Source organism: Salvelinus sp. IW2-2015, linkage group LG27 (assembly GCF_002910315.2).
Source record: "Salvelinus sp. IW2-2015 linkage group LG27, ASM291031v2, whole genome shotgun sequence".
NCBI classification, from domain to species: domain Eukaryota; kingdom Metazoa; phylum Chordata; class Actinopteri; order Salmoniformes; family Salmonidae; genus Salvelinus; species Salvelinus sp. IW2-2015.
The window spans coordinates 2901275-2973363 of NC_036867.1; the positions used below are offsets into that span (position 1 = coordinate 2901275).

Consider the following 72089-nt stretch of genomic DNA (forward strand, 5'->3'; position numbering starts at 1 on the left):
GCCTTACCTCCTTACTTCATTTGCACACACTTTATACAGATTTTTCTATTGTGTTATTGACTGTACGTTTCTTTATCCCATGCGTAACTCTGTTGTTTTTGTCGCACTGCTTTGCCTCATCTTGGCCAGGTCGCAGTTGTAAATGAGAACTTGTTCTCAAATGGCCTACCTGGTTAAATAAAATAAATAAAAAACAAGCATCTTCCAATCCAATCAAAATAAGCATTTCCCATTTTCCAGTAATCTCTTTGTGTATGTCTAAGGTCCATCTGTGTGTCCAGCACCAACTGTGTACGCAACCATCTAAAAACAACAATAGTCATATTCAAATTAATCTAGGGACCCAAAAAAAGACAAATTATTTCCTTTGCAAAATAATCCTGTGGTTATTTATTTTTTTGCACTATCGAAACCCAACCTAACTGCCACCAAACTATGCCTATGCTATTACAAGATACCATGCATTGTACAGACTGGTAGCACATCTTTTGCAAGGGGTCATTTAAGTGTCCCTATCCTTCAATCTGCCTCTATATTACTATATGCAAAGACTTGAACACATTTTTCACTACAAATAACACAAGTGTTCTAACAATTAAAAAAAATATGTTTTTATCAACAGTACATACAATGCATGAAGGCTGAGCATGTAGCTACATCTTGAGTGGAATTATGAAACTATGTACAACAATACAGTAGCAACATACATAGACAATACATTTAAGGCCTTGAGATTTGTAAGCGTATTAAATCAAATAAACTATAATACACAAACTTTGTTCGAGGTCTAAGAGTACACTTTTTACATTTTAAAGATGAAATTCGAGCTTCCACTGAGAATAAGTTATACTTTTGGAAGTGCATGACGGCAGTGTTGATTTACAAGCTTTTCACACGTTTTCATGTAATCTTAATCAACCACAACTTCTCAAATGAATGGAATGTGTAGTCTAGGATCGCCCATCCCTCCTGGAGAGCTACCCTCCTGCAAGCTTTCTCTCCAGCCCTTAGCTAGCACACCTGATTCTACTGCTCATTAGCACCTAGATTAGCTGAACAAGGTGTGTTACGATGGGGTTGAATCAAAAGCATGCCTACACACTAGCCCTCCAGTAGGAGGGATGGTCAATTTGATCCTGAAGAAAACAAACCTTCTCAGCTGACTTTTGTGTTAGACAACGTTTGTCTTGCTAGGCCACCGCTGGGATGAAGTATTGCAGAGACACGTCTTCGTGCAGCAGAATCAAATGAATGATCCTCTTGTGGACAATATCTGGTGGGAATAGAATGCTCATCAGTGATCTGCAATCATGGAGTTTACAGTGGATCTTTCTTATGACAGTCTAACAATTTTTTCCCCTCTCTCACACAATTCAATTCATGTCCACATCATTACTCATAATATAGTGATGAATCTGATAAAGCATCACAGAAGATGATGTAACCGTAACTCACTGGTACAGTCAAGGCTTTCTGTCTGTCATCAGATGGTATAATCCAATCTTCACCGACCCTGGTCCTAAAGAGATACATTGCGTGCAGGTTTTGTGCGGCAAATCGTTACTTTAGGGCTGGAACAAAAGCCTGCATCACCTTGTGGGTCTTTGGGACCAGGGTTGGTGACGTTGAAATTAGAGGAGCTGATTGATTGGTCAATATGGTTAATATTAGTAAAAAGTCGTTGAGAGTTGACTCACTGCACATGGCCTTGCTGGGGTTGACCTGCTGGCCCATGAGGAACTGTTGCAGCTTGCGTATGTCCACGCGGGTGTGGGCCATGACCTCAGGGTCCCTGCTCTGACTGCGCCCCTGGGAACCATCGTCACCTGAGGGGGGCCAAGAGAGACGAGACTGAAATTAGTAAAAGCCCTGAGACAGGCTCCAGTTTGTTGCCATGGCTAACATGAGGTTTTTCAAAAAGGTTTTGCTACGGTGTGCCTTAATGAACACGACACAAGTAAAGGGGATGCACCTACCCCAGGGAGGATTACCCAGGTCTTTGAAGTGGGTGGTGACAGACACCAGGTCAGTTTCAATCTTCAGGTTCATCTCTCCATTCAGGTTGGCCTCCATCACCTAGGACAGAGGGCAACGTGACTTTGTATTGAAAGCTAATAATCCAATCTACAAACAGCTCTATTTTATATTACTTTAAAGGACATTGTGACATACCGGTGACTTCCAATGTTTTACTTTATTTTTTAAAATATTAAACCTACACCGAAGATATTATAACAAATATATCATAGTATGTTGGGGGCATGTGTAAAATTATCTGAGCTCATAGTAAACGGTCTCTTACCAGAAAGTTAGAGAGATTCTTCATTCGATCCACAACATTTTTCATAGTTTTCAGTGGAGGCAAATATATGCTCACCTGCAAAGCATTTAGATATAGTTATCATTACAACAAATTAAATAACAGTACACCTGACGTGTTAAACTGGCATTACTTTAGAGGACTTGGATACCAGTCTGGCTCTGCTTTAGAGTCGGCTTCGGCAGAACGAGACTGGGATCCAGGCTAGAGTGGCTCTGGTACTCACGTCAAAGTCTGGCATTCTGGGCTCTTTGAAGTCGTGCCAAAGCCTTCTGGGTATCACGTCCACCGGGATGTCATGGGTGACAACACGACTGACGCTGGAAAGTGTTGGCTAACAAGGAAGAAGAGGCAGGGAAAGATAAAATTACTGAACTTCTGACGTATCCAAACTTCTAGCCAGCCAGCTAGGAGGATGAGCTGCGTCTATGAAGTTTGGTTCCTCTCAAAGTTATTTACTACCTGGAGAAATTTTCTTTGCCACTGTTGGGTTCTGAGAATATGAAAATAAACATATTCATGTCACTGATGGAGTGCTGAGGTTTAGAGGGTCTACACCAGAAGTTAATGGTTATAGGAGGAAGGTATATAGTGTGTGCAATTAAGCTTTGAATGTGTTGAGTGCAGGGAAGCGATTACATGTGGCAGGCATTGATAAGTGGAGAGAGCCATGGATTAGTGATGGAAAGGGGTTGAGGTCAGGTCAGGTCACCTTAAGGGAGAAATAAAACTTTATGGCCGTATAACTAGTGTCCTGCCTAGCAGTAAAGAACGATGTTTGTACAGATGAGTAGGAGGTTAAACGGTTAAATATCAGTGCTTGTGTGAAAATGTTTTTGTCTAATACAGCTGTATTGATCCTCTGGGAAGAATAAACTTGGTTCAGCTTTCATAATGTCCGTTGAGTGTTTTACTCTGAGAATTAGAACCTAACACCACGAAGGTCTTGCTTTTAGGGGGGTTAAGACATAGTTTAATTTGTAGGTGTTAAACATAAACCTGTTTGTTAGAAAAGTGTTACATACTGACTGACCGCTTGACATGTCAAAGTAGTCACTTACAAACATGGACAATATAGTCAACAGAATTACACATCATATTCAACACAGCCCAGTGAGTGTTGACAGTTTTCCCTTGAAGCAGACACATTGGATATAATTGCTGTAGCTCTTACCAGTTCTGCAACGAAAGTGAGACAAGGACAGTGCTTCTTGGTCAGTTTGATCTTCACACACTTGGCATTCTGAGAGGTTCTCAGAGCCCTGGAAAGGTTCTCGGGGGTCACCTCTAGGCAGATCTCATTAGCGTCGGGCGCCACACCTTCCAGCTGATACTCATCAAAGAAGTTGGCCTGGTCAAATACAACACAAATAGAGAATGGCTTGTTGGATAAGTATAGAGCAGACACCAGTGAACACAAGAGTCTCTTACAAGCCAGAATGTTGAATAAAATTATATTTACTTTACAGGTTGTCCATGCTGTTAGTTTTGCTGTTAGGAGGTGGAGATGGGGTATCCACAGGAAAGTGTTTACCCAACTTTTTGCGTCGCCAGTAGGTTCTGTGGTTTGAATTTGCAATCTTCTGACACATTGCACATCATGCACAATATGTAAACAATAGCCGAATGTAATCGAACGTAGTTGACCAAAGCACGTTTCCTCGCAATCAGCTGGAGGTGGTTGTGAAATTTGCCAACTTAATTGCGTGGGACAATGTTCGGTCTGTGGTTTGGTTACGCTCAGCCATATTGTGCAAGTGTTTGTCGCGTGCGATAAACCGATATACAGACCAGCAGGTTGATAATGTTTCCCTGTGGTTATTTTGTCCCAGATTACCTCCAACATAAGGACAAAATCGGCAGACAACCGGTCAAGTGAGTTAAAATTAAGTTATCACCATTTCAACATTCTGACTTGTAATGATTGGAGAATAAACTGGATGAGCTCTGTTCAAGACTATCCTACCAATGGGATATTAAAAACTGTAATATCTTATGTTTCACCGAGTCGAGGCACCTAAACCCCTCACAAACTTTTACAGATGCACAATTGAGAGCATCCTGTCGGGCTGTATCACCGCTTGGTACGGCAACTGCACCGCTCACAACCGAAGGGCTCTCCAGAGGGTGGTGCGGTCTGGCCAACGCATCACCGTGGGCAAACTACCTGCTCTCCAGGACACCTACAGCGGCCGCTGTCGCAGGAAGGCCAAAAAGATCATCAAGGACAATAACCACCCGAGCCACTGCCTGTTCACCCCGCTATCATCCAGAAGGCGAGGTCAGTACAGGCGCATCAAAGCTTGGACTGAGAAACCTTGGACTAAAAAACAGCTTCTATCTCAAGGCCATCAGACTGTTAAATAGCCACCACAAGCACATAGAGGCTGCTGCCTATATACATATACTTGAAATCACTGGCCACTTTAATAAATGGAACACTAGTCACTTTAATGTTTACATATCTTGCATTACTCATCTTATATGTTTATACCGTATTCTATACTATTCTACTGTATCTTAGTCTGTGCCACTCTGACATTGCTCATCCACATATGCATATATTCTTAATCCCATTCCTTATTTAGATTTGTGTGTATTGGGTATATGTTGGGAAATTGCTAGATATTACTTGTTAGATATTATTGCACTGTCGGAGATAGAAACACAAGCATTTCGCTACACCCGCAATAACATCTGCTAAACACATGTGACCAATACAATTTGATTTGATATGAATGACATGTATAATATACAGTTGGCTGGGTTTTCTGTGCATCGGCAAGACAGAACAGCTGCCTCCGATAAGACAAGGGGTGGTTGTCTGTTTGTCAATAACAGCTGGTGCGCAAAATCTAATATTAAGGAACTCTCAAGGTTTTGCTCGCCTCATGATAAGAGTTTCCATCTATATTTTTCAGAGCTGTGTATTTACCACCACAAACCGATGCTGGCACTAAGACTGCACTCAACGAGCTGTGTAAGTTCATTAGCAAACAAGAAAATGCTCATCCAGTGGCGGCGCTCCTAGTGGCAAGGGACATTGAGGCATGCATGGGAGCAACACCCGTTCCGGACGACTGTGTGATCACGCTCTCCGTAGCCGATGTGAGTAAGACCTTAAATCAAGTAAACATTCACAAGGCCGCAGAGACAGACGAATTAACAGGACGTGTATTCAGAGCATACGCTGACCAACTGGCAGGTGTCTTCACTGACATTTTCAACCTGTCCCTGACCCAGTCTGTTACACCTACATCTTTCAAGCAGACCACCATAGTCCCTGTGCCCCAAAACGCCAAGGTAACCTGCCTAAATGACTACCGACCTGTAGCACTCACGTCTGTAACCATGAAGTGCTTTGAAAGGCTGGTCATGGCTCACATCAATACCATCATCCCAGATACACTAGACCCACTCCAATTCGCATACTGCCCCAACAGATCCACAGATGACGCAATCTCTATTGCAATCCACACTGTCCTTTCCCACCTGGACAAAAATAACCTGTCCCTGACAGACAGTACCAGTCAAAAGTTTGGACACACCTATCAAGGGTTTTTCTTTAGTTGTATTATTTTCTACATTGTATAATAATAGTGAAGACATCAAAACTATTAAATAACACCTATGGAATCATGTAGTAACCAAAAAAGTGTTTTAATAAATCTAATTATATTTTAGATTCTTCAAAGTAGCCACCTTTTGCCTTGATGACAGGTTTGCACACTCTTGGCATTCTCTCAACCTCCTTCATGAGGAATGCTTTCCCAACAGGCTTGAAGGAGTTCCCACATGTGCTGAGCACCTTTTGGCTGCTTTTCCTTCACTCTGCGGTCCAACTCATCCCAAACCATTTCAATTGGGTTGAGGTCAGGTGATTGTGGAGGCCAGGTCATCTGATGCAGCACCAGCACTCTCCTTCTTGGTCAAATGGCCCTTACACAGGCTGGAGGTGTGTTTTGGGTCGGGGTCCTGTTGAAAAACCAATAATAGTTCCACTAAGCGCAAACCTAATAGGATGGCGTATCGCTGCAGAATGCTGTGGTAGCCATGCTGGTTAAGTGTGCCTTGAATTCTAAATAAATCACAGTGTCACCAGCAAAGCACCCCCACACTTCCTCTTCAATGCTTCACGGTGGAACCACACAGGGGGAGATCTGTTTACCTACTCTGCGTCTTACAACAAAAATCTCAAATTTGGACTCATCAGAGCAAAGGACAGATTTCCACCGGTCTAATGTTCATTGCTCATGTCTTCCACCTAGTCTCTTCTTATTATTGGTGTCCTTCAGTAGTGGTTTCTTTGCAGCAATTCGACCATGAAGGCCTGATTCATGCAGTCTCCTCTGAACAGCTGATGTTGAGATGTGTCTGTTACTTGAACTCAGTTAAGCATTTATTTGAGCTGCAATTTCTGAGGCTGGTAACCCTAATGTACTTATCCTCTGCGGCAGAGGTAACTCTGGGTCTTCCTTTCCTGTGGCGGTCCACATGAGAGCCAGTTTCATCACCGCGCTTGATGGATTTTGCGACTGCACTTGAAGAAACGTTCAAAGTTCTTGAAATTTTCCGGGATGACTGACCTTACACACTTTATTTTTTTAATATACCTTTGTTATTCCCCGCAAAACCTACCACCCCTCCCCCAATTGGAGTTAACTAATAAACAATAACACTTAGGCTTCTACCTTTAGTTTCTATATACTACACACATCTTACAGACACAATCTATTTTACAATCGTTATACTTTGTTTGTTTTTAGTCCTGGCTTTCCTCTACTTCTGATGTCCATTCAGGTTGATTTCTATTTGTAACTGTGCTTTTTCAAAAATTTCTGAACCTATATACATTTTACAGACCCCGTATGTTTTACATTTGTCATCTTGTTGTTATTAGTCCCACCCTTCAGCGCCATTCAACCCCTCCCATCTATCTCTTAACACCATCCATTTTGGATTTCTATTTGCCATATATTTTTCAACTGTGCTGTGATGCTTCACAAAGTACTGAACCTTTCTATTCTCATAGCTTCTACAGATTGTAAATTAAAGATATAATAATTATTTTAGAAAAAATGTTTATTATTGATCGATTGACTATGACTTTTCAAATCACCCAGTATTGCTATCTGCAGCGTTAGTTCTAGGTAAATGTTGCAATTCTTCAGCCATTCCTGGACCTGTGACCAAAAACGAGCTACAAATGGACAGTATCAAAATAAATGATCTAATGACTCTGTCTCCTCGCAGCAAAATCTGCAGAGCTGGGAAGATTGTATCCCCCATAAATATAACATTCTATTGGTTGCAAGATTTTTGTATAATAATTAAATGTAAAAAATTCGACGTTTTGAGTCCGGCGTCGTTTTGCGTGTCAATTCATAAACCATGTGCCATGGAATCGGTACATCGGAAATCTCTTCCAACTATTTTGCAATTTATATGGCACAGCTGTAAAAAATTTGGACCTGAAATGATTTTATTTATCACAATTTTCTTTAACAATTTTTGGTCTTTAATGCAGGGCTGACAGACAAGTTCCTTACTTTTTCTGCTAATGCTGTAATTAGTTGGTTGTAATTTTGGGTAGAGCAGACATTTCCATATATCTGTGTTAGCTGCATGTGTGACATAACTCCACCAGTCCTATTTATGATATAATTTACAAAGATAATACCTTTTTTAAACATTATATTGAAAAAAAAAATTGTTTTAATCAATTTGTATATTTGAGTTTAACCACAATATTTGTTGTATTATTTGTTCTGTCTTTTCAGGTAGATTAAAATGAAATTGCAACCAACTTTCTAAGGGTTGTTTAAAAAATAACAATATTTTGGAGATGATTTCGTTTTCAAATAACCGAAAGTGAGCAGTTGTAATCTGAATAAAGGAAAAAAGGCCATTCTTGAACATGGGTTGAGATTCTTAGTAATTTACTAGAGAACCATTTCGGATTTAAGTATAACTTTTGTATGACCGATGCCTTTAGTGAGAGGTCTAATGCTTTAATATTTAATCATTTCTGCCCTCCGAATTAATATTTGTTATATAAATAGGCCATTTTAATTTTGTCTGGCTTGCCATTCCAAATAAAATTGAATATTTTTGGTTCATATTATTTAAAAATAATTTCACTAGGTGTAGGCAAAACCATAAGCAAATAGGTAAACTGTGATATGACTAAAGAGTTGATCAGGGTGATTTTTCCACAAATAAACAGATATCTATTTTTTGCTAACTTTCTATTACAATGTATTAGAGTGAGATAATTTCTTTCTTTCGGGATATGTATACCGAGTATATGCACATCCCCATCAGATCATTTTATTGGTAAACTACACGGTAATGTAAAAGTTGCATTTTTTTGTGATCCAATACGTAATATAGTACACATCATAATTTGGCTTTAATCCAGAGAGGTTAGAAAAAGTAGATCATAGATCCTCTGAGGCTGTGGAGGGATTCTAATTGTGGTTTTAAAAGAAACCATGAATCATCAGCGTACAATGACACCTTTGTTTTTAAGCCATGGATTTCAAATCCCTTAATATTGCTGGATCTAATTTTAACAGCTAACATTTCAATGGCAATAATAAATAGATATGCCGATAGTGAACAACCTCGTTTTACTCCTCTTGACAGTTAAACATTTTCTGAGAAGTAGCCATTATTTACTATTTTACACTATTTTATCACTATGTTATCACTATTTTACACCTTTAACCCATTTTATAAGAGATTCTACACAATTGAAATATTCCAGGCATTTATATATAAACTCCTGTCGTACTTTATCAAAAGCCTTTTCAAAATCAGCTATGAAAACCAGGCCAGATTTCCCCGATATTTCATAATATTCTATTGTTTACAGTACTTGTCTTATATTACCTCCAATGTATCATACGTGTCTGATTCGGATGAATAATATCTGACAATGCATTTGTAATTCTATGCGCCAAGCATTTAGCTAGAATTTTTGCATCACAACACTGAAGTGTAAGAGGCCTCCAATTTTTTTAATGGACTGGATCTTTATATATACCACTTGGGTCCTGTTTCAGTAATAATGAAATCAGACCTTCTTGTGGCGTGTACGATAATCTACCGTTTATATACACTACTGTTCAAAAGTTTGGGGTCACTTAGAAATGTCCTTGTTTTTGAAAGAAAAGCACATTTTTGGTCCTTTAAAATGACATCAATTTGATCAGAAATACAGTGTAGACATTGTTAATGTTGTAAATGACTATTGTAGCTGGAAATGGCAGATGTTTTATGGAATATCTACATAGGCTTGCAGAGGCCCATTATCAGCAACCATCACTCCTGTGTTCCAATGGCACATTGTGTTAGCTAATCCAAGTTTATCATTTTAAAAGGCTAATTGATCATTAGAAAACCCTTTTGCAATTATGTTAGCACAGCTGAAAACTGTTGTTCTGATTAAAGACGCAATACAACTGTCCTTCTTTAGACTAGTTGAGTATCTGGAGCATCAGCATTTGTGGGTTCGATTACAGGCTCAAAATGGCCAGAAACAAAGAAATGTCTTCTGAAATTCGTCAGTCTATTCTTGTTCTAAGAAATGATGGCTATTCCATGGAAGAAATTGCCAAGAAACTGAAGATCTCGTACAACGCTGTGTACTACTCCCTTCACAGAACAGTGCAAATTGGCCCTAACCAGAATAGAAAGATGAGTGGGAGGCCCCGGTGCACAACTAAGCAAGAGGACAAGTACACTAATGTGTCTAGTTTGAAAAACATACGCCTCACAAGTCCTCAACTGGCAGCTTCATTAAATTGTACCTGCAAAACACCAGTCTCAAAGTCAACAGTGAAGAGGCGACTCTGGGATGCTGGCATTCTAGGCAGAGTTGCAAAGAAAAAGCCATATCTCAGACTGACCAATAAAAAGAAAAGATTAAGATGGGCAAAAGAACAGACACTGGACAGAGGAACTCTGCCTAGAAGACCAGCATCCAGGAGACTGAAAAGATTTGGCATGGGTCCTGAGATCGTCAAAAAGTTCTACAGCTGCAACCATGGAGAGCATCCTGACTGGTTGCATCGCAACCTGGTATGGCAACTGCTCGACCTCTGACCGCAAGGCGCTAGAATGGGTAGTGCGTACGGCCCAGTACATCACTGGGGCCAAGCTTCCTACCATCCAGGACCTCTATGCCAGGCGGTGTCAGAGGAAGGCCCTAAAAAAAGACTCCAGCCACCCTAGTCATAGACTGTTCTCTCTGCTACCACACAGGAAGCGATACCGGAGCACCAAGTCTAGGTCCAAAAGGCTTCTTAACAGCTTCTACCCCCAAGCCATAAGACTGCTGAACAGCTAATCATTAATTGCATTAATTGAACCTCTGCCCCTTTTTTACGTTGCTGCTACTCGCTGTTTATCATCTATGCATGGTCATTACTCCAACCTGTACCAACCTGTACACATTGACTTGGTACCGGTACCATTGGTATATAGCCTTGTTATTTTATTGTTACTCTTGTATTTTTTTAACTTTAGCTTATTTACTAAATACTTTAACTTTATTTTTCTTAAAACGGTATTGTTGGTTAAGGGCTTGTAAGTAAGCATTTCACAATAAGGTTGTATTCGGAGTATGTGACAAATACAATTTGATTTGATTGGAGTGGGACTGTTCCGGAATGGCGAGCCTACATGTTAGAGACGAGACTAAGTATTTCACTTTCGGATAAGAGGTTATTTCCATATAATGGAAACAGACAGACTGGCCTCTCCCTGGAGTTTCTGTTCTGCTCCCTTCACATGCCAAATTTAAAATAATGGGCAACAGTGTCCAATTCATAATCCATAGGCCTACATGTAACAATTGAGAGTATTAAAAACATAATTGTGTGAGCTATCGAAGTACAACTCATTGGTAGAAATAGACATATTGTATTGAATGGGCATGTACCTGAGATAATTCACACCACATGCCGACTCCTCCGCTGGCTACCTTACCAGACAGTACAAAATATAGGTTGTTTGGAGTAAGTCGCAGGATGCATATCTTCGTTAGTTTAGAGATGGTATTCACCACACCTGATGGGGAGAAATTAAAGGTAAAATACTACGAAGTGTTGCATGTTCGACTCGCAAGAGAAAATTCACGAGAGGTTCTGTCCATCTCTAACCATGTCTGGACCTTAACATAGAAGTTGCCTGTTTACCTCTTGGTCGGTTCAGGGTTCAATTGATAAACATGCAATCTCTCAAGTCGCGAGGTCATCTTCCAAATATCGTCTCGTTGAGCAAAGGATTTTTTTGTTGCTGCATTTAACTAACCCTTTCCCTAACCTGAACACAATTACCCTTACCTGCTACGTTAATTCACCTAACCTACTGCGAAAGTATTTCACGAAAAGTCCATTCTGACAAAGGCTGTATCCCATATAACCAAAACCGAGTCAGAAGTTTGGTCATGGTATATCCTCTTTGGCAAATTGTGTTCTATCAGTCACAGATAGAAAGATGAAGTTTAACGTTAGTTATACAAATCTTTGTATCAGTGTCTTTGGGCTAGTTTAGTAAACAGCCAACTTCTTTGCAGACGGCATCCGCACCAACCATATATTTTCTCTTGCAAGTGAAACACGCTTGCTAGCATGTAACAGTAGTTGGTATAATTATTCAACTTTATGTGAAGCCTAGAGAAGGACTTTGCTCAAATTGTTAGTCTAGCTGCTAACGTTATTAGCTAGCTAGCAATGAATGCTTAATACTAGCTAGCTACACAAGAGCAACATTACAGTATTAACGTTAGACTTACGTGTGAAATGGTTAAGGCAACCAACATCAATCATTTTTGCTCGGAACTTCATGTTAAATTTTATTTTTACTGACAAAAATCTAATATTTTCTTTAGGGAGTAGTTTAGAGCAAAAAGTGTTGTTGTGACGTTCAATTTGGCCCGCGCGCCAATGGTACAGCCCTGTTATACTTTCCCTGGGAAACAAGTATTTTGCCTTTTCAGTTCCTATTTCATTTGTCTGCATTGAGACGTTTCTTCTTCTTCGATGAGGTTTAACTAAAAGATGAATACGTTCAAATTAATGTTAAGGCCATAACTAACAGCATCTGGATAATTCACAAACAAATTGGTTTGACAGTATGGAAAAATGTCATAATCACTGTGTTATGGGCAACTTTCACCTGTATGACTGTGTTGGTGTTATGTGGGTGCTGTTTGATTCCCTGTGTGAGAGGTCTCATTTCCAGGACTCTGGAGAGGTCGATGACGCAACAGATGGTGAGATACGGACCGATTCCGAGCTCTGGCCAGTGGGATGATGAATACATGCCTCCAAACCTAGTAGATGATTCTGGTTCCTTCACTTACGAGGAGCCCATGTTGGATGAGACCATTTTTAATGTTTAGACTGTTTTTTGATGAAGATTATGATGAAAATCTTGACGGGAAGAGTCATGATTGGATGTAGGCCTAAGGCAGTCATTAATGAGGATGAGATGTAAATACATATATTGGTTTTGTGTGGTTGATTTTGAGTGACATTGAAAATTTTAATAAAAATAGATGTGTAATTGTGTGTGTGTATAATATTTAGTCAAAGGGTAGATTGTTATGGAGATTCATATGTTTAAGGTAATGGTAAGATAATGACTAAATTATTAATACGTTCAAATTAATGTTAAGGCCATAACTAACAGCTTTCCACCCTGTCACTTTATAATGGAGTGAAATGTGTTTGAATCATAAGACTAGTATTCTTGAATGTATGTGCATAGGAAAAGAGGAACTGTTAGCAGACAATGAACTGTGGCAGACAACTTGTGACCACTGTAAAACTGATAACAGGGAAGGAGGTCTCCCCACTCAGGGAGGGGAGAAACCGTTAGGCTTGCAGAAGATTGTGTAACATGTTGCAGGATATGATAAGCAATGTATGTGTTGGAGAAAACTTGTAAACAGCATTGACAAGGTTAGAGAGGAGGAGGAGGGGCATTTATATGACCAAATGTGAGGTATAAAAGGCTATGTGCATTGTATGATTTTTAGAGCTCTCGTAAATAAACATTCTGGCTATTGTAGGCTGGGACTGTCTGTTTCATTCAACTAGAATCTTACAAATTCTGGGTTGCAGACTGAGCAGTTTAATTGAGGTTCAGTTTATGAACATTGAGAACATAATTCTCTTAACATATATCCACATAATTTCCCTCTTCATGATGCCATCTATTTTGTGAAGTGCACCAGTCCCTCCTGCAGCAAAGCACTCCCACAACATGATGCTGTCACCCCTGTGCTTCACGGTTGGGATGGTGTTCTTCGTCTTGTAAGCATCCCCCTTTTTCCTCCAAACATAACGATGGTCATTATGTTCAAACAGTTCTATTTTTGTTTCATCAGACCAGAGGACATTTCTCCAAAAAGTACGATCTTTGTCCCCATGTGCAGTTGCAAACCGTAGTCTGGCTTTTTTATGGCGGTTTTGAAGCAGTGGCTTCTTCCTTGCCGAGTGGCCTTTCAGGTTATGTCGTTATAGGACTCGTTTTACTGTGGATATAGATACTTTTGTACCTGTTTCCTCCAGCATCTTCACACGGTCCCTTGCTGTTGTTCTGGGATTGATTTGCACTTTTCTCACCAAAGTACGTTCATCTCTAGGAGACAGAACGCGTCTCCTTCTTGAGCAGTATGACGGCTGCGTGGTCCCATGGTGTTTATACTTGCGTACTATTGTTTGTACAGATGAACGTGGTACCTTCAAGCGTTTGGAAATTGCTCCCAAGGATGAACCAAACCTGTGGAGGTCTATAATATTTTTCTGAGGTCTTGGCTGATTTCTTTTGATTTTCCCATGATGTCAAGCAAAGAAGCACTGACTTTGAAGGTAGGCCTTGAAATACATCCACAGGTACACCTCCAATTGACTCAAATTATTTCAATTAGCCTATCAGAAGCTTCTAAAGCCATGACATTTTCTGGAATTTTTTAAGCTGTTTAAAGGCACAGTCAACTTAGTGTCTGTAAACTTCTGACCCACTGGAATTGTGATACAGTGAATTATTGTAACGCCTGTCGTCGGAAGGAATGGACCAAAGCGCAGCGTGGAAAGTGTTCATGATTTTATTTATCAAAGAAACACTTGAACAAAGTAACAAAACGAAAGCGAACAGTTCTGTCAGGTAACAGAGACTAAACAGAAAATAACTACCCACAAACACAGGTGGGAAAAAGGCTGCCTAAGTATGATTCCCAATCAGAGACAACGATAGACAGCTGTCTCTGATTGGGAACAACACTCGGCCAAAAACAAAGAAGTAGAAAATATAGAAATAAAGAAACTAGAATGCCCACCCTAGTCACACCCTGGCCTAACCAAAATAGAGAATAAAAGCCTCTCTATGGCCAGGGCGTGACACTTATAAGTGAAATAATCTGTCTGTAAACAATTGTTGGAATACTTATTGTGTCATGCACAAAGTAGATGTCCTAACCGACTTGCCAAAACTATAGTTTGTTAACAAGAAATTTGTGGAGTGGTTGAAAAATGAGTTTTAATGATTCCAACCTAAGTGTATGTAAACTGTACCTTTGTCTCATGCCCTTCTGCACACTTCTCACACCTAGGAACCTCCCTCCTACACACAGCTGCCACATGCCTATAAGCTTGACACCTGTAACAACGAAATATATTCAGTACAAAAGCTTGTACTTTTCACCTTTATTTAACTAGGCAAGTCAGGTAAGAACACATTCTTATTTTCAATGACGGCCTAGGAACACTGGGTTAACTGTCTTGTTCAGGGGCAGAATGACAGATGTTTACCTTGTTAGCTCAGGGATTCAATCTTGCAACCTTTTGGTTACTAGTCCAACGCTCTAACCACTAGGCTACCTCCCGCCCCTTGACAACTTGATAACTGATATATCCTAACATCACTTTGTCGGACAAAGACTCAACATCAGAACTCAAAAGAATAGAGAATTACTTTTTTGTTTCTCCACTCGCCAACCTGTCTGTGCCGCAGGGTTGCACCAAACAACGAGCATCACATTGGTCCTCTTCATTGGTCCACTTTCACATTTACCGCTACCCTAGTAGGCATTCCTTTCAAGGGCACCCTTTTCTTGAGAGCAAAACGTTTCACATCTCTTGTCCCCAGCCGTTTGATGCAGAGTGCCTGTTCCCTCTGACCAACAGAAACAATTATCACAAGACCACTTTGGGTTACCTTCACCGATTCCACAGCACCTAACCCTGTTTTCATCCACCCTAAAAGTACAAATTGTTCAGCCAAAAGACAAGGGTCCACTTTTTCCAAGAATTTTCACTCTTATTGTCAAAGAATCATCTGTATCCTAGGCCTTGGGCTCCGAGAACTTCACCACACCTAACACCTCCGATACTTTGCCCTCGTTCACTTCCATTTCTCCTCCTGTCTTCGATCCGGCATACAGCTCACTCTTCTTACACTTTCTACCATTCTTCTTCAACAAACCATCTCCCTTTTTCCTAAATTCTTTACAAGTTCAAGCTCACCCTCTTCCTCTCTCTCTCTTAGACCTCCTCTCCCTCTCTTTTTCCCTCCATTCCTCCTCCGTAATCCAAGTATACGTCTCCTTATGATAATACTGCACTTCTCCTGACATACATGTCGTTCTTGCCCTCTCAAGGGACATCATTCCCCACTCTCTCCAGCCCTCCTCTCAGTTTAACTCTCCCACTGAGACATTAAACTCTCCCACTGAGACATTTCCCACTTGAGGAAATCCTCAAGATAGTGCTCGGGTTGCTTTTCTTCCTGGATGGAATCCTTGAGTCAAATAAAGCATTTGCATCTTTATGAAAAGGAATATCTAAACATTATACAATTTGATATTGTTTTAAGTCTTTTTTTGATATTCCCAACATAAGCTATGGATTTTATCTTGCATGCATTACTTTGAATTATAGCATTTGACAGGTTAAAATGTTGCATAATATTGTAGAAGATGGCCTAGATCAGGGATGGGACACTTTGATGGGGGTGGGGGACACAAAAAATCGAAACTCATCATGAGGGGCCACAGTGGCTCGTGGGTCTGTGTACCCACATCCATACCCACACATGCAGTCAGAGTCTTTTGGGGGCCCTAAGCAAAATGTTGTTTTTATTTTATACTAGGCTACTTTTCCTTAGGTATAGGCGGTAATACTTTATAACTTTCATTTATGGACATGTATAGAAATATTAAAGCATTAAAAAACATTGCATAAGAATTAATAATCCTACATAAAATGAAATGTAATCATATATAACGCATTTATAAAAGCTTACAATGTCTTCTTCAAATCAAATCAAAATGTATTCGTCACATGCTTCGTAAACAGCAGGTGTGGACTAAGAGTTAAATGCTTACTTAACCACCCTTCCCAACAATGCCGAGAAAGCCATTAGAAAATGTAAATGAGTCATACAATAAAATCGTTATCACATCATTCATATTAAATTGTCGATTTCATGCTTTCTTGCATATGGAATGAGATAGATCGTCCCCTTCCTCTCCCTTCCTCTCTCTCCTCCTTTCTCCCCCCCTCCTTCCCACCCTCTATCTGAAAGGACGCAAGGAAGCGCAGAAGTCATTTTAACAACGAGATGTGCAGGAAAGCTCATATGGAGGTTTGATCAGAGGAGCCAGACTTGGGGAGGTGTTGCGGAGTTCGAAGTTTCAAACACGGGCTGACAATTTTGCGTGACGACATACTCGTGAACTATGAAAGAACTTGCGCGCGCGTGCTTTCAGTGAATTTGGATAATTATGGTTTGCCACAGACATTCATCACTCAGCTGAGATATCATTGAATGCATCTGAATCGTGTGTGTGGGATCTTTATTCAAGACGTGATGGATACAAATTCTTTGGCTGTGTTGAAACTTCTACTTGTTGGAATTTTGGGTGAGTTTTCTATGGTATTTTATTAGCATATTATGTAGTCTAGGATAGTTTTCTAGATTATTAAAATAAACTATTTCTTAATGATTTAATAGTCTATTTTTTAGCATGTTGCGTCTGTTTTAAATGGGTTCATATCATGGAATAAATTAATGAAAAATGCATTATAATAATTTTCAGATCCTTTTGATTGAAATCTGCTGTCATTGTTCATTCTGTAGCCAATAACACATTTTAGTTGCATGACCTATCATCTTTAAAAAGGCTGATAATAAATATGAAATAAAATGGATGTTGATCAATCACTTCATGAATTTCATATAATTTCATCATATATTTGATCAAATATAGTTAATAGCCAATCTAACACCATCTGTCTCTTGACCCTGGTGGATATGTAAATGACTGTAGGCCTATGATAAAATGCCATTAAAATTCATTAAACAATATAAGAAGCTCCATACCAGTATGCTGTTCAGAAAATATTTCTTTAAAGGAAAATTCCACCCCAAAATGATATTTTGGTATTTGTTTCTTTAGTCCATTGTTGATATAGTCCCAAAATGTTTTGCATGTCAGCAATCAAGTTTTCAAGATATATAACTTTCATAATGCAGAAATACAGCCGATATGATAGATTTTGCATCAAAGGATGTTCTGTTTTACATCATATGATGCAAAATGCATCCTACCGGCTGTATTTCTGTATTTTGAAAGTCATATATCTTGAATTTTCCTTTAACGGATGATGACGATGGATGTCGATTGAAAGGGGCTAATGCAGCCTATACGATTGTCTATAATGACAAGCAATCATTAATATCTTTCAGTTACCACAAATTCATGTTTATATTTGTAACATATGTTACAAAGATAAACTTTGTTGTCCCGGTGTTGAGATTAATTCTTCTTTGGGGAGGATTTTTTTCTGGTTCTCTCATCAGGGGGAGACTTGGACAGGAACCCACCTCCATATACCCAATAGCTTATATTCAAAGCTGAGGCCCAAAGATTATGGGTCAGGGATATACTAAAGTCCCGCAAAATAGCCGATGTACAGTGGAAAATGCAAAGGCAGGTTTTGAGGTTTACAACCCAAATGGGACCTCTTACATGCATGCATGATATCCTCAAAAGCTGCATGAATCCAACTGTATGGGGCACAGGGGGACTATGATTTATATGTTGTAAAATGTATTAACGAATGATTATGTCATTACATCAGTGCTGCAGCACAATTAGCATTGCTCCACTGAGTAAGGTCGGTTTACTTGAATTAGCAGATAATAATGGTTAGGCTATAAAGGGGCATCGAAATTCCGTAATCAAGGAAAAAGCCTTAGGCTCTTCAGTTCTGCAGGTTGTGGCTCCTGTATTTGCATGAGCAGTGTCTTTCGCCTTGAGTTGGCACTCAATCAATAGCACTGCTCTGTTAATGGGTCACCGCCTCCGATAATGTAATAGTGCTGATGAGCGAAACCCCCAGTTGGAACCCAGGCCTCTGGCTTGGCTTCCCACTGTCACAGCAAGAGGGCAGAGTTGGAACAGTGTTGTGGCTCAGCCAAGGATAGTGTAGAATGCTCTTTGTGTGTGTGTGTTTGTGTGCGTTTGTGTGTCTGTGTGTGTGTTTGTCTGTCTTTGTGTATGTGTTTATGCATGTTTGTGTGTGTGTGTGTTTGTGTGTCTGTGTGTTTGTCTGTGTGTTTGTGTGTGTTGTGTCGTGTTGTGTGTGTGTGTGTGTGTGTGTGTGTGTGTGTGTGTGTGTGTGTGTGTGTGTGTGTGTGTACGTGTGCCGTGGCTTTCCTCTCACAATCCTGAGGATAAGCAAGTAACACATACTGTCGTATCTCTCACAATAAGCCAACATGTTTAGCATTATTATTCTCTGCTTACTGGTACAGTCAGTAGTTTGAATATATGGGCCAGGAATAAATCCAGGTTTCGTTTGCATGTGTCTGTGTGATGTGGAAGTGGGGTACGCTCACTTGGATTGTGTGGGTGTCTGAAAGAGAGTACTCTGTGTGAATTGAAACTGAGGTGAACCTTCATTGCCATTTTTTATACCTCAATAGGGGTTTTAAGTACACTGTAAAAACAAATCCTGTTGTTTTTACAACAGGATTTGTTGTTTTTACAGTAACTTACTGGCAGCAAATGACCTGTAAATTACTGTAAAAAAGGTACAGTATGTTACCATAAATTCCAAATAAATGCTGGTTTAACAGTACATTAATGTAAACTTTACAGTAATGTAAATCAAATCAAATGTTATTTGTCACATGCACTGAAAACAACTTGTGTAGACTTTACTGTGAAATGCTTACTTACGAGTATGTGGAGTGTATATATAGACTAGTGAGTGTGCGTAGGGTCAGTGCAAGATAAGAGTTAGTGCAGATAGTTTTGGTACCATTAATTGACTATTTAGCAGTCTGGCTATTTAGCAGTGTTATGGCTTGGGGGTAGAAGGCATGTACTGTTAAATCAAAGTTTATTTGGAATTTACGGTAACATACTGTACGTATTTTTACAGTAACTTACAGGTAACTGGCTGCCAGTAAGTTACAGTAAAAACAACAGGACGTTTTTTTAACAGTGTACTGAAATGGAGTGCTGTGCTGTGTAAGTTTTCTGTGCCTGATTTCAAACTCTAAATGGGGTGGCCATTCCTGTGTCCTCTGTCTCACTTACACGCACACACACACGCATACACTTTCTGCTCTTTGTCTCCCTTCCTATCACTCTTATACACAGCAGGCCACAGAGCCACTTTGGAAATGGGCTGCCCTCCTGCATGGCAAGGGTCATTGGCACTAAAACAGATTTTCTAAATGAGCATGGCTGACAATTTTTTTTATTTCCATTAATTAACTCTTGTGCTGTGACTTACTAAGGCTGACACAGATTACGCCTAGTCTTGGACTAAGAAGACATTTCGGAAGAGAGAACCGCCATTGAACTTGTTTTTTAAAGTCTAGGTCTAGGCTTAATCTGTGTCTGGAAATGAATGTGTTAGAGATAAGATTCAGTGGTGTAAAGTACTTAAGTACAGATAATTTAAAGTACAACGTTTATTTTTTTACTATTAATATTTTTGACAACTTTTACTTTTACTTCACTACATTCCTAAAGAAAATAATGTTATTTTTACTCCATACATTTTCCCTGGCACCCAAAAGTACTTGTTACATTTTGAATGCTTAGCAGGACAAGAAAATGGTCGCTATCACTCACTTATCAAGAGAACATATCTGGTCATCCCTACTGCCTCTGATCTGGCGTACTCGCTAAACACACGTCTGAGTGTTGGCTATCCGTATAAAAAAAATCTTTAAAATGCTGCCGTCTGGTTTGCTTAATGTAAGACATTTGAAATGATTTATACTTCTACTTCTACTTTTTACTTTTACAGTTGTACGGGGAGACAGATATCGATGCTGGTTCTCATGGAAACCATAGCCTTCCCAGCTCAACTGTTTGAAATCTCCCTAAACGACTTTCTTTTGACTTCCGGGTCCCTTGTACGTCAATGCTTCTGGTGGATTTAAAGCATTGTCATTGTATTGTGTCGCCATGCAACTGCTAGAATGCCTATGGTATTTTATTTTTTTCTTAGTATTTAAGTTCATGTGCTAATAGACTGCCTTGCAATACCAGTGTTGTTTAAAAATATATATCTGCCAGACATATTATGGGTGGTATTTGGAGAGAACTGAAGGCAGAAGGAGGCTGGAGGATATTTTTTCATTTTTCATGAATGGAATAGTTGACTTGAAGCAGTGACTTTCAACTAAATGCCTCAGTGACTTTTCCCCACTGTATTTTCTGTTTGGTTTTCTCTTCCCCATATTGGAATGAGTTTAAATTTCAAGGGCTTTTATTGAGTGGCTCAGAGGCTTCCGCTCCAGCCAATTCACCATGTTGTCATTTTAAGATTCTTTATCTGTAACCAACAGTCTGCATTGGTAATATTGACTGATCATGGTGATGTTGTCACACACCCATTGTATTTTCAGTTAACAAAAGGAAAGCGTTCCCATTTGGTTGTGAGATGACATTATCTAATCCTGTCTGAATATTATTGGAATGGTGTCAGGTATGATATTCCAGAAACATCCTCAGCACGTTCAAGCAACATCTCCATGGCTTTTTGAGAATGATTGTCAGTGCAATGTTTTTTCAAATGGGACATTCTCAGAACAATTCCATCCTAGACAATTAGATGTTAGAGGAAAAGGATCATTATGTGAACCCAAACATGTTTTTAAGCTAAAACAGAGAAAATACGCATGATATTTGGTCAGGTATCTGTGTTTACATGTGTCCCATTGTCTACACTCCCCACAATAACTTTCCTCTCCAAACAGGAATGGGTTAATGCTATAGCCTCTTTGGAATGTCCCTCCTTGCTTGTAGTGACCATCCCTCACATGATTTTAATTCAGGCTTTCTCTTTCCCCCGGCTATGCAGCGTTTATTTCGGTCCCTTTTCAACATGGCCATTCATGACAACCCCTTCCTGCTTTTGTTTGCGAAATCCAGAGAGCCTCTCTCTGTCTTCAACATCCGTGTCAATCCTCAGTCTGTCACGCCCTGACCTTAGAGATCCTTTTTATGTCTCTATTTTGGTTTGGTCAGGGCGTGAGTTGGGGTGGGTATTCTATGTTCTATGATTTGTATTTCTATGTTTTGGCCGGGTAGGGTTCTCAATCAGAGACAGCTGTCTATCGTTGTCTCTGATTGAGAACCATACTTAGGTAGCCCTTTTTTCCACCTGTCTTTGTGGGAAGTTGACTTTGTTTAGGGCACATAGCCTTTAGCTTCACGGTTTGTTTTGTAGTGTTTATTGTTTTGTTCGGAGTCATCTTTTATTCAATAAAAGAAAATGTACGCTCACCACGCTGCACCTTGGTCCTCCTCCTTCAACAGCCGTGACAGAGTCGCCTCTTCCGCTCCACTTTCTCATCCAATCCCCCTGGCCCAGTATCACAATCCCACTTTGAACCTTACCCTATGACTTCGGATTGAGGTTGTGGTTGCCAATCCACAACATCCACGTAATCTTGAGCCTTTGTCCCCTGGTCCACTTAGTGGTTCATTCCCTCAGTCAAAGCAGAAGTCGTGCACAAGGTACAGATGTAGGGTCCTAATTTGAGCCAGTTTGCTACAGCAGGAATATAATCTTGCAGCAACAGGAAATGGTCATTATTATGTGGATTATAATTAACTAACATTAACTGAAAAGGGTTGATACGTTTTCCGTAAGGAAAAATCTAGTCAAAGTGGAAATTACAAACTTCACAAGCCTTTATAAACCTCATACAATACAAGTTTTACATTTGCAATGCAGGAACGTTTTCCTGCAACAGGGTGATCAAATTAAGATCCTAAATCTGTAGTCTAATAATTCAGAACCTCTTGGGGCTAAATGGAAGACATGTATTAGCAGTTAGCAATTAAGAACAATTTCATAATATGTACTTTTGTTCATTATTTAGGCGAATGACTGGGGCATTCTAGGGCATTTTGTGGTGTTAGGTCATTAGATGTTATCACGTCTGCCCAGTTTAATTTAAGTAAAGTTGATTGAGTTGACTTAAAAGATCACACCCACCATGCTCAGAGGTACATTTTCTATTTGAATTGATGCCTGTCTTCCACCAAGGTGTAGTGGCCTGATTGAAATGTAAATTATGTTGTCCAAGGGATTTGATATGTGTGATAAAAAATTATCAAAGGGCTTTGATCAAAGCATTCATGATGAATGTTTAATGTGTATAAATCATCTAAGAAGATCTAAGAAGACGATCATAACATCGATGTTGGTCATTAATGTTGGAAATGTATGTTTTACTGGTCCTCTTGAATTAGTTATCTACTCTTTTTGCAGCAATAGGTTTTGTACCTATGTAATTAGCGAGCAAAACTGGCTGCAATGATGTATTAAGACTTCATGGTCAGGTTGTATACTGGTTTTAAAAGGATAACCAAAGTAGTATTTATTTCCTATGACATCTTGATGTCGTTATGAAAAATACATCTTTACCTTGTCTTAACAGAGACCAGTTTGTTGTAATCCAGTTATGTGGCCAATAACCAGCACAATTTTAAAATCACAGCAGAGGTAATTTCAACGTTCTCTTGCAAAGCTGAAATGACGGAATCCAGCCCTCCAATTCTCCCAAGTGCAAATCAATAAATAAGACAGGTCTGGGAACATTGCTACACTACTCTGGTAGCTTATCATTCTTTTATACCATTACTGCTCTCAACACAATAGTGTGACAATGAATAATGTGCTTTTAAAAGTATGTGACTTTAGACACTATGTGACTTTAGGCATGGAACAGGACTTAAGTCAATTGGCTGCCTCTATTGGGTTGTATGTGAGCATAGGTCTAATAACAAATGTAAATAGGATATTTGACTTATGTGCGGGTATAGTATTTGGCTTAGTAAGACTGCAAAGTTGGCAATATAACAGAAGTAAAATGTATTGCAATAGCTATAGTACAGTACTAAAACATTTAATCTGGATTGATGCCATCCGCTTATTGTAATTTATTTGTTTTTCAACAAATCAACCCGAATTTTCATCTAAAGATTGAGAATGAATTGCAAGAGATATCAATCCTAGTCCACATAGAGAGTTTCTCTATCTATCCCAACATGGCCAGCACTAAATGACAGCCTTTTTAACCTTTAGAGCACAACCTTAGCAGGAAGAGGTGTGTACTTCAATGAGTGACAGACAAGCTTCAAATAGATTGTAGAATGACATTGGGGAACCTTGGCCAGTCGAAGTTAGTATCACAACTACATCCTCCCATTGTTGCTGTGACACAGGGTGCATGCTAGTTTCTGCGCCTGTGGTGAGAGTCCATTTATTAAAATCACAGTTAATGACAGCAATTTGGACAATGGCAAATTTAAGAGCAGACTATTTCAGTTACCTGCACTAATGGCTTCTATATTTTTGATGAAGTCATCGAGGACCGAAATGTCAATATTATCAACCAAAATGAATTGATAAACGTCCCGGTTTGTTTAAAAAGTGACAGTGGTACCTTTATCCTCCATTTTTGCTCTGTATTTTTTGCACCCAGACAACCTGTACTCAAATATGATCTCATTTGAAACAAACACCCCCTTTTGCAATTGACTTCAATGAGCTCATTCTATGACATAATTTATTCATTGAGGAATTGCAAATGACCTCAGACCATAAGAGTGGTTTGAATGTAATGTAAGATGCAATGCAATGTATGATGAGAACCATGTACTTGATTAGAACTGCATCATGGACTTGACAAGTCAAACACCCCCCCTCTCAATCTCTCTCTCTCTCACTATGACACCTCCACATGCATCCCAGCAGATCATTTGCCTTCATTGATATTTTTGTCTCCGCTGAACTGTTTGTTTCAAGTTAGCAGCCGCAGAGCTCGAGCAACTTCAAAGTACCAACTCAACTTGAAATGAATAGAAACGCCACAGGTCAACATTAGCATTGATGATGTTTAGCACTAACAGAAGCATACAGTGAGTTGAGATCGAGCCGAAGAGCCTTGCTCTCTGCAAAGAGACAGCCATACTGCCAAGGGAACAGGGAGCTGTAGCGTTGTCCTTTTTTTGACAGCTGAGGCTATACTTGAGAGGCTGAGTAAGTGTCCTCGCTCCATTTGTGAAGTGGACTCCAGTGCCCGGCGAAGCATAACGTCTTGACCCCTGCAGATAGATGACCTTGGACTGCTATCGAACAGAGTACAGACTGGTTATTTTCTGATTACATTCGGTGTCTGGCCCTGTGTTAACCTCTAGAAGCCTCAAGGAAATTACTGGGAGATTAGAAGTATCACATCTGAGAAATTAGCACTTTTAATTAAGCCTGGATATGGTCTCCGAGAAATTTCTCCCATTAAACGTTCCTTGGCTAATTACAAGGAAGCTATCAAGAAGGATATAGAGCAGGGGTGTCAAACATATGGCCCGTGGGTAGTTTGAGTAAAAACAAAAATCTCTATGTAATAATAATCTTTAAAAATTAGCTCGATATACTTTAAAATGACTAAAACCAAATTGAAACTGTGTAGAAATGAGAATGGCCCTACATTCTTCACTGTGTCCAGCTCGCTAATATTCACAGTAATATAAGCTATACAGTGGATGCAGGACTATGTCTTGACAATTTTGATGGTAAGGAAACATAAAAAGGTTCAATGTGGCCCTCTGACCTCATTGAAGACCGAATGTGGCCCTTGGGGCAAAATGTGTTTGACACCACTGATGTAGGGGAACATATCATACTGACGATATGTTACCCCCCTGGAACAGGAAAGGGCCTGCCATGCCGAAACAGGAAAGGGCCTTCCCCAAACTGTTGCCACAAAGTTGGAAGCACAGAATTGTCTAGAATGTCATTGTATGCTGTAGCATTAAGATGTCCCTTCACTGGAACTACAAGGTCTAGCCTGAACCATGGAAAACAGCCCCAGACCATTATTCCTCCTCCACCAAACTGTACAGTTGGCACTATGCATTGGGGCAGGTAGCGTTCTCCTGGCATCCGCCAAACCCAGATTTGTCCACTGGACTGCCAGATGGTGAAGCGTGATTCATCACTCCAGAGAACGCGTTTCCACTGCTCCAGAGTCCAATGGCGGCGAGCTTTACACCATTCCAGCCAACGCTTCGCATTGCTCATGGTGATCTTATGCTTGTTCCACCATGGAAACCCATTTCATGAAGCTCCCGACGAACAGTCCTTGTGCTGACGTTGCTTCCAGAGGCAGTTTGGACCTTGGGTGTGAGTGTTGCAACCGAGGACAGACGATTTTTAGGCGCCACATGCTTCAGTACTTGCCGGTCCCGTTCTGTGAGCTTGTGTGCCTAGCACTTCGCAGCTGAGCCGTTGTTGCTCTTAGACATTTCCACTTCACAATAACAGCACTTACAGTTGACCGGGGCAGCTCTAGCAGGGCAGAAATTTGACGAAATTACTTGTTGGAAAGGTGGCATCCTATGACGGTGCCACGTTGAAAGTCATTGAGCTCTTCAGTAAGGCCATTCAACTGCCAATGTTTGTCTATGGAGATTTCATGGCTGTGTGCTCTATTTTACATTTACATTTACATTTAAGTCATTTAGCAGACGCTCTTATCCAGAGCGACTTACAAATTGGTGCATTCACCTTATGATATCCAGTGGAACAACCACTTTACAATAGTGCAATCTAACTCTTTTAAGGGGGGGGGTTAGAAGGATTACTTTATCCTATCTAGGTATTCCTTAAAGAGGTGGGGTTTCAGGTGTCTCCGGAAGGTGGTGATTGACTCCGCTGACCTGGCGTCGTGAGGGAGTTTGTTCCACCATTGGGGTGCCAGAGCAGCGAACAGTTTTTGACTGGGCTGAGCGGGAACTGTACTTCCTCAGAGGTAGGGAGGCGAGCAGGCCAGAGGTGGATGAACGCAGTGCCCTTGTTTGGGTGTAGGGCCTGATCAGAGCCTGAAGGTACGGAGGTTATTATTTTATTTTATACGCCTATCAGCAACGGGTGTGGCTAAAATAGCCAAATCCACTAATTTGAAGGGGTGTCCACATACTTTTGTATATATATAGTGTATCTAATTGTTTCAACCACAAGACTATATCAGGCATATGGAGAGTTGAGGTGGGGGCATGCGGGGAGGTGTTGACAGTCACAGCATTGTTCCCATATGAAGATAAAAACCCAATGAAAAGTGTTATGCTTGATGGCCCTGCACTTGGCACAATGCTATGCTTCTATTTTTATTTTCAGAAACTAGCATGTTGGTTCTATAGCTTCCCTAATAGCCTACAAAATGGATTATGTGGTTGCTAGGAAGCGACTAATTCAAATAATGTCTCTTCATTTGAAATAGCCTTTTCTTTTTGTTTTTTGTTTTTAGGCTCCAGAAGAATGTTTATTTTCGAGTCAGGATGCAAATGAATTTCTCAGCTTTCTGAATGATATCCTTGTAGTGTGGAAGAGAGACTGACATGGGTTTACTAGCTCCAGTCTTATAAAAGCTGTGTTTTAATTTATCTATTTAATGGATGGATTTGGCCCTTTGACTCACTGCTGTGCAAATGTAAACCAGGAATATAACTCAAGAGACACCTCATTGGTTAATGTGAGACTTCAGATTTCTAGTTGCTGCTTCTCATAAACCCTGTCATCTATTGCCAAGTGAGGGGGAACAAGGCTGTAATTAAACAGTCTCAACAATCTCAACTCACATATGCATTTGTAACCGATGAGAAATGGCTAGCTAGTTAGCGGTGGTGCGCGCTAATAGCGTTTCAATCGGTGACGTCACTCGCTTTGAGACCTTGAAGTAGTGGTTCCCCTTGCTCTGCAAGGGCCGCGGCTTTTGTGGAGCGATGGGTAACGATGCTTCGTGGGTGACTGTTGTCGTTAACAGTTAACCCACTGTTCCTAGGCCGTCATTGTAAATAAGAATTTGTTCTTAACCTCTAACGAGCCTCTACCCGGGTCCGGAGCACCCCCATCCCCCCACACACCTGATTAGCAATAGCTAGCATAGCTTCACAAGTAGATAGTAGCATCTAAATTCATTAAATCACAAGTCCAAGACACCAGATGAAAGATACAGATTTTGTGAATAAAGCCACCATTTCAGATTTTTAAAATGTTTTACAGGGAAGACAAAATATGTAATCTATTAGCTAAACACGTTAGCAAAATACACCACTATTCTAACTCCATCAGTTTCTTACTCCTTCAGGTGCTATCACCAATTCGGCTCAACTAAGATATTGATATCCACTAACCAAGAAAAAACCTCTTCAGATGACAGTCTGATACATATTCATGGTTATAGGATAGTTTTTGTTAGAAAAAAGTGCATATTTCAGGTAGAAATCACAGTTTACAATTGCACCGACCATCACAAATCGACTAGAATTACTAGATGGAGCAACGTGTATGACCAATTTACTCATCATAAAACAATTTCATAAAAATAGGCAAAGCATAGCAAATGGAAAGACCCAGTTTCTTGTGATTTCAGACCATATTTCAGATTTTCTAACGCGTTTTTTCAGCGAAAAACACAATAATCGATAAGTTAGCATACCACAATGTGCAAAACGTTACCAGAGCATCGATTCCAGCCAAAGAGCGCTATAACGTAATCACGCGCCAAAATATATTAATTTTTTCAACTATCCTTCTCAGAATCTTTCTCGATGACACTCCTGTAACATCATTTTACAATATACATACATACAGTTTGTTCGAAAAGGTGCATATTTAGCCATACAAAACCGTGGTTTACCAATAAAAATTACTAAGGAAATCAAGCCTCAATATGTCTGACGTCATCTATCAGAGTGATCTGTTTAATTGAAAGCTAATCATATACTTGACTAAAAAATACAGGGTTGACAGGAATCGAAAGACAAATTAGTTCTTAATGCAACCGCTGATTTACATTTTTTAAATTATCCTTACTTTTCAATACAGGGTTCGCCAAGTGAAGCTATACCAAACAAATGGCGAAATATGCGTTTAAAATATTTCGACAGAAACACGATTTATCATATTAAATATTGCTTACTTGAGCTGTTCTTCCATCAGATTCTTGGGCAATGTATCCTTTCTATGTTATAAAACGTCTTTTGGTCGATAGATGTCTCTGTCCTTCGAAATGTCCACCACCAACGACCGACACCCCAAACGTGTCCAAAGTTTCAGAGTGCACAACAAAATAAATTCCTCAAAATCGCACTAAACGGATATAAATTGCTATAAAAACGGTTCAAATTAACTACATTATGATGTTTTTAACAACTATAACGACTGAAAACATGACCGGAGAAATATTGCTGGTTAGACAACGATTTGGAACGAGGCAAGTCCGATGGCCTTCACGCTTCAGGCGCACGACGAGAAAGGGCGGTCCCTATACATTTGGTCTTTTATATGGCTGTGAATGTCCCATCGATTTCATTCAAAACGTGATGACGTACAGACACCCAGAGGAAGACGTAGGCAGTGTCGGTTTCTTCATAGCATTCACTGTCGCCTTAAAAACAGACTCCAGATCAGAGGTAAAATTTCTGAAATCTGAACCCTGTCATGAAAAAGTGCTGTAGAAATTGTTCTGTACCACTCAGAGACAAAATTCCAACTTCTATAGAAACTAGAAGGTGTTTTCTATCCAATAATAACAATAATATGCATATTGTACGATCAAGAATTTAGCACGAGGCAGTTTAATTTGGAGACCCAAATATGCTAATGCGGAACAGCACCCCCTATAGTTCCAAGAAGTTAACTGACTTAACCTTTAAATAAAGGTAAAAAAAAGAAAGTTTTTCTACTTTCCACAAGAACAGCCGTCAACTATTCAGTGTACCCAATGTGACAGTCAAAGCTGCATTACAACTGATCGTGGCAGGGCTTTGGCATTCCCCAGCCTCCACTATCTACCTCAGGGAAGGCTGTGTACCTCTGACACTATCAAATGGTTATGCAGGCAGCTCAGCGGTGTGTTGTCGCCTTGGCCCGCTTGGTTTACCAGAGAGATTTCATATTCATGGTGTGTGCTCAGAGCTAACTCATGCTGGATTGACTGTTGGATGTTATTTTGGTCCTGGCGTATGTTTGCAAAACCATCGCTGAAGTGTGACACAGGAGGGAAAGAGTGAAATACCTTCCTCTTCCTTATTAACCTACAGATACAGTGCTTTCCATGACATTGAGTGTGTTATGAGTGTGTTATCAATGTGTTACCAGTTTGTTATTAGTGTGTAATCAGTGTGTAATCAGTTTCAGTGTATCAGCAGTGATGTAAAGTACTTAAGTAAAAATACTTGAAAGTACTACTTAAGTCGTTGTTTTGGGTATCTGTACTTTACTTTGCTATTTATATTTTTGACAACTTTATACTTTTGCTCCGTACATTTTCCCTGACACCCCAAAGTACTTGTTACATTTTGAATGCTTAGCAGGTCAGGAAAATGGTCTAATTCACACACTTATCAAGAGAACATCCCTGGTCATCCCTACTGCCGCTGATCTGGCGGACTCATTAAACACATTTTGTTTGTAAATTATGTCTGAGGGTTGGAGCGTGCCCGTGGCTATCCGTAAATTGAAAAAACAAGAAAATGGTGCCGTCTGGTTTGCTTAATATAAGGAATTTGAAATGATTTCTACTTCTACTTTTACTTTTGATACTTAAGTATATTTGAGCAATTACACTTACTTTTTATACTTAAGTATATTTAAAACCAAATACTTTTAGACTTTTACTCAAGTAGGATTTTACTGGGTGACTTTCATTTTTACTTTTCTATTGTGTTATCAGTGTGTTATCAGTTTGTCATCATTGTGTTATCAGTGTGTTATCAGTGTGTTATCAGTTTGTCATCATTGTGTTATCAGTGTGTTATCAGTTTGTTATCAGTGTGTTATCAGTTTCAGTTTGTTATCCGTGTGTTATTTGTGTTTCCCTTCCAGACTTTTCATACGAGATGCAAAGGCCCCCATAGCAATTTCCAGAAACTAAAACTGTCAATTGAAACCCATAATAGCCAAAGTCTTTAAGCTGGGGAGAAAGTGAGCTGTGAGCCACCTATACAATCGTGGGGGAACACTGTGTGGGTATAAGGGAAGCTGAATGCCTTTGTGTCTGGGATGTACATAGTATTGAAGGTTTGTCAGGAGAGGGGGGGACTGATTTGTGAAAACACTCATTGTGACGACCCTGTATTTGTGTCATGCCCCGATACCGTTTGAACTTATCACACGTAGCGATCACAGACCCCTCTGCTTTGAACACATATCCTGCGGGAGGAAATTTCTAAATTTACTAGTATGCACACTAAGCAGCGTTTCTCAACCCTCTCCTCCCTCTCTGTCCTCGTGCTTGGTAGTGTATGCACTCTAAGCAGCGTTTCTCAACCCTCTCCTCCCTCTCTGTCCTGTGCTTGGTAGTGTATGCACTCTAAGCAGCGTTTCTCAACCCTCTCCTCCCTCTCTGTCCTGTGCTGTGGTAGTGTACGCACTCTAAGCAGCGTTTCTCAACCCTCTCCTCCCTCTCTATCCTGTGTGTGGTAGTGTATGCACTCTAAGCAGCGTTCTCAACCCTCTCCTCCTCTCTGTCCTGTGCTGTGGTAGTGTATGCACCTAAGCAGCGTTCTCAACCCTTCTCTCCCTCTCTGTCCTGTGCTGTGGTAGTGTTATGCACTCTAAGCAGCGTTTCTCAACCCTCTCCTCCCTCTCTTCCTTGCTGTGGTAGTGTTGCACTCTAAGCAGCGTTTCTCAACCCTCTCCTCCCTCTCTGTCCTGTGCTGTGTAGTGTATGCACTCTAAGCAGCGTTTCTCAACCCTCTCCTCCCTCTCTATCCGTGTTGGTAGTGTACTGCACTCTAAGCAGCGTTCTCAACCCTCTCTCCCTCTCTGTCCTTTGCTGTGGTAGTGATGCACTCTAAGCAGCGTTTCTCAACCCTCTCCTCCCTCTCTGTCCTGTGCTGTGGTAGTGTTACGCACTCTAAGCAGCGTTTCTCAACCCTCTCCTCCCTCTCTATCCTGTGTGTGGTAGTGTATGCACTCTAAGCAGGTTCTCAACCCTTCTCTCCCTCTCTGTCCTGTGCTGTGGTATGTAGCACACTAAGCAGCGTTTCTCAACCCTCTCCTCCCTCTCTGTCCTGTGCTGTGGTAGTGATGCACTCTAAGCAGCGTTTCTCAACCCTCCTCCTCCCTCTCTGTCCTGTTCTGTGGTAGTGATGCACTCTAAGCAGCGTTTCCAACCCTCTCCTCCCTCTCTGTCCTGTGCTGTGGTAGTGTACGCACTCTAAGCAGCGTTTCTCCACCCTCTCCTCCCTCTCTTATCCTGTTGTGTGGGAGTGTATGCACTCTAAGCAGCGTTTCTCAACCCTCTCCTCCCTCTCTGTCCTGTGCTGTGGTAATGTATGCACTCTAAGCAGCGTTTCTCAACCCTCTCCTCCCTCTCTTCCTGTGCTGTGGTAGTGTATGCACTCTAAGCAGCGTTTCTCAACCCCTCCTCCCTCTCTGTCCTGTGCTGTGGTAGTGTGATGCACTCTAAACAGCGTTTCTAACCCTCTCCTCCCTCTCTTCCTTGCTGTGGTAGTGTATGCACTCTAAGCAGCGTTTCTCAACCCTCTCCTCCCTCTCTGTCCTGTGCTGTGGTAGTGTAGCACTCCAAGCAGCGTTTCTCAACCCTCTCCTCCCTCTCTGTCCTGTGCTTGGTAGTGTATTGCACTCTAAGCAGCGTTTCTCAACCCTCTCCTCCCTCTCTGTCCTGTGCTGTGTAGTGTATGCACTCTAAGCAGCGTTTCTCAACCCTCTCCTCCCTCTCTATCCTGTTTGTGTAGTGTACGCACTCTAAGCAGCGTTTCTCAACCCTCTCCTCCCTCCTGTCCTTGCTGTGGTAGTGTATGCACTCTAAGCAGCGTTTTCAACCCTCTCCTCCCTCTCTGTCCTGTGTGTGGTAGTGTATGCACTCTAAGCAGCGTTTCTCAACCCTCTCCTCCCCTCTCTGTCCTGTGCTGTGGTAGTGTATGCACTCTAAGCAGCGTTTTCTCAACCCTCTCCTCCTCTCTGTCCTGTGCTGTGGTAGTGTATGCACACTAAGCAGCGTTTCTCAACCCTCTCCTCCCTCTCTGTTCCTGTGCTGTGGTAGTGTATGCACTCTAAGCAGCGTTCTCAACCCTCTCCTCCCTCTCTGTCCTGTGCTGTGGTAGTGTATGCACTCTAAGCAGCGTTTCTCAACCCTCTCCTCCCTCTCTGTCCTGTGCTGTGTAGTGTACGCACTCTAAGCAGCGTTTCTCAACCCTCTCCTCCCTCTCTGATCCTGTGATGTGTAGTGTATGCACTCTAAGCAGCGTTTCTCAACCCTCTCCTCCCTCTCTATCCTGTGATGTGGTAGTGTATGCACTCTAAGCAGCGTTTCTCAACCCTCTCCTTCCCCCTCTCTGTCCTGTGCTGTGGTATGTATGCAACTCTAAGCAGCGTTTCTCAACCCTCTCCTCCCTCTCTATCCTGTGATGTGGTAGTGTATGCACTCTAAGCAGCGTTTCTCAACCCTCTCCTTTGGGATGCCCGTTCCATGAATTTGAAAACCGAGCACCGTCTTCCTGAGAGCTACAAGTACCATCTCCCGACAACCAGAAGGTGCTTCTGGAGTATGTTGTGTTACGGTGCAGAGGGTTGTCAATTTCCACTCTGTCAAACAAGCACACCTGATTGAACTTGTCAGCTAATCATCAAGCCCTTAGTCTAGTCGAATTAGGTGTGGTAGTCAGGTGTACTAGTCAGGTGTTCTAGTCAGGTGTTCTAATCAGGTGTTCTAATCAGGTGTTCTAGTCAGGTGTTGTAGTTAGGTGTTCGAGTCAGGTGTTCTAATTAGGTGCTCTAGTCAGGTGTTCTAGTCAGGTGTTCTAGTCAGGTGTTCTAGTTAGGTGTTCTAGTCAGGTGTGGTAGTCAGGTGTGGTAGCCATGTGTGGTAGTCAGGTGTGGTAGTCAGGTGTGGTAGCCATGTGTGGTAGTCAGGTGTGATAGTCAGTTGTTCTAGTCAGGTGTTCTAGTCAGGTGTGGTAGTCAGGTGTGGTAGTCAGGTGTGGTAGTCAGGTGTGGTAGTCAGGTGTGGTAGCCAGGTGTGGTAGTCAGGTGTGGTAGTCAGGTGTGGTAGCCAGGTGTTCTAGTCAGGTGTGGTAGTCAGGTCTGATAGTCAGGTCTGATAGTTCAGGGCAACAACAACATTGTGAAACATATGGAGCTCCACAAGGAGAGGTTTGACAAACACTGTATTAAAAGCTCTGAGAAAAGTTCTACCTCCTATCCTATCCTATACTCCCGCCATACGCTGAGAGTCAGATGCGACATTGCTGTATTAGTAATCACGGCAGGGGGTGGACTCTTGATGGAGTAAATATTCATCAGAGAGAGCCCCCTCGGGGTGGGGGCACAGGTTCAGCCGAGAGAACGAAAGGTGTCCTAAGAGACAGAAAGGAGCTCTGAGCAGTGGCAGTCACCATTTCTTTATCCTTCCCTTATCACTAAACTCTATCTGAGATACTGCCACAGACAGCCACCGCAGCACACAGTTAAGGGCTTTTCACACTACTGAGCCGATCCAAGCAGAAAAAAACCAAGCTGTACTGAGCTGGCCTGTTTACGCATCCACCTTAGTTGCTGGAATCGTGCTTAAAAAATTACAATGTGAAAAGTAAAAATCCTTGCATGGTTTGGTTCAGGTCAGAACGATAGTGTGCAAAGGAATAATAGCTACAGCCATCTCCTCAGCTTCAACATTATATGATTATTTGTCACATGTGCCGAATACAACAGGTGTAGACCTTACAGTGAAATTCTTACTTACAAGCCCTTAACCAACAATGCTTTAATTAAGAAGTTAAGAAAAAATAGATACAGTGGGGAGAACAAGTATTTGATACACTGCCAATTTTGCAGGTTTTCCTACTTACAAAGCATGTAGAGGTCTGTCATTTTTATCATAGGTACACTTCAACTATGAGAGGCGGAATCTAAAACAAAAATCCAGAAAATCACATTGTATGATTTTTAAGTAATTAATTAGCATTTTATTGCATGACATAAGTATTTGATCACCTACCAACCAGTAAGAATTCCGGCTCTCACAGACCTGTTAGTTTTTCTTTAAGAAGCCCTCCTGCTCTCCACTCATTACCTGTATTAACTGCACCTGTTTGAACTCGTTACCTGTATAAAAGACACCTGTCCACACACTCAATCAAACATACTCCAACCTCTCCATGGCCAAGACCAGAGAGCTGTGTAAGGACATCAGGGATAAAATTGTAGACCTGCACAAGGCTGGGATGGGCTACAGGACAATAGGCAAGCAGCTTGGTAAGAAGGCAACAACTGTTGGCGCAATTATTAGAAAATGGAAGAAGTTCAAGATGACGGTCAATCACCCTCGGTCTGGGGCTCCATGCAAGATCTCACCTCGTGGGGCATCAATGATCATGAGGAATGTGAGGGATCAGCCCAGAACTACACGGCAGGACCTGGTCAATGACCTGAAGAGAGCTGGGACCACAGTCTCAAAGAAAACCATTAGTAACACACTACGCCATCATGGATTAAAATCCTGCAGCGCACGCAAGGTCCCCCTGCTCAAGCCAGCGCATGTCCAGGCCCGTCTGAAGTTTGCCAATGACCATCTGGATGATCCAGAGGAGGAATGGGAGAAGGTCATGTGGTCTGATGAGACAAAAATAGAGCTTTTTGGTCTAAACTCCACTCGCCGTGTTTGGAGGAAGAAGAAGGATGAGTACAACCCCAAGAACACCATCCCAACCGTGAAGCATGGAGGTGGAAACATCATTCTTTGGGGATGCCTTTCTGCAATGGGGACAGGACGACTGCACCGTATTGAGGGGAGGATGGATGGGGCCATGTATTGCGAGATCTTGGCCAACAACCTCCTTCCCTCAGTAAGAGCATTGAAGATGGGTCGTGGCTGGGTCTTCCAGCATGACAACGACCCAAAACACACAGCCAGGGCAACTAAGTAGTGGCTCCGTAAGAAGCATCTCAAGGTCCTGGAGTGGCCTAGCCAGTCTCCAGACCTGAACCCAATAGAAAATCTTTGGAGGGAGCTGAAAGTCCGTATTGCCCAGCGACAGCCCCGAAACCTGAAGGATCTGGAGAAGTTCTGTATGGAGGAGTGGGCCAAAATCCCTGCTGCAGTGTGTGCAAACCTGGTCAAGAACTACAGGAAACGTATGATCTCTGTAATTGCAAACAAAGGTTTCTGTACCAAATATTAAGTTCTGCTTTTCTGATGTATCAAATACTTATGTCATGCAATAAAATGCAAATTAATTACTTAAAAATCATACAATGTGATTTTCTGGATTTTTGTTTTAGATTCCGTCTCTCACAGTTGAAGTGTACCTATGATAAAAATTACAAACCTCTACATGCTTTGTAAGTAGGAAAACCTGCATAATCGGCAGTGTATCAAATACTTGTTCTCCCCACTGTATATATGTGTTAAGTAAAAAATTGATAAGTAAAACATTTAAAATAAAAGTAACAAATAATTAACAGCAGCAGTAAAATAACAAGGGAGGCTATATACAGGGGGTACTGGTACAGAGTCAATGTGCGGGGGCACCGGTTAGTTGAGTTAATTGAGGTGATATGTACATGTAGGTACTATGCATAGATTAAAAACAGAGAGTAGAAGCAGCGTAAAAGAGGGGTCTGGGTAGCCCTTTGATTAACTGTTCAGGAGTCTCATGGCTTGGGGGTAGAAGCTGTTAAGAAGCCGTTTGGACCTTGACTTGGCGCTCCGGTCCCGCTTGCCGTGTGGTAGCAGAGAGAACAGTCTATGACTAGGGTGGCTGGAGTCTTTGACAATTTTTAGGGCCTTCCTCTGACACCGCCTGATATAGAGGTCCTGGATGGCAGGAAGCTTGGCCCCAGTGATGCACTGGGACGTATGCACTACCCTCTGTAGTGCCTTGTGGTCAGAGGCCGACCAGTTGCCATACCAGGCAGTGATGCAACCAGTCAGGATGCTCTCGATGGTGCAGCCACCCATGCCAAAACTTTTCAGTCTCCTGAGGAGGAATAGGCTTTGTCGTGCCCTTTTCACGACTGTCTTGGTGTGTTTGGACCATGATAGTTTGTTGGTGATGTGGACACCAAGGACCTTGAAGCTCTCAACCTGTTCCACTACAGCCCCGTCAATGAGAATGTGGGCGTGCTCGGTCCTCCTTTTCCTGTTGTCCACGATCATCTCCTTTGTCTTGATCACGTTGAGGGAGAGGTTGTTGTCCTGGCACCACATGACCAGGTCTCTGACCTCCCTATAGGCTGTCTCATCGCTGTCGGTGATCAGGCCTACCACTGTTGTGTCATCGGCAAACTTGATGATAGTGTTGGAGTCGTGCATGGCCATGCAGTGTGCGCTTGTGCATGACAACAGCAGCAGCAGCAACAACTGACATCAGACAGCTTGGCATTGTTCCAGAAAACTCTTTAATGAATTTGTTCTTCTCGCCATCATTTACTCAATTAGCGATTCTCAGACAACTGTTTCATAAACTGTGGATTCATGTTTCTTAATTATTTTGTCAGCCAGGATGTGTTTAAAATGGGAAAGGTAAGGGCCATGTAATGGCTTTCGTTGGTGGAAGGAGAGGAGGACCAAAATGCAGCGTTGTACGTATCCATAATAACTTTTAATGAGAATGAATACAAAAAGAACAAGAAAATCAAAATGAAAACCGAAACAGTCCCGAATGGTGAAAACACTAAAACGGAAAACAACTACCCACAACCCATAGTGGGAAAACAGGCTACCTAAGTATGACAACGATCGACACCTGCCTCTGATTGAGAACCATACTAGGCCAAACACATAGAAATATAACGTATAGAACAAAACATAGAAAAACAACATAGAATGCCCACCCCAACTCACGCCCTGACCAAACTAAAATAAAGACATAAAAAAGGAACTAAGGTCAGAACGTGACAGGCCAGCTGGTCAGAATTGTCAGTTTAATGTTAAAGGGTCTATATATGTTTCAGTTGTGTTTTGACAACAACGTTTAAAACTGCAATATGTAGCTTTTTCGGCGACCCGACCAAATTCACGTAGAAAATTGTGTTCTAGATCTGTCATTTTCATTGAAAGCAAGTCTAAGAAGAGGTACATCTGTACTATTTGCACTTTTTCTATGCTTCCCATTCTTAAGTTTTGTTTTTGCATCTTTTACTTTCGGTTTTGCACACTAGCTTCAAACAGCTGAAAATACAATATTTTGGGTAATTGAAAATATATTTCAGAGTGATTTAGATGATACAATGGTTCTCTACACTATACATTGCTTGTTTGGTCACATCATTTTAAATTAGGCAAACTATTAGAATTTTAGCAACTAGGAAATGGCAGAGTGATTTCTGCATATTGCATCTTTAATGTTGGTCCCAAAAAGTCATGCTTCAATGAGACTGTTGTCATGACTACTAACACTGTTTCAAGTCTCTGTGTGATTTTGTCTTTGACAGTGAACTCTTGGATGACAAGAGGATTGTCAGGTAAGTTAAGCTTACATCTCCTTCTGAAGACATGAAACACTGTGGAACACAGCTTACAAATGCTGTACTTTTAATGTTTTTATAAGAAGTCATTTTAACCCTGTGATAACAATAATAGTCAAAATGGACAAAATTCAGATTTCCTGACTTCTGACAAACCCTGTGCCAGAAGTATATTCAGTTCTGGGTTGTGTTCATGAGGCAATGGAAAGAAAACTGACTAAAACAGGGAGGAACTATCTGGACACTAATTTTCGTTTTCAGTTGCAGAACTTTTTCTGTTGCTTGACCTAATGAACACGACCCTAATGTTACTGTGGAACATTGAAGGTCATGTTTCATTCTGTAATTTGGACCTTTTTATGTCCTGCAGCCACCGAGAATATCAATGTTGAGTCTATACCACGAAGGCCTAGTGTGGCTCTGTGCAACGAGACCCAGCTGCTGTCGGAGATGGAGATGTGTGGAGAGGGTTTCAAGCGAGAGATGGCTTACGTGGATCCCCAGAACTGGTGCAACTTAACACACTTCATCAGGTAAAAGACTCCCCTGCCGTCTCTTGCCCTTTCAGTCTTATCAGAACAAGCCAGTGTCCTATCAATTCACTGACCCAGTTCTTAAAGGCACTCAGTATAATTTCTGAATAAATGTGTGTGAGAAGCGAAAGGTGGGATTAGTTCCAGACAGAAAAACATGTGTAGCCCCACTCTACCTGTTGGTAAACTTTTTGCTTTTGGAGGCAGTCTAAGATTTGGATCTTAAAGCCAAAATAAAACATATTTCCACTAAAATTATAATTTCAGCACAATAATTATTGTACAACATCTTGGGGAAGCTCATAACAGTTTTCCTACTTAAAAAGTTGACTTAAGAAACATACTGTAGGATAAATCAAAGAATACTGTATTGCAGTGTAGGTAGTCTAGTAAAATAAAATAAAATGTGCCCACTGTGTGTGAATGCATGCATCTGCCTGTTTGTGTATGAACAGGCGATTGGCATCCAAATGCTAGTTGGCATTGCAGATCCAGGGGGCTGTTTGCCTGGCTGTGCCTGCCCAGTGATAATTTCCCCCTCACCAATGAGTGGCATCTGTGCCTGCTGGCTGACCCAGTATGGTTCTCTAACACCCTTCAACCGTCCACACACACAGATAAACACACACATGGACACACACATCCACAGGCATACTCACACACCCATACAGTATTCAGACCCCCTGACCTTTTCCATATTGTGTTATGTTACAGCCTTATTCTAAAATGGATGAAATCGTTCCCCCCCCTCATCAATCTACACACAATACCCCATAATTACAAAACAAAACCTGTTTTTTAGACATTTTTGCGAATGTAATTTAAGTATTCAGACCCTTTACTCAGAACGTTTTTGAAGTGCCTTTGGCAGCGATTACAGCCTCAAGTCTTCTTGGGTATGACACTAAAAGCTTGGCACACCTGTATTTGGGGAGTTTGTCCCATTTTTCTCTGCAGATCCTCTCAAGCTCTGTCAGGTTGGATGGGTACTGTTGCTCTACAACTATTTTCATGTCTCTCCAGAGAGCAGGTTATCATCAAGGATCTCTGTACTTTGCTCCGTTCATCTTTCCCTCGATCCTGACTAGTCTTCCAGTCCCTGCCTCTGAAAAACTTCCCCACAACATGATGCTGCCACCACCATGCTTCACCGTAGGGAAACACTGTGCCAGGTTTCCTCCAGACGTGACGCTTGGCATTCAGGCCAAAGAGTTCAATCTAGGTTTCATCAGACCAGAGAATATTGTTTTTCATGGTCTGAAAGTCTTTTAGGTGCCTTTTGGCAAACTCCAAGTGGGCTGTCATGTGCCTTTTGCTGAGGAGTGGCTTCCATCTGGCCACTCTACCATAAAGGCCTGATTGGTGGAGTGCTGCAGAGATGGTTGTCCTTCTGGAAGGTTCTCCCATTCCCACAGAGGAACTCTGGAGCTCTGTGAGAGTGACCATCGAGTTCTTGGTTACCTCCCTGACTAATTCTTCTCTGCGATTGCTCAGTTTGGCCAGGCGGCCAGCTCTAGGAAGGGTCTTGGTGGTTCCAAACTTCTTCCATTTAAGAATGATGGAGGTCACTGTGTTCTTGGGGACCTTCAATGCTGCAGACATTTTTTGGTACCCTTCCCCAGATCTGTGCCTCAACACAATCCTGTCTTGGAGCTCTACATAGAATATACTCTGAGCTATGCCAGGAGATACCTATTTGATATTATGTTTTGAAAAGAGATAGGCTATTCTATGATGGCATCTAATCCAACTTGATGGCCTGATACAACATCATTCACCTCTTTAGCAGATTAGGCTGATTATCACACCCCTGAATGACTCCCTATTGCATTCTCTGTCATTCATGCTGAGTTTTATGAGTTTTATTGAGGCTTAATCGGATCCAGTAGGGCAAAAAATCTGAATCCCCAGCACAATTATTTATTTACAAAACACTGAAATTCACAGAGGGACATTTTTCTAGTGTTGATTTGGCATATACAGTGCATTCAGAAAGTATTCAGACCCCTTGACTTCTTCCACATTTTGTTACGTTACAGCCTTATTCTAAAATGTATTAAATAAATGTTTTCCTCATCAATCTACACACAATACCCCATAATGTCAAAGCGAAAACAGGTTTTTCAACATTTTTGCAAATATATTAAAAATAAACAAAGAAATACCTTATTTACATAAGTTTTCAGACCCTTTGCTATGAGACTCGAAATTGAGCTCAGGTGCAGTATGTTTCCATTGATCATCCATGAGATATTTCTAGAACTTGATTGGAGTCCACCTGTGGTAAATTCAATTGATTGGACATGATTTGGAAAGGCACACATCTGTCTATATAAGGTCCTACAGTTGACAGTACTTATCAGAGCAAAAACCAAGCCATGAGGTCGAAGGCCTCGAAGGCCTCAAGTTGGATTAGATGCCATCATAGAATAGCCTATCTCTTTTCAAAACATAATATCAAATAGGTATCTCCTGGCATAGCTCAAAGTATAGTCTAATGAGTAATACAGTGAGGGCTTTCGAAAATTTCAGTTGACTACATTTATGAAAGAATTGAGCCATTGACCAAAGACAAAAACATGTATTTCTCTCCTTAATATGTGTTATTTGAGGATTCAAGACATTATTTTTTATAGTAAATATATTATATGTCCAGGTATAGTACCAGTCAAAAGTTTGGACACACCTAATCAATCAAGTGTTTTTCTACTTTGACTATTTTCTACACTGTAGAATAATAGTGAAGACACCAAAACGATGAAATAACAAATATGGAATCATGTAGTAACCAAAAAAGTGTTAAACAAATCAAAATATATGTTATATTTGAGATTCTTCAAAGTAGCCACCCTTTGCCTTGATGACAGCTTTGCACACTCTTGGCATTCTCTCAACCAGCTTCACTTGGAATGCTTGTTGGCTGCTTTTCCTTCACTCTGCGGTCCAACTCATCCCAAACCATCTCAATTGGGTTGAGGTCGGGTGATTGTGGAGGCCAGGTCATCTGATGCAGCACTCCATCACTCTTCTTCTTGGTCAAATAGCCCTTACACAGCTTGAAGGTGTGTTGGGTCATTGTCCTGTTGAAAAACAAATGATATTCCCACTAAGCACAAACCAGATGGGATGGCGTATCGCTGCAGAATGCTGTGGTAGCCATGCTGGTTAAGTGTGCATTGAATTCTAAATAAATCACAGACAGTGTCACCAGCAAAGTACCCCCACACCATCACACCTCAACCTCCATGCTTCATGGTGCGAACCACACATTCGGAGATGATCTGTTTACCTCTTCTGCGTCTCACAACGACACAGTGGTTGGAACCAATAATCACAAATTTGGAGTCATCAGACCAAGGACAGATTTACATCGGTCTAATGTTTCTTGGCCCAAGCAAGTCTCTTCTTATTATTGGTGTCCTTTAGTAGTGGTTTCTTTGCAGCAATTCGACCATGAAGGCCTGATTCACACAGTCTCCTCTGAACACTTGATGTTGAGATGTGTCCATTACTTTTATTTGGGCTGCAATTTCTGAGGCTGGTAACTCTAATGAACTTATCCTCTGCAGCAGAGGTAAATCTGGGTCTTCCTTTCCTGTGGTGGTCCTCATGAGAGCCAGTTTCATCATAGCGCTTGATGTTTTTTGCGACTGCAGTTTAAGAAACTTTCAAAGTTCTTGACTTTTTTCGGATTGACTGACCGTCATATCTTAAAGTAATGATGGATTAGTGTTTCTATTTTCTTATTTGAGCTGTTCTTGCCATAATATAGACTTGGTCTTTTACCAAATAGGGCTATCTTCTGTATACTACCCTTACCTTGTCACAACACATTATGAAGGAAATAAAGTCCACAAATGAACTTTTAACAAATCACACCTGTTAATTTAAATGCATGCTGTAAGCTGGTTGAGAGAATGCCAAGAGTGTGCAAAGCTGTCATCAAGACAAAGGGTAGCTACTTCCATCTAGGTACCTCTCTATTACCAACTGGCCAGATGTTTATGTGAGAGACAAATGATCTTTACAGGGTGTAACAGCCATTTCCACCAACCCTTCCCTCCCTCTCTGTACCTTGTACAATACCTCATATTATGTCCAGTAGTTCGTATTGTCAAGACATTGCTTAAGTTTTCTCTAATCAAGCCATCCGTTACCAAACATACCAGCTTGAAAATGATATTTACAGTGCTTGTTAACATGTTATTCATGAGACATATGTCTTCTCATGGACATCCCCAGGGAATCTGTGGCGCTCTGTTTAGAGAGAGAGAAAGAAATAGAATGAGAGAAAGTGAAGGACCTTTGATCCTCGTTTATGTTCTGCGCTGAGAGAAACAAAGCATGCGGACATGTCAGCGAGTTAGATGGAACTCTCTCCAAAATGCACGGCCATCTACACATGTAAGATCTTCATTTGACCAGTTTCTCAGAGCAGTATCCTGCAGCAACAGGAAATGTGAATTATTGTGTGGATTATAATTAATTTACATTTTTGTAGGGGTTGATAGAAAATCAAGTCTGACATTTTTAAGGGGAAATTACAAACTTTTACTTTTTAAACCTTGAATACGCTACGATTTTACATTTCCTGCAACAACATGGTGATCAAATGAAGATCCTAAATCTGTATATTGATTCAAATGAGCAAATCTGAATCTCACCACGGGTACACAGTCAAGAGAATGGGACAGCCGAGGAGGCATGGACCAACTGCAGAACATCAGCAGAGACTGAATGCCAGGCACGGTGCCGTCCACTGCTAATGAATATTAACACAGGGACATTATCAACAGCAGGCCTAGGGACAATATCACCAGCAGGCTTGGTCTGCTTTATAACTAACAGATGCTCCTCCAAGGTCAACAGTGCATGTTAGAGTGGCCACAAATGGCCATTTGCAAACGCAATGAGAATTTACTGTCTGTGTAATTTAGTAAAACAGAAAATTTGGTAATTACAGTACCAGTCACAGAGGACATACAGAGAGGAGAGTTGGAAATAAAATCAATTTACCACAACTTGAAGGGAACCGTTTTTTTTCTCCAGGTCCCAGGTCGATCCCTTGGGATTGCTAGTGTATACCACTTGAATATAGAAGTAAAATGCAATTTTTGTCAACTCCGCAAAACATAAACTCCGTCAGATTTTTGTCTAGCGTCAACTCCGTCAGAGTGCTGAAAGATCTGATAGAATGGTTATGTTTTTATTGGGATTTTCAAATGAATCTTTTTCCATATTTTACAAAATTTTTGTAATACAATTACATTTTTAGAGGCAAAAATATTTTAATTACTGTTCTGCAACATATGCTTAAACAATTGAATTATTTGCTGTGCTAGACCTAAGAGATAATGTTCCTTTATAAATGTTGTTTCATGTACTAAATCTAGAAAAACTTGCCAAAATGCTAACGAAATGATCCCTGGACCATTTAATAGTGGTCTAAAACAAAACAAAAAGAAGTTTGGAGATTTGTATTACATATTTGAATAATGTAATGTTATAATTAAACAATCAAGGCCTTTAAGCACTTGTTGGACAATACTTGTAAAAATGAAATGCCTTTTAGGATGTCTGATGGAGTTTACATAAATCCAGCAAAACTGCGCTATGCCACTGTCCCTTGGGTCGAAAAAAAATGACCTCAACAACCCTAATACAAACAATCCAGCAAAAAGCCATCTTGGATGACACTGATAAATTTGTTGTAAAGTCTATGCATTTCACTGTACCATTTACACCCTGTGGACGTGACCAATAAACTTTGATTTGATTTATGTCCTCTCCTCCCCCAAGTATGCCTGTCTGTACATATCCTTTATTGCATTTTTTTAAGAGCAGTGCAGACTATGATGATTTTTTCTGCAGCATAGCTTCTTCTGACAACCTAATGGACTCATTGACTCTACACAATCAGACATAATGATCTTTTGTTATGTTTCTGACAAGCTGGACTCAAAACACTTTAAAACAGGATCCCATTGGACAATCAACACTTTATAAAGCCTTTTTAGAACACTCATAAAGTCTTCATAAGAAATACATGGATACTTCACAAATTATTTATAAACAATATTATCCAGCATAAACGGTTATATAAAAAGGGACTAGCGTGTTGTTTGCTGATGAATGATTCCTGAAGCATTTTTATAGACCTTATAAAGTGTATGAGGCTTCATTAAATACATTTTTTCCTTGCCCTGAAAGTATTGTTTGTTGCCCAAAGAGACAGTGATCCACTATTCAGATATGTTTCAAAAGCCACTGCTAACATAAGCTACTTAAACTGACCCAAAAGGCTTTTTTCAAGTCTTCTGCCATTTCTGAGGAATATTTGTGCAGGCAATGTTTGGCAGTGAAGTTGACCTGTAATATTGGCATTGTGGGTTGGTTTTGTTTTGCGATTGGGAAGCTTTGAATTTTCCTTACATGAAAATACATCTGAGAAAACATTTAAAATATGCCTAAGCTCTTCTCGTGCACCAAATGTACAGCTGCTGGAAATAATGTAGTTTTTCCAGTTATTACTTTATCTGAAGCACAGCAGATTTAAAAAACAAATTTGCCAACGCTAAGGCTCAGTGCACAACTTGTGTAATATTTTTTATGTATATATTTTTATATATATATATATATATATATATATATATCGTTTTTTAATTCACATTTTTCAGGGGGTGCTGCAGCACCCTCAGCACCACTACTTCTCCCAAGTGGCGCAGCGGTCTAAGGCACTGCTTCTTAGTGCTAGAGGTGCCACTACAGACCCTGGTTCGATTTCAGGCTGTATCACATCCAGCAGGGCATTGGGCGGCTCATAATTGGCCCAGCGTTGTCTGGGTAGCCCATCATTGTAAATAAGAATTTGTTCTTAACTTGCCCAGTTAAATAAAGGTTAAATAAAAATAAATATGACTTAATTCGTCTAAAATGTACCCTTGTTAACCTAGAGTTGATGTCCGTGCCCCCGCATAAATCTAATTAGCATAATAAAAAAATCCCCATCAAATTCTGTTTAAGCTAGATATATCTGTTTTATTTGCATGGCTGCGTCTCAATCCACCACATCCGCCGATGTCGCCCTTCCGCATCTGCGGTGAAAGGTGGCAGAGCTAGAGCTGTGTTTGTCAGGCCATGAGACATCCTGAAAATTGGTCTTCTCATGAAAACGTCTGTAGTGTCCGAATGGTTTAGCCTACAAACTATTTTGACCCCTCTATAGAAAGATGAGACTGTCACAAACATGATGGTGTTGATCTAGGACGACCCCAAGCCTCACAAGAATAGTCTGAAGCCGGGTACCAGTTTTAAAAAATTAATGGAAACATAGATGGAGATAGTTTAGTGCCTAAGATAAGGGGTTAAATACATGTAAAAAAAAGTATATATATACACATAGGACAGACACTTCAGAACAAACTTCCTTTAGATTATTATTTTTTACTATCTGTTTATCCATGTATGAATGTCACGATCGTTGTAATGATGAGACCAAGGCGCAGCGTGCATAGAGTTCCACATAATTTTAATAAAGAGAAACTCACTAAACAAAACAACAAAAGCACAAACGAAATGTGACGCTACTGGAGTGCACAAAGGCAACTTACTGTAGACAAGATCCCACAACTAACAATGGGGAAAATGGCTAGATAAATATGATCAGAGACAACGATAAACAGCTGTCTCTGATTGGGAACCATATCAGGCCAACATAAACATACAAACACCTAGATGACCCACCCTAGTCACTATCACGCCCCAACCAACACAGAGAGAAACAGCTTACTATGGGCAGGGCGTGACAATGAAGCTGTTATTAAATGTGTTTCTATGAGCTAATAGTAGTAAGGTCAAATTCAATGTGTCACCCCCCCCCAAAAATGGTATATAGTTTTGATACCTTAAGGGGTCCTAAAATTCCAAATCAAATAGCGAAATGATACTTGGTATGACCATTTTAAAACAATTCCATATATTAGCTTAGTAGAACCCCTTCCCCCAGCTTAGATTCTTAAGGATTTTTAAGCAAGAGACAATCAGCTTTTATAAGAATGTATTTGTCCTTTTAATGATGGGTAAGCTTTTGCAGGTTTTAAATGATAAAAGAAAATAACACAGCACACAGCTAAATATAAATGGTAACTTCACGTATTCCATCAAATTTTCAGTCGGGGGTCAACATCTTGTACCATCGTTTTTTACAATAATATACAAGCCAAAAAGCTCTTCCAGAGTTACCATACAATTAATCCATTAATTTACAGCAGCCTCCCTTATGTCCGTATGGAGACACAGTCTACACGCTTGACTGAGACTCATTCGATTTGCAGCACTTAGGCGGAGGTCGTCTGAAAGCAATGATGGGGATTGGCTGACGTCAAACCACACCGCTAGTATGAAAGGCATAGGAGGGGAAACTGATGTTTGTTAAATATAGAGCTAACCACTTTGGTCTTGACTAGTTTGACTTAATGTGGTCTGATAGGATCTGTTTTGCTAGGTAAGCATCATGGCTGGGACCCCATGTTACCCAGAGTGCTATTATATTAACTCTAATCACCCATTTAGCTCCTAACTGTGTAATGTAACAAGCCTGGGAAGTGCAGGTAATTTGTGTCATACTGGAAGAAAAACTGTGTGTGTTATAATGGGTTGCTTTTAGTGCAGTTTATAGGCATAGTACATACAGAAATTCACCCTAATGAGGCAGCCTGTGTCCAACTCATAGCGAATGATGTAAACTTGATGAGGAGGACACACATGGCATATGGCTACTCCATCAGTTTCCAAAGTGACATAAAAACATTGGTCCTACTTTGAACAAAAACAATGTTACAAGGGCTTTATAACACATTCATAAAGCATTCATAAGCACTACATAGATTCTTCAAAAATCATCTATTTAAATGTGTCATACCATATAAATTAGGACATCTTTAAGCAGTGAAGGCTTTATGAATGCTCTATCAATTGTGGTTCATTTAAATGTAAATAAGTGAATTGTTTTGGCCTACAGTTAGCCATGATGATTAGCTAGCCAGCCAAAATGGTTTACAGTTACTGTAGCTAGCAATCACCTATACACTATTTTGCTAGCCACAGTAGCGCTACCGTGCCTCCAAAAATAACGTCTTCAAAAATTATGTGTTTACATTTTACCATTGTGACGCACATCCATTCATATTGATTTTCTATGCATATTATGACAAAAGAGGCATGACTTGAGCCTCTTTCTATATAGATTGACACCGGGCTGAATTTATTTTTGCAGAGTAAGAATTTTAGGGATAAACCCTCCCTGTTTATCAGTTTAGACACATCCTATGTGTAAGGTTCTGTATTTATTTTCTTAGTCAACCTTGTGTTCTGTTTCTTTGTGTTCTTGAACCTAGCCCTGTTTCTTTGTGTTCTTGAATGTAGCCCTGTTTCTTTGTGCTCTTAAACCTAGCCCTGTCTTTCATTTTTGTTCATTGATTTCACCTGGGTAAGTTACTCACCTGGTCTCATCAACTCCTTATTTAGTTCAGTTCATTCTGTTTGTGCCTTTGTGAGGTATTGTTCGCTTTGACTCTACTAAGCCTTTTCCTAGTTCGTTTGTGAGAACCAGTTATAGCCTTCAGTCCTAGTTTTCTTTCACCTGCCTATTTATGACCATTGCCTGCCTGTGTCCACGATTCCTGCCTTCTGCGAAGGTGAAATAAACACCTGTTGTGCTCTGGGGGTGAATCCACACCTTTTTCTCCCTGATTATTCATTACACTAAGTAGCTGTGCGTATGGTAACAGCTAAGTTGCAAAATCTGCTACGTAGACACCTTATCTCTTCTCCCCTGAAATAGAAAATAAATACGGAGATACAGAGAACATGATTTTCAATCTAATCCATGGCCCCAGATTCCCTGCCTTCTGATTGGCTAAACACTTTGTGTTCCTCTGCCATCTGGGCCAGGGATTGGCCAACCCTCCTCCTGGATAGCTACTTTTGTTCCAGCCCTGCCACAACACCTGAATCTACTGATCAGCTGCTCAGGGGCTGTTAGAGCAGGGCTGGAGCAAAAGCCTACTGTACATGCCCAGAAGGAGGGTTGGCCAATCCCTGCTCTAGGCTGGGAGTACCAGAGCCATATATTTACACCTCTATGGCTCTAGTGAGTACTAACCCTTTCTCAACCTGACTGTTTATTTGAAACATTTGTGTTTCTCTGCTCTCTCTGCAGTGTGTACCACGTCTTCTCGCTGTGCACAGAGACCAATGCCGGGCGCATCAACTGCTACTGGCCCAACCCGCTGGTGGAGAGCTACATCATCCGCATCCACAAGCACTTCTTCTCCAACTGCACCCTGGAGAGGGTGATCCTGGTGGACCCACCAGATGACACACTCACCATCCTCATCCTCATCCCTGTCTTCCTCACCCTGGCTATGATCGCGCTGGTGGTGTGGTGCAGTAAGCGCAGTGACATCCTGGCTTAAGATGTTGGTTTGTTTGGTTCCTATATGGCTGTCCAGAGACCCATGAACTTCTTTGAATGAAAATACTTTATTGATCCCCAGAGGGGAAATTGGATTAGACAGGTAGCCTGGGAAGACAGGTAGGGAACCTACGAAGGGAACTTTTGTTTGTTCATTGTGTCATTTCAGGATTTTGGTGGATTGAATGGACCAAAAGAAGCTACTTAACGCCTTTGAGGGAGATGCATCCTAAATCCATTTTGCTAGCTTGAGACGGTCCAAGCCCTTTTGAGAGATATACAAGGACTCAAGGCACAGAGCTACAAGACATTCAGGATTGTTGATCCTTGGTGTGAAAAGGGACAGACGCCCAGGGACTGCCTCAACATCATCACCTATCAGACGCCGTTTAAGCTTGTGGGTATATATTCTGGTGAAGAGTCTTCTCAATGGGAGAACACGGACAAGTTGACACCTGAACATGTACAATACTTTTCTGTACCAGTGCCGTCTACTGTAAAGACCCTGAATTTTCCTTCCTTTATCGCCTGCCATTCTTTCTCAACAGCAATGTTCCTGGCACCATGGCCTTCTTCACGCTTCCTCGTCTGTTATGTGTTGTCACTATCAGTTCAAGCTGCAAAGATGGATACAACAATTTCTTTCCAAAAAATACCTAACCCTGATTTAACTTACCTTAACCACACCCCTAACCATATGCCTAACCAAAACCTTAATTTAAGACCAATGCTAATTTTCATGTTCATGATATAGGCAATTCTGACTTTGAAGCTTGGCCATAGAATGGGAACAAGCCCTATATGTGTCGCTTAGACTAGAGAACTTGGTTTGTTTCTTGAAGTGAAATGGTTGTTTGACTTCATTATTTATCTTGTCTCTGGGTTGTCATTGCAATGGCCCAAAAGTTGTTATCACTGATTGCACTGCTCATGTGGTGAAACCTCAGCAGGAATTCTGCTCACTCTAATTGTAATTTAATTTCACAGTTTAATCGTTCTGGGAGGTATTGGCGGTAGGAACATAAATCACTGTCAAGATTACGGACTCGTTTTGAGAGAATTTCGTTGTGCCAGAACTTTTGGTATTGAGGAGCTATTGAATTATTTACTGTAATGCTATTTAATGTTTTAATTAAATTACTTAGAATTAGTCAATGCTTTGGTTATTAATCAACATGTCCATAGTGCAATGTCATTTGCCCCTTTTTGTCCTCTGCCGCTTCGAAACCATTCCTACCTCTACTTCAAACTACATCCATCTCGATGTAACTCCAATTCAACTGAAACATCCTTAGTACGGTGGTCATAAAATAATTATATTGTTTTGACATTTCAGTGTGTAAATGTAGTTAAACAGTCACATCTGCAAAAAAATGTTCTGACGTTTAGGTTAATTTCAAGGTAAAACTCAACAATGCTGTATGATACATTACCATATGGGCAAAGCTACTAACAAGGCCGTATGAACGTTTCAGAAGGGATTGGGGGGATGTTCATATTCGTCATCAGTGGTGTAAAGTACAAAAGTAAAAATACTTTAAAGTACTTCCGTTTTTTTGTGTATTTGTACTTTACTATTTATATTTGACAACTTTTACATTTACTTCACTAAAGTAATGTACTTTTCTCCATACATTTTCCCTGACACCCAAAAGTACTCGTTACATGTTGAGTGCTTAGCAGGACAGGAAAATTGTCAAATTCACGTACTTATCAAGCGAACACGTGGACATCCCTACTGCCTCTGATCTGGCAGACTCACTAAACACATGCATTGTTTGTAAATGATTAGTGTTGGAGTGTACCCCTGGCTATCTGTACATTTTAAAAACAAGAAAATGGTGCCATCTGCTTTGCTTAATAGAAGGAATATGACATTTTTACTTTTGGTACTTAAGTATATTTTACTAATTCCATTTACTTTTGATACTTAAGTATATTTAGAACCAAATACTTTTACTCAATATTTTACTGGGTGACTTTCACTTTACTTGAGTAACTTTCTATTAAGGTATCTGTACTTTTACTCAAGACAATTGGGTACTTTGTCTACCACAGTTCCTCATATTCCAATTTAAGACAAAGTCACTTTATAAAATGGAGACTATTTCCCCATTATTATGCGATCAAAACAAACATATGAATCTAAAGATGTTGACATTCAGCTCTGATCATCAGGATGTCAAACGGAGTGATATACACTGTGTAAAAAACATTAGGAACACCTTCTCGTTCCATGACATAGACTGACCAGGTGAATCCAGGGGAACGCCATGATGTCTTATTGATGTCACTTGTTAAATCCACTTCTTTCCGAGTAGATGAAGGGGAGGAGACAGGTTAAAGAAAGATTTTGAAGCCTTTAGACAATTGAGACATGAATTGTGTATGTGTACCATTCAGAGGGTGAATGGGCAAGACAAAGTTTTAAGTGCCTTTGAACGGGGTATGGTAGTAAGTGCCAGGCACACTGGTTTGAGTGTGTCAACAACTGCAACGGTGCTGGGTTTTTCATGCTCAACAGTTTCCCATTGTGTATCAAGAATGGACCACCACCCTGTCGTAACTCTCCTGTGACGATCTGAAGGATCAGGTTACAGTGGGTCCGCTATACAGCGTGCTCTCTCTCGTAGAGGGGGAGAGTGGGAAGTCGGCTGTTTTATGGCGGTCGTAAAATACGCTGCCGCTATGCTCTGTGGTGTTCGAGATTGGAATGTAAACTGTGAAACACCGAGAGACACTTGGACATCAAAAGTTTGAATAGTTAAACAATATTTATATTTTTGAGAATGTGGGAATGGTCCATGGGTATTTAAAGAACAATCCTGTCGAAGTTGTTTTATTTTGTGACATCAGGAAAGGCAGTAGGACAAGATAACGGTATCTATGGAAGTGCACATTCCTCAGTTATTAGTTTTCTTCCTGAATGTTGTATAAAATGAATGAGTAAATATGAAACTATTTGTGAAAAGATGTAATGTGATGTTAGCCTTCTAAATGAGAAACTGTCTCTTCATATAAAAGGGTTTAACTAAGTCGGTGGCCATGCCCACGTGACCAGACATCTCATTAGGCATCATGGAATCGCCACTTCTTCCACAGAGTATAAAACCCACTTCCGACAAAATTTACATCAGATCAGAAAAAATGAAGCCGTAGCTATGTTGAAATGGTTGGCAATTTAAACTAGAGTCAAGATGACGCCGGGATTAGGTCCCCACATTGGAATGGCTGTCACTCGAGACCAAAACATGCCGGGTGAAGCTGTTGTGTGATGTGGTTCAAACTACAACTCTACCAAAGGACAAGATTAGAAAACATGAAGCGGTAGCTACATGTTGAAATGGTTGGCAACTCTACAAGAGATAAAAACGCAGGGATGAGGTCGCCACATTGAAATGGCGAATAAATATACAAACTAAAGAACAATTATTCAGACTGCAGCTGTTTAAATACTTTAGTCTGGTAAACGCATCCGATCCTAAGAACATTCCAGAATGGTACTCTGAAGTATCCATTCTAACAACCTACGACTTTAATCTCTGGTGGACAAATCAAAGACTCTGTCGACTGACTATCCAGCAGACTGACCGGCAATCGCAGAGAGGGACAACAAAGGAAGACACTCGTAAATATGTAAATTGCAATTTATTTTCGAATGAGCAGTTGTTCATGTTCAAAGTATTAGCAGTTTCTATGAGTGTAGTAATCCTCTGAGTTTCCCGCTCTTGAGTGGTCCCTACCCCCTTTTCTTTGTCTACCAAGTCATCATATCGGTTTCGTCCACTAGGGACTTTTTCTTTGTATCATGTAGTAACCGATGTATGAACTATTTGTGTGTGTTTATGTAATTCTGTGATTGATTAAGTTAGTTAGTAAATAAATAAATAAATAAGCAAATTTGTATATCGCTGATTCATGATCTAGGCTAGGATTCATGCAGATATGCAAGGGTTTGCAACATTCAGTAATGAGACTGATGAGGTAAAATTCATTAATAAGCGACTGTTTTGATAAGATATGAAAATATCTGAAGAGTTATATTCGGGAAATTTAAACTCTATAAACAACATGTTCCCATGGTGCCCGGACTTCCTAGTTAATTAAAGTTACATGATTAGTTTAATCGCGTAATTAAATCACACATATAGAATTGATTTGATAATATACAGTCTTCACATTTAATGATAGGCAACGACACGACAACCCAAAGAACATCCAGCCACAACTGACACAACTGTGGGAACCATTGGAGTCAACATGGGCTAGCATCCCTGTGGAACACTTTCGACACCTAGTAAAGTCCATGCCCCAATGAGTTGAGGCTGTTCTGAGGGCAAAAGGGGGTGGAACGCAATATTAGGAAGGCGTTCCTAATGTTTTGTACACTCGGTGTACAATGAGAAATTATTATTATCATAATTTTGAGGGATAAACAAAGAGGGACAAGACAAGCATGATTTATATGACAAAAAACAGCCCGGCATTGTATGAGGGTTTAAGACGCAAACAAAAAGACAATAGTTCATGCCCTCAAGGATGACTTGCCAGTGCCTCTGCAGCACAAAAGTTGGACTGCAGGAAGGATGTACAATTGTTTCCCAGAGCCGGCGAAGAATTAAAGGAAATGGGCTGGCTATGATTTTAACCAAAAGAGGTACAGGAAGTGCAAAGAGTGCCATACTTCCTCATACATGCATTGTTATGACTGGGTCCGCCAACGGCACTGTTCAGCTCTGAGAGTTTGCCTGTCTCCACCCACCCCCCCTTGAGACCCCCACCCCCCCTCCACCCTCCAGTCGTTGATTACAATTTGTAGAAAATATGAATGGTTACAGTATGAAAGGTTACAGTAATGATTCATGAAAATGTCAAGTTACACGTGTGTTCCATAAAGAGAGAGAACCATAGGGAGGAAGAGAGTCCAAAAGCTGCCAACTGCGGGAAAAAACGTGTGTAAGCACCCTATTCCCACGGAGTCCCTATAACATGCAAGACTCCAACAGACTCACTTACAACAGAGGCCCTGCTTCTCTCTCTCTCTCTCTCTCTCTCTCTCTCTTTCTCTCCATCTCTCTCTCTCCTCCCCTTTCCCACACTAACTTGCTCCAGTGCACATGACCTAAACAAGACATCCCCTCCCCTAACCCCTCTCACCCTTACCCTCCCCTATCCTTCAGCAGCACTCGAGTGGTCTGTAGTATTTAATCTGTCACTGATAAGCATGGTACAGACACAAACATGGCTTACAAACCTGCAAATCATCCTCTCAGGCACACTGGCCAGTCCACAGGGACTCTCCAGAGCTCATTTCATAACGTAATTCATGAGCAGGGCTTTTTTTGTTGGTTTGTTACCACAGCCCACTCCACTCGGCAGCTGGACTTATTCATGTGGATTTTGCAACGACTTGCATCATTTTATGATTGCGTTTCTAATGATATTCAATAGAATCATCCCAGCAAGTCTTTCGAATGTGCTTCCCCCCCCCCCCCCCAGAGTTAGCAGTGAGTCAAAAGTCCTGACGTTCGAGTTAGATCTTTTCCTCCTCCTCTGTGATTTATTAACACACATTGTGGGAGTACTTACATAATTTATTAATTGTAAAATCCTCCGCTGGCACATAGCTCTCAATGATTTGTGTAATTCATTTCTACAGTACTGAATTTTAGTCTCTGGATTGCTTTGATCGTTATCAAGTTTTACATCTAGCGTTACATAAAGTTGCCCTCATGCCATGCAATTACTCTCATTTAATACACCTACATAGATCTCAGAAAATAATTACTCAACTGCACATATGGCAAATGTAGATAATGTATAGCTATAAAACAATTACTAAATTGTGTAGTGATAGGAAAACTGGCCTAATATGAGTTAAGACTCGTATAGTTACTTTGAAGTTATATTCCATGTAGATGCATGTTATATGTGGGTAACTGTGGTGCACATTTGTATTTTGGGTGTTCCATCCTGACAGTACAAGTACAAAAGGAGCATTTTCTAAAAGCTGAATGCCCTCGAGCACTACCTTACTGTTTACCCAGCGTATTCCACTCTGCTGCGTGAGTTCATAAGCTCATGATATTTTTTTGTTGCGTGGACGCATAGACCACAGCTTTCCCTAGCAGAACACACTGACGATTTGTTATCGCTAAACTTCAGACGTCATGAATTTGGGGTTGTGGTGAAATATACAGTAGCTTGTATCCACTGTCCCATATGTCAAATATGAATGTAGCCAGCTGCGCAACTGTGGCATTTGATAGTCTTTCTCTTATGTAGGGCCTACTGACAGATGCTTTAATTGACAAAAAATAGACGTGTGAACTTTCAGTTTAATCAGATAGCTAGACGCTGGAAAGTGAGATGAATTGCTGACATATTTTAACCAATGATGTGTATAAACCCTGGATTGCTGATGTTATGTAATGGCTAATGAGAGGCTTTGAATCCATCGGCCGCCACATTGATACTCCTCAGAAGGAGGAGGAATGAATGGAATTCTACAGTATTTCAATAAAATGTCTCAAGGACAAAATTACATGTATTTAAGTATTTATTTGTTGTTGTGGGGACAGTAAAGTTGGTAGATTAGTAGGGGGTAACTGCCCCCCCCCCCCCCCCCATAATTTACATGAAGATCACAAGATGTCACCAAATTATTTTCCCAACACTTTCCCTGGCTGTCACTGTTCATGTTGAACAAAATGATTGTGGGAAGTTTATCATTTTTTTTTACATTAAATAAAAGTTGTAGATGGATATTATTATTATTTTTATATATATAAGTAGTTTAGAGAGAAAATGTAGATACTTTTGTAATAAATAGTAATATGTTGAATGAATGTGTTGGGAGCAACTCGACCCCCCTTTATGGTTATGAATGTGTTTGTACCTGTCATTTAGACAATGACTAGCCCAGTTAGCGCTACTGTAGTTTATGCTAACTCGCTAGCTAGCAACTTCACTAGCCGTAAATGCTAGCCAGCTAGTTAGCATAAGCTGCTAGGAGTACTAGCTAGCAACCTTACTACTAAAATACATACAAAAAAATTACTTAATTTCAGTTGTAAATGTTTCCACTAGTGACTGATAGTTTTACAGTTAATGCAACTTTATAGCCTTTTAGCTATTTTACACAGCATTTTATGTCATATATCTATCTACATTTTTAAGAGAGTTTTCAATTGGCATCTCTCCCCCTGTTTTCAGTCACAGGTGGGGACTGGATTAGGTGCGAGTAGTGCAGGAGGTGGGCTCATGAGTTGTGCTCCAATTTTACTGGGGATAGCTTTATTTGTGACCTACAGGTACAAATTAGAATTGTGCAATAGCAGAGTATAAGAGAGTTGCCACATCAATGTTACACTGAGTTAAATTAGTTAAGTTATTGTTATTAAATATTATTATTTATTCTCCATTCCAATATTATATTCCATTTTTTTTTGTGAATTAAAAACTATTGAAAACCTTTTTCTCCTGAAAGTAATTTTAAAGACTGCTGGGATTTAATAGCTTGCATTATTCAAATCATATTTAGTGCAATTGTACATAATTGATTACATGGAAAAGTAACAAACAAAGAAAATGAATGTGCAGGTGAGTTAAAAAGTGGAACTTTACATCAAATCTCCTCATAGAGCAGATATTAATGGTGACATGTGCAACACCATTTCTCCCCCATATTTTATTTAAATCATTAAAATACTTAAAAGCTAAGTATTAATTACTAAAGAATTTCTAAATAGAAGTGATTAAATGGATTTTAACACTTGTCTGAAACCCTATGTCAGTTTCCTCAGGGGGGGGGGCAGTTACCTTGGTACAAAAGAAAAAAACGTAATAAACATCCCTTTAAAAAAAAAAACATTTCATGAAATAACAAAAAAAAGTGTAAACTGTAGCCATTTCCCTTTATAGTTTATTTGCCTAAGCATGACCTTCATCCACATACCAATTCTTTTCCAAACGTTGTTTTTTGTGTCAGCAATTAGGCATTGTTCTTAGGGGGGACTAGTTGTCCCCTAGTACCCTACTGTTATGCTCAGTTCACATAAAATCATTTAAAAGTATGTGTAAAGGTGTCTGAAATAGAATATACTTTTAAGAAATGAATGTAAGCATAAATACATTTATTTCTATAGCTTCCAAAATCTTTTTTACAATGGAGTACCAAAGTGGCTTCAAAACAGCGGCCCGTTAGTCATCTAGGGTTAATACATAACATTGGTTTAAACCGTTCTCACTTGCATTCAAAATGGTATACAACATAAAAAGAAATACAAAAAGTAGAGGAATACGAAAGTAAGGTGTGCCCGAATATATATTTTTTTACAGCCCTTCTTAAATAAACAGGTGCAAACAATGCAACTGTGCAATCTTCCCACTGCAGTACACGCTTAGTAAATGATTCCCCATGTTGACAGAGTCCTATGAGACAGCAGGTGAGGATAGAAGACCCCCCTGGGTTGCATCCCTCCATTACCGCACTATAGAAATCTCATGAAAGTGTGTTACCAAGTGACCGTGGAGTAAATTGGCTTGGCCATTACGCCAGCTAGTCTACCTGCACAGTAAGCCATACCAGTTCCCGAAGCAATAAGCTCCCTAGTTTGTTTGAAGACCATCTCAACTGTTTTTATTGTTTGATGATGGTTCAGGTAACCATAGAGAACACTGAGTCAGCTGTACACAATCCAAGTGCGGTCATAAAAGCAGGCCATATAAGCCCTAAATATGCTGTCTACCAACTTGAAAACGGGCTTAAAAATGAAGAAAAATATGTAATATGGAGTTGTAGATTAACCTGGGCCACATTCAGCCAGAACAAAGAGGAAACAATCTTGAAACAAAACTAATATGGACAATACTTTTTTGTGACAATACTCAGTTTAAAAACACACCTTCCCCCATTCCATGCCTTCTGAATGGGACTCAGTTGTGTTTATCGGCCTGAAATATTACCTTGTCTTTCCCGGTCGAATGCCCAGATTCAACAAAGAGCTGTATTACTCCTCATTACGCTCTGTCGCAATCACAAACCATATGAGAAAATCCTGATGAAATTGGCCATTTTAGGCCCTTTTTAGTACTATACATGCCTCCTGTAAGACCCTATGATCTTTGAACTGTACATGACACAGACAAAATCCTGGTGTCATTATACTCCTTATAGTGTGCTCTAACAAATGGAGTATGTGTAGATTCTGAAATACACATTTTCACATGAATTTATTCAACATGTATAATATGAATATCTCAAAACAACTCTTTGATTGTGTTAATTTTAAGATAGATTGTTTGGAACTGTTAGATTGTAAATAATTGTCGTTTGTGAGATTAATAGCTTTTGTGTTTTCACAGATCATAGGGTCTTACAGGAGGTATGTATGCAGTGCCTTCAGAAAGTATTCACACCCCTTGACTTTTTCCACATTTTGTTGTGTTACAGCCTGAATTTAAAATGGATTCAAGTGAGATTGTGTCACTGGCCTACACACAATACCCCAATATGTCAAAGTGGAATTATGTTTAGAAACAACTTAATAAAAAAATGTAAAGCTGAAATGTCTTGAGTCAATAAGTATCCAACCTCTTTGTTATGGCAAGCCTAAATAAGTTTAGGAGTAAGGATGTAAATTGGTGGGGCCCCCCAATATTTTGTTGTTGTTAGATGCATGCCAGCAAAGACACTACACAACACTAAACAACACATTAATTGCACTTTAACGGCGACAAGCGGTGCCCACAAACTGTTAGGGTCTACATAAAGCTGTCCCAACAGCAGAGCTTTCTTTCCAGCACCATGGAGTGAATCCTTACCACTGCTACATCTGGCTATCAGCGTAGCCTTGTCTGGCGGCGAAACAACGAATTCAGCCTTGTTTACTGCCTTTTTTTAAAACATAGCTGATATGGCTGACTTGCTTATTACAAATGTGGTTTCTACTGACAATTGAGATGTACACACTATGGTATAAGGGAACGATGAGCGGATAAGAGGCATTCCGTAATTTCGTTTAAGACATTAAGGAGCGAGCGATGACGGACGTAGTCTAGGTGTTCAGCACTTTGAAATATATGGCGACAGAATGCAGAACAACGGCTGCTCTTACAGTATTTTCTCTGTACACCAAGTCAGAACTGTAGGATAAATAAAAGGGTCATATAAGCAGACAATGAATCCTCTCACAATATTAGATGCCATTTCTCAAAAACAGGTTATGGGCTATATTTGCAGCACCACCACCATGTCAGAACAGTAACGTTAGGCGAAATTAAGAAGTGAAAATAGACCAAATTATTAGGGTGAGGCACATGGGCTACTAACAGCTTACTACACAACATACTTAGTATTACTTTCTTCGCTGCAGCATACATATCTCCCTTGCATATTACATCATTTATGCAGCAGCATACCAGACATTTTTGGACTCCTCTTGGCTTGTGATGTGCTCACTTAAATATGAAGGTGGCACGGCGGTCCAAACTTCGTCAAAGTCTGTCATTCTCTGGATTTATGGTGGGAACTCTGGAAAAAAAAGCCACTCCATTGAATAGCAGGCTACTGGTTGCTTTGCAATGGTTGTAGTAAGCCACTGATTCCTTCCAAACTACTCATTGTTGAATTTGCGATTACACACGTTGGAAATCTTTGTCCAATGGCCGATGAGCACATGTGTTTTTTATCTATTATTTGTCTTCATGTGACAAAGATTAAAAAGGATTTGCCCGTAGATTGTTGACTTGATTCATGATGACTACTGGCTAAGACTTTGAAAGTAAGATGTTGATATGATCAGTCCAATCAAAGCTACTGTAAAATTTGATCTAATTTTATCTGTGGCCAATGACCTTGAGCCTTCTTGGAATATAACTCTATGGCAGGACCCAAAGGGCAGTAATGTTGGATGTCTACCTTTACTAAGGACTTAAACTTGACGATGATGTAGAGTCCCCATGAGTGACAGAACACTGAGCCAATCACGGCGCAATGCTCCTATTTTTTGCTGGCTCGTCCCACCAAAGAAAGCACTGAGCTAGGCTGAAACACCAGCATTTTGGAGCTGCCTTACTCAAGAAAAGAGACCATGTGTATGTGGCATTATTAACTGAATTATATATTCTTATATATTGTTTGCAAGCCGATGTGACACATTAATGCCGAAATATCATGCAAAACAGACAAGCCCCCCACAAAAAAAATATTTTTTGCTAAAAATGTGGGGCTCACACCTGCGCTGAATGACAGGTCGCAAATGAGGGGGGGGGGGGGGGGGGGGGCATCTATCCCAGCCCCCAAAGGAGGCCTTTTGCGTTCTGGTAGGCTGTCATTAAGAATTTGTTCTTAAATGACTTGGCTAGTTAAATATTAGGGGTATCTATTTAATTCAGGCTGTAATACAACAACATGTGGGGTATGAATACTTTTGGAAGGCACTGTAGGTCTAAAATGGGCCTAAATGGCCACTTTAATCATGATGTTGTGATAAAATGTAAAAAGCATTTCAAACATCCTTCATCCCAATGAAATTTCTTTGTGAGATTTGACAAAACAATCTGATACCCAAAATGTCTTCCGCGGAATCGCCCATATTCTGTAGTTTGCAGAGCATAATGTTACGTAGGTCAGATTGGAGGTAAGCACACTTGTCCAGGCATTCTGGGGTGCAGGTCAGGGGCAGCTTGCTGGACACCAGGTGCGGAGGCTGGAATGATAGGGGTTGAGACAGGGTAAGCAGGTCCGGGGGGGGGGCGGATCCAAGGGAGTAGTAGAGTGGGGAATCCAGGACAGTAGCAGGATGACGAGACTTGGGACAGGGACCAGAGTCAGAGCGGGCAGAACTGTAGCGGAGAGGAAAACAGCCTCAGGCAGGGAAACAGGCACAACAGGATCTGAATAGAGGTCTTGATTATGGAACAGGTTGCAGCTGGTGGGGATCTGCTCTGACTCCAGCACTCCCGTCTCCGCCCACACAATCACACACACACAGAGAGAGAGAGGAAGGGGGAGAGAGTACTGGGGGAGTGGCAGCAGGTCAAGGAGACACAGGCTGAGCAGTAGAGGGCGTTGCAGGAGCAGATGTGACACATTCAACAAGTTTATATTGTGTGAGAGAATTCATCTCATGTGTGCTACGATTGGCCAGCTCAAAGTCAACAAACCTGTAATAGGTACTTTACTGAGCATGAGCTTGACATTTACCACGGCAATAGTCTGGAATTTCATAAACGGTCAATGGCTTAGGCGGGAAAGCCTGACCGTGAAATATCTGTCATCACCCACTCCATGTTTTCATTTTAAACCAAACAAGCCAAAAAAATGGCAAGACTGGCTGTACTGTACACTACATTGCTTAGGGATGTTATAATATTTATTTTATTGTTGTTACAAATGTCACTGAATGGTTTAGGGGACTGGTTTAACATTTGGCTGTTCAGGTTTTCCAGAGAGCCCCCTGCTCCTGATCCAGGGTGATTTGAGCGATGTGGCATGAAACCACAGGGGTGCAGGTCGGAGCCCTGGTGAGCTCACAGAGACCTGGACGTCAAGGAGACGGAATGTTTCAGTGACACACTTAATTCTTCTTCTCAGGAATCTTTAAAGTACTACAGTAAACTCACCGCACCACAGCCATGTATACTCCGGAGCAAGAGCTGGATCTGGAGATGTTGCCAGCTATTGTTGACACTTTCTAAACCAAGGAACATCTCATACCATTCTTCCTTTCATAGTCCCTAATGATGGTTTTGATCTGCCTGACTGGCTTTTCCTCTGGCACTGGTTAAGCAAGCTTCAGCTCATTGGTCACTCACTGTGTCCGTAACCATTTCTTTCCTGTGTCCTCATGACCAGGTTCACACAGCAGCCTGGTGTTATCCTGTCACCTTGCTTTGACACTCGTTCCAAGGCCACACTCTTCAAGGTCTGTCTGGTGCCATTCTTTTCCCTGAATAGAAAGCGTTGCAGCAGGTGGGTATTGTACTAGGTTAAAGGCATAGCACACATGCTATCATTAACCAAGCTACCAAACCAGGTTATGTTTATCAACAAAAACTTTGCTCTGTGGGTCAGGGTGGGGGGAGTTTGCTGTTATACATCGTAGAGACCTTAAGGTTAATATCTGTTGCAGGTAAGGCTACCGGAGAAAAAAACACACACACACACACACACACACACACACACACACACACACACACACACACACACACAACACCACACACACACACACACGACACACACACAACACACACAACACACACACACACAACACACACACCCACACACACCAACACACACACCACACACACATCATGGTATGTGGACACCACTTCAAATGAGTTGATTCGGCTATTTCAGCCACACTCGTTGCTGACAGGTGTATAAAATCGAGCACACACCCATGCAATCTCCATAAACAAAAATTGGCAGTAGAATGGCCCGTACTGAAGAGCTAAGTGACTTTCAACGTGGCACCGCCATAGGATGCCACCTTTCCAACAAGTTAGTTCGTCAAATGTCTGCCCTGCTGTTATTGTGAAGTGGGTCGTATAGGAGCTTGTGTGGTAGGCCAAGCTCACAGAATGGGACCGGTGAGTGCTGAAATGCGTAGCATGTAAAAAAAAAAGTCTGTCCTCGGTTGCATCACTCCAAACTGCCTCTGGAAGCAGTCAGTACAAGAACTGTTCATCCGGAGCTTCATGAAATGGGTTTCCATGACCGAGCAGCCCCACACAAGCCTAAGATTACCATGTACAATGCCAAGCGTAGGCTGGAGTGGTGTAAAGCTCGCCGCCATTGGACTCTGGATCAGTGGAAATGCGTTCTCTGGAGTGATGACTCACACTTCATTATCTGTCAGTCTGAAGGACGAATCTGGGTTTGGCCGATGCAGGAAGAACGCTATCTGCCCCAATGCATAGTAACAACTGTATAGTTTGGTGGAGGAGAAATTATGGTCTGGGGCTGTTTTTCATGGTTTGGGCTAGGCCCCTTAGTTCCAGTAAAGTGAGATCTTAACGCTACAGCATACAATGACATCCTAGACGATTCTGTGCTTCCAACTTTGTGGCAACCATTTGGGGAAGGCCCTTTCCTGTTTCGTCGACTGCAAGCCAGGACTAATCGCCCAATATCAGTGCCCGACCTCACTAATGCTCATGGCTGAATGGAAGCAAGTCCCCGCAGCAATGTTTCAACATCTACTGGAAAGCCTACCGAGAAGAATGGAGGCTGTTAGAGCAGCAAAGGGGGAACCAACTAGATACTAATGCCATGATTTTGGAATGAGCTGTTCGACGAGCAGGTGTCCACATACTTTTGGTCATGTAGTGTGTGTATTTAAACAGTACCAGTCAAAAGTTTGGACACACCTACTCATTCCATGGTTTTTCTTTATTTTGACTATTTTCTGCATTGTAGAATAATAGTGAAAACATCAACACTATAAAATAACACATGGAATCATGTAGTAACCAAAAAAGTGTCAAACAAGCCAAATATATTTTACATTTGAGATTCATCAAAGTAGCCAACCTTTGCCTTGATGACAGCTTTGCACACTATTGGCATTCTCTCAACCAGTTTCATGAGGTAGTCACCTGGAATATATTTCAATTCACAGGTGTGACTTGTTAAAAGTTAATTTGTGGAATTTCTTTCCTTCTTAATGCGTTTGAGCCAATCTGTTGTGTTGTGACAAGGTAGGGGTGGTATACAGAAGATAGCCCTATTGAGTAAAAGACCAAATCAATATTATGGCAAGAACAGCTCAAATAAGCAAAGAGAAACGACAGTCCATCATTACTTTAAGACATGAAGGTCAGTCAATCTGGAAAATGTCAAAAACCATCAAGCGCTATGATGAAACTGGCTCTCATGAGGACTGCCAGAGGTAAGAGGTGGTGAATCGCATCTCTGCATGTCTGGCAGACATATCAGTGTGGATGACGGATCACCACCTCAAGCTGAACCTCGGCAGACGGAGGCTCTTCCCTCCCGGGGAAGGACTGCCGTTCCATGATCTTCGCCATCACGGTGACAACTCATTGTGTCTCACTCCCAGAGTGCTAAGAACCTGGCGTGATCCTGGACAAACCCTGTCGTTCTCCAACTAAACATAACGGCGGTGACCCGTTCTGTAGGTTCATGCTCTACAACATTCGCAGGGTACGACCCTGCCTCACGCAGAAACGCGGCGCAGGTCCTAATCCAGGCACTTGTCATCTCCCGTCTGGATTTGCAAATCGCTGTTGTGGGCCTCCTGCCTGCTCCATTAAAACCTACAGCTCATCCAGAACGCCGCAGCCCGTCTTGGTGTTACAACATTTCCCCAAGTTTCTCACTCACGCACCGCTCTCCGTCCTCCACTGGCTTCCAGTTTGAAGCTCGCATCCGCCTACAGACATGGTGCTTGCTCGGAGCTGTGAGGGGAACGGCACCTCCGTACCTTCAGGCTCTGGATCAGGCCCTACACCCAACAAGGGCACTGCGTTGTTCTACCACCTGCGCTGCTCGGCTCCTACACTCTGAGGAAGTACACGTTCCGCGCTCAGCCCAGTCAAAATGTTTCGCTGTCTGGCACCCAATGGTGGAACAAACTCCCTCACGACGCCAGGTCAGCGGAGTCAATCACCACCTTCCGGAGACACCTGAAACACCACCTCTTTAAGGAATACCTAGGATAGGATAAAGTAATCCTTCTAACCCTCCCCCCCTTAAAAGAGTTAGATGCACTATTGTAAAGTGGTTGTTCCACTGGATATCATAAGGTGAATGCACCAATTTGTAAGTCGCTCTGGATAAGAGCGTCTGCTAAATGACTTAAATGTAAATGTAATGTAAATGTAAGGAAGATGCAGAGTCACCTCTGCTGCAGAGGATTATTTATTTCATTTTTTATTTAACCTTTTTTTAACTAGAAAAGTCAGTTAAGAACAAATTCTTATTTACAATGACGGCCTACCAAAAGGCAAAAGGCCTCCTGCGGGGACGGGTGCCCGGGATTAAAATAAATACATAAATACAGTATAAATATAGGACAAAACACACATCACAACAAGAGAGACAACACAACACTACATAAAGAGAGACCTAAGACAACAACATAGCAAGGCAGCAACACATGACAACACAGGATGGTAGCAACACAACATAACAACAACATGGTAGGAACACAACATGGTAGCAGCACAAAACATGGTACAAACATTATTGGGCACAGATAACAGCACAAAGGTCAAGAAGGCAGAGACAACAATACATCACAAAAAGCAGCCACAACTGTCAGTAAGAGTGTCCATGGTTGAGTTTTTGAATGAAGAGATTGAGATAAAACTGTCCAGTTTGAGTGTTTGTTGCAGGTCGTTCCAGTTGCAAGAGGGGCGACCCAGGGATGTGTGTGCTTTGGGGACCTTTAACAGAATGTGACTGGCAGAACTGGTGTTGTATGTGGAGGATGAGGGCTGCAGTAGATGTCTCAGATAGGGGGTAGTGAGGCCTAAGAGGGTTTTATAAATAAGCATCAACCAGTGGGTCTTCCGACGGGTATACAGAGATGACCAGTTTACAGAGGAGTATAGAGTGCAGTGATGTGTCCTATAAGGAGCATTGGTGTAAAATCTGATGGCCGAATGGTAAAGAACATCTAGCCACTCGAGAGCACCCTTACCTGCCGATCTATAAATTATGTCTCCGTAATCTAGCATGGGTAGGATGGTCATCTGAATCAGGCTTAGTTTGGCAGCTGGGGTGAAAGAGGAGCGATTACGTTACAGGAAACCAAGTTTAGATTTAACTTCAGCCTGCAGCTTTGATATGTGCTGAGAGAAGGAAAGTGCACCGTCTAGCCATACTCCCAAGCAGTTGTATGAGGTGACTACCTCAAGCTCTAAACCCTCAGAAGTAGTAATTACACCTGTGGGAAGACGGGCATTCTTCTTACCAAACCACATTTTGGAGGTGTTCAGAACAAGGTTAGGGGCAGAGAAAGCTAGTTGGACACTAAGAAAGCTTTGTTGTCGAGCATTTAACACAAAATCTGGGGTGGGGCCAGCTGTGTATAAGACTGTATCATCTGCATATAAATGGATGAGAGAGCTTCCTACTGCCTGAGCTATGTTGTTGATGTAAATTGAGAAGAGCGTGGGGCCTAGGATTGAGCCCTGGGGTACTCCCTTGGTGACAGGCAGTGGCTGAGACAGCATATTTTCTGACTTTATACACTGCACTCTTTGAGAGAGGTAGTTAGCAAACCAGGCCAAAGACTGTATCAAAAGCTTTGGCCATGTCAATAAAACAGCAGCACAACATTGCTTCGAATCAAGGGCAATGGTGACATCATTGAGGACCTTTAAGGTTGCAGTGACACATACATAACCTAAGCGGAAACCAGATTGCATACCCGAGAGAATACTATAAACATCAAGAAAGCCAGTCAGTTGATTATTGACAAGTTTTTCCAACACTTTGATAAACAGGGCAAATTAGAAATAGGCCTATAACAGTTAGGATCAGATTGATCTCCTCCTTCAAATAAAGGACGAACTGGGGCTGCCTTCCAAGCAATGGGAACCTCCCCATAATGGAGAGACAGGTTAGGCTTGGCAATGATAGGGGCAGCAACCTTAAAGAAGAAAGGGTCTAAACCACCCAGATGTTTTTTTGGGGTCAAGTTTAAGGAGCTCCTTTAGCACCTCAGACTCAGTGAGAAACTTTGTAGCGGGGCAGGGGAAAAGGAGGGAGAAGCATCGGGATAGTCGCATTAGAAGGGGTGGGAAATGAGGAAATGTTGGACGGGCAGGGAGGCATGGCTGAGTCAAATAGGAACCCTGACTTAATGAAGTGGTGATTAAAGAGCTCAGCCATGTGCTTCTTGTCAGTAACAACCACATCATTAACATTAAGGGACTTGGGCAGCTGTGAGGAGGAGGATTTATTCTCCAGGTCTTTAACTGTTGATGAACTTCTTGGGGTTAGACCCACAGAGAGAGAACTGCTCCTTAAAGTAACTAACTCTGGCCTTCCGGATAGCCTGAGTGCACTTATTTCTCATTTGCCTGAACAATAGCCAGTCAGCTTGAGTATGCGTGTGCCGAGCATTTAGCAAATGCAATTCTTGTGGTCGAGTAACTCTGCAAGATCACGGTCGAACCAGGGGCTGAACCTGTTTTTAATTCTCATTTTCTTTATGGGGGCGTGTTTGTTAACAATAACACTGAAAATATCAAAAAAGAAGGTCCAAGCATCTTCGACAGAGGGGTTCAAGCTAATTCTATGCCATTTTACAGAAGCCAGTTCACAAAGGAAGGCTTGCTCATTACGGCCTTTAAAAATTCTAAACTTGGATTAGTTAACACAACGTGCCATTGGAACATAGGAGTGATGGTTGCTGATAATGGCCCTCTGTACCCCTATGTAGATATTCCACAACAAATCTGCCGTTTACAGCTACAATAGTCATTTACAACATTAACAATGTTTACACTGTATTTCTGATCAATTTGATGTTATTTTAATGGACAAAAAATGTGCTTTTCTTTCAAAAACATGGACATTTCTAAGTGAGCCCAAACTTTTGAACGGTAGTGTATATATACACAGTTGAAGTCGGAAGTTTACATACACTTAGGTTAGAGTCATTAAAACTCGTTTTTCGACCACTCCACACATTTCTTGTTAACAAACTATATTTTTGGCAAGTCGTTTTTTTGACATCTACATTGTGCATGACACAAGTAATCTTTCCAACAATTGTTTACAGACAGATTATTTCACTGTATCACAATTCCAGTTGGTCAGAAGTTGACTAAATTGACTGTGCCTTTAAACAGCTTGGAACATTTCAGAAAATGATGTCATGGCTTTAGAAGCTTCTGATAGGCTAATTGAAATAATTTGAGTCAATTGGAGGTGTACCTGTGGATGTATTTCAAGGCTTACCTTCAAACTCAGTGCCTCTTTGCTTGACATCATTGGAAATCAATAAGAAACACCAAGACCTCATGATAACATAATTGTAGAACTTCCACAATTGTTTCACTTGGACAATTTCCAAACGCCTGAAGGTTCCACGTTCATCTGTACAAACAATATACGCCATATAAACACCAGTGACCACACCCATCATACCGCTTCCAGGAAGGAGACGTGCTCTGTCTCTATGGGATGAAAATACTTTGGTGCGAAAAGTACAAATATCCCAGAACAAACAGCAAAACCTTGTGAAGATGCTGGAGGAAAAGGTCACAAATAATCTATATCCACATAAAACGATCAGAAAGGAAGAAGCCACTGCTCTCCTAAACCGTCATTAAAAAAGCCAGACTTACTGTTGCAACTGCACATGGGACAAAGATCGTACTTTTGAGGAAATGTTCCTCTTTGTCATGAAACAAAAATAGAACTTGCGCCATAATGACCATCGCTTAGTTTGGGAAAAGGAGGCTTGCAAGCCGAAGAACACCATCCCAACCAGTGAAGCCACGGGCTGCAGCAATCATGTTTGGGTGCTTACTGCAGGATGGACTGGTGCACTTCACAAAATAGATGGCTTTATGAGGAATGAAAATGATATGATATATTGAAGCAACATGTTAAGACATCAGTCCAGAAGTTAAAGCTTGGTCGCAAATAGGGTCTTCCAAATGGACAATGACCCCAAGCATACTTCCAAAGTTGTGGCAAAATGGCTAAGGACAACAAAGTCAAGGTATTGAGTGGCCATCACAAAGCCCTGACTTGAATCCTATTGAAAATTTGTGGGCAGATCTGGAAAATGTGATGCGAGCAAGGACTACAAACCTGACTCAATTACACAGCTCTGTCAGGAGGAATGGGCCAAAATTCATCCAACTTATTGTGGAAGCTTGTGGAAGGCTACCCGAACGTTTGACCGAAGTGAAACAATTTAAAGGCAATGCTACCAAATACTAATTGAGTGTATGTGAACTTCTGACCCACTGGGAATGTGATGAAGAAAAAGCTAAAATAAATTAATTCTCTCTACTATTATTCTGACATTTCACATTCTTAAAATAAAGTGGTGATCCTAACTGACCTAAACAGGGAATTGTTATTAGGATTAAATGTCAGGAATTGTGAAAACTGAGTTTAATGTATTTGGCTAGGTGTATGTAACTTCCGACTTCAACTGTAATTAACAGTATATTTCATAGGTCATGCAAAAAAAATATAGTACAATGAAATAAATATGATTACATAAAAATGTATTTCCTCAAAACTTTTTTTCTTCTTTTCAATCAATCAAATCAAATCAAATGTATTTATATAGCCCTTCTTACTGATCACTGATATCTCAAAGTGCTGTACAGAAACCCAGCCTAAAACCCAAACAGCAGCAATGCAGGTGTAGAAGCACGGTGGCTAGGAAAACTCCCTAGAAAGGCCAAAACCTAGAAGAAACCCAGAGAGGAACCAGCTATGGTTCAATGAAAAAAATAGCCATAGGATTAGTGCCAGGTCCAAATGACATTACAACAATGGACCGTTGACTGACGCAGTGCGTCTTCTAAAATCACTACGCAACAGGGAGATCTACTATACTGACAGCTTTATGCATTTATGCAAGCGTCACACATTACCCTCATAACTGAGCACACAGCACCTGGTTATCCCTGCATCTATTCTCCAATCGTGATTGATGACCCTTTATCACAACAGCCACTTCAGAAATTCCTCTGGGTTATGTTATAATCTGCTCGGTCTGTGTAAGGAAGCTGTTATGCAGTCCCTGTTGCTACAGGAAATATCTACATCCCGCAGTTTGTATGTGGAAGGGCACACGGATTGAGTTGCATTCATTGTGTCAATGTAATCACATGGTTTCTCTCATCTCTGACGCAACTTCATTGGCCACTTTATCAACGTTGAGTGGAAAACGGGTTCAAGTAAGGGAAAAAGCAATCCAGAAAAAATGTATTTGTTTCTTAGAAGGTTTAAGAGGTTTAAGATTTATAGTATATCCTCTCACCATCTCTTCAAAATGGAAATGGAAATTCCATCTTTGTGTGCGAAGATAACACATTAATTAATTTAATAAATCAAATCACATTTTATGTCACATGTGCCAAATACACAGGTATAGACCTTACAACGGAAATGCTTATTACAAGCCTTACACAACATGCAGTTTCAAGAAAATCCTAGAAAAGCAAGAATAAGAATAACAAATAATTAAAGAGCAGCAGTAAATAACAAAAAGCGGCTATATACAGGAGTACTATCTGCTCTTCCACCCACACATAATACCCCTTGCATGTAATCACTATAGATATTGTCAATGTAATTTCACTTTAAAAAATATAACACTGAATCATATATATTCACATGTGTTATTTGGATCAAAAGTGTTTCAGTCAAATGCTGTCTGGATAATAGCAGATAGCTAGCTCGACAAGCTTTGATGTAATAGAATATTGCTTCAAACACTTGGAGTATATTCAAAAACCAGGCAAAATGTTTTAAAATGAAATGTTAAAACTTTTTGTCAATACAGGGCGCTGTTTTCACTTTGAAAAAATCGTGCAGATGAAACGCTCGACTCTTTTCTAGATCATACAATATGCATATTATTATTATATTGGATAGAAACACTCTCAATTTCTAAAACTGTTTGAATTATATCTGTGAGTAAAACAGAACTCATTTTGCAGCAAACTTCCATACAGAAGTGAAATATCTGAAAACGAGGCTCTGTTTCAGGCGCTGCCTATTCAACTGGCTTTTATTATCGATATGCATGCACTTCATACGCCTTCCACTAGATGTCAACAGGCAGTGGAAGGTGGAATGGGGTGTCTAGCTTGATCTGAGGTCGAATGAGAGCTTTTGGAGTGACAGGACCGGAATTTTCTTTGTCTTCTAAGGCGCGCGGCGGAGCTCGACACTGTCTTCTGAAAAGCGTTCGGTTTACACGGCGAATATCTCCGGCTCTGATTTTATTTGATACATGTGATAATAACATCATAAAGTAGTTTTTTTCAACCGAGTTTTATCAGTTTATTCAACGTTTATTGGGACTTTTGGAGTTTTCCGTTCTTTGCGTCAAGAGAGAATGGGAATGTTAGCAACCTTGGCTAGCATTGTGGCGCAAATTCGACAGAAGAAATGGACATTCTAAAACCAAACAACGATTTATTCTGGACCAAGGACTCCTTGTACAACATTCTGATGGAAGCTCAGCAAAAGTAAGAAAAAATTGATGATGTTATTTCGTATTTCTGTGTAAAATGTTGAGTCCTATTCTCCGCCGTTTTGGTGAGCGCTGTCTCGCAATAACGCAAGCTGTATGTTATGGTAAAGTTATTTTTAAAAATCTAACATAGCGGTTGCATTAAGAACCAGTGTATCTTTCATTTGCCATACAACAAGTATTTTTATGTAAAGTTTTTGATGAGTTCTTTGGTCAGATTAGGTGAGTGTCCAAAATATCTCCGGAGATTCTGGTGAATCGATGCTACCTATTCACAATGTATAACCAGGAATTGTAGCTATAAATATGCACATTTTCGAACAAAACATAATTGTATTGTATAACATGATGTTATAAGACAGTCATCTGATGAAGTTGTCCAAAGGTTAGTGATTCATTTTATATCTTTTGCTGTTTTTTGCGAAAGCTACCTTTGCGGTGAATAAATCCGTTTGTGTGTTTGGCTATTGTGGTAAGCTAATATAATTCTATATTGTG

At 40.9% G+C, this 72089-nt stretch overlaps 2 protein-coding genes across 2 annotated transcripts; one reads left to right on the plus strand and one right to left on the minus strand.

Annotated features, from left to right (window-relative positions):
* Window positions 1-728: 728 nt before the first annotated feature.
* Window positions 729-12296, minus strand: hus1 (HUS1 checkpoint clamp component). Its single transcript, XM_023973384.2, has 8 exons — window positions 12123-12296; window positions 11268-11395; window positions 3495-3671; window positions 2547-2654; window positions 2303-2377; window positions 1977-2076; window positions 1698-1826; window positions 729-1273 (listed from the first exon to the last, which is right to left on the minus strand). Exons 1-8 carry the CDS (start codon window positions 12172-12174, stop codon window positions 1191-1193), a joined length of 852 nt encoding a protein of 283 aa, XP_023829152.1. The 5' UTR covers window positions 12175-12296; the 3' UTR covers window positions 729-1190.
* A 4628-nt stretch (window positions 12297-16924) lies between these two features.
* Window positions 16925-53285, plus strand: LOC111953754 (receptor activity-modifying protein 3-like). Its single transcript, XM_023973224.2, has 4 exons — window positions 16925-17255; window positions 38338-38367; window positions 38741-38903; window positions 49123-53285. The coding sequence occupies exons 1-4, from the start codon at window positions 17162-17164 to the stop codon at window positions 49376-49378; spliced, it is 543 nt and encodes a 180-aa protein (XP_023828992.1). The 5' UTR covers window positions 16925-17161; the 3' UTR covers window positions 49379-53285.
* The last annotated feature ends 18804 nt before the right edge of the window (window positions 53286-72089 follow it).

What these genes read in the sequence shown, in the direction of transcription:
- hus1 (XM_023973384.2), bottom strand. Translation starts at nt 12,174, where the DNA reads ATGAAGTTCCGAGCAAAAATGATTGATGTTGGTTGCCTTAACCATTTC. An exon ending in TGTGGTGTGAATTATCTCAG is followed by an intron (nt 3,672 to 11,267) that starts GTACATGCCCAT and finishes GTATTTGACCAG; the next exon opens with GCCAACTTCTTTGATGAGTA. An exon ending in CCTGGGTAATCCTCCCTGGG is followed by an intron (nt 1,827 to 1,976) that starts GTAGGTGCATCC and finishes GGCCCCCCTCAG; the next exon opens with GTGACGATGGTTCCCAGGGG.
- LOC111953754 (XM_023973224.2), top strand. Translation starts at nt 17,162, where the DNA reads ATGCATCTGAATCGTGTGTGTGGGATCTTTATTCAAGACGTGATGGAT. An exon ending in TCTACTTGTTGGAATTTTGG is followed by an intron (nt 17,256 to 38,337) that starts GTGAGTTTTCTA and finishes TGTCTTTGACAG; the next exon opens with TGAACTCTTGGATGACAAGA. An exon ending in AACTTAACACACTTCATCAG is followed by an intron (nt 38,904 to 49,122) that starts GTAAAAGACTCC and finishes CTCTCTCTGCAG; the next exon opens with TGTGTACCACGTCTTCTCGC.